We start from the raw sequence: 72,089 nt of genomic DNA, 5'->3' as shown, positions 1-72,089 counted from the left end.
GGGATTTCAGCTGAAAACAAGTATAATGCATTTTTTGAATATTTTATTTATTTACTTTTATTTCTGAGCAAGTGCTTCTTAAGATTTTAAAACCTAAGCTTTTCTTTATGTACAGCCATAATTACAATAATACATAGATATTTAACATTATTGCGGATACCACACAATCAGCTATGTAATTGCTCTTTGTTTGACTACCTTTACATTGTGAAGTGGAAGTGCTCTTGAGACAGTCAAGGGCATTTCTTAGAGTTCTTTGAGACACCGTAGACCCTAGGGCGTTCCTTGAAACAACTCCCCATCAGAGGCAGGGCATCTAAAAAAAGCGGGCTAGGTGACATCATGGTGTTCCTGTCTTTTCAATGCAAAGTGTCACACTTGCTAACTGTAGGGCAAACTGCAACTTTTTGACATGTATTCTTAAATAAATGTTTAAGAATCTAAAGGTAGAGCTGCAGTGGAAGGCTGAACATGCTTTTTATTATAAATTCTTACCTGTGATTATGTGATTTAGGTAACAACACTAACATAGTTTTTTTTTTTTATATACTGATAAGATCTACACAAGGAAGAACACGTTGGTTAATGATCAACATAAAAAGACAGCAGTCCGTACTTCCAGTACTCAACTGAGTCATACCTGATATTGGTGATAGAGATTTGGACTTGACCCAACACCCCGATGGGGAAAAGTAGAGTTTGCCTCAAGGCAGTAGGGTATTAGGTAGATAAGCATCCTCTATGTTGCTCACAGCTGAGTAAATGGGATGATCATAGCAAAGGATATTTAATACCAATAAGCTGTCTTTGCTTGAAGACAGATTGAAAATGTGTTTTGAAGTGCCTGTAAAATGTAATGAATATGCAGAAACTGCTTCTCAAAAGTGTGTCTCACTAACTCAAACAAAACATTTTTTGTAAACAAAAACAGAGCAAACAAATGCTTTTCAGTACGCAGCACTTAGTCTAGCTGAGGAAAAGTTGGAATATAAGCACCAGTAACTGTATTGGGTCAGTCCATTCAGATGCCAGTCAGTGAGATTACAAAACTTGTTCAAATACCGCCTGGTCAAAAGGATAAACTGAAATCAAACGAAACTGAATTACGACCTCACTTTCCACCCTTTGTGTGTTTGTGCTGGCAGCAGAAAACAAGGACAACTGGCACAGTATTGACAATCATCAAACACAGATGTTCAAACCCATGCAAAGGTATTGCTGCTTATTTGGTTGAGATCCAATGTGCTGAATTAGATAAGGGACAAAAAAAACATGGAAACAATGTTTACCAGTCATATGGTCAGAACAACAGAGTGGAGATTTCAGCACGCTTTCAAGGAAAGGTTTTTCACTTGAAAAGCAGCCCAGTGTTGACGATGTATGGAAGTATAATTTGGAATCAGTTATTATGATATATTATGAAATAATTTTGTTGGTAGTGGTGAAACTGAGCATTTACTTCACCCTTGATATGCATTATGGAACATAGAGGCAGCAGCAGTTTGAATTCCTTTGTTTAGGGAAAAGAGCATCTGCAGTGCTTCTCTGAGGTGGCACTTGTCATTGAAAGAGAAGAGAAAGATAACCAGCGGGCCTGCAGATAAGTGAATCTAAAGACCTCAATAAAGCTCAAGCCAGGAGTGGAGGGCGACACAGACAGGTATTAGTCCATCCATCATTTTCTTCACTTGATCAGAGTACAAAAATATAACACTCTCATCTAATCTGCCTAGCTCTCTATCTTTGTCGTTGGTGACTACAGATAGCCAACAGAGGCTAATCTCTAGATTATTGATGACTATAGGTTGTCAGTGATTTGGGTTTATAGCGAAGGTCTTACTCTCTCGTGTAAAAAGAGAAACCTTTTTTTTTTTTATTGCTATATTTTATATTAAATATTACTTTATCACCTATTTATTTTACCTGTATTTTGAAGTCAATACTGCTTATTTGAGTTTCATTGCCAGATCTACTTACCGTAAGTTTTGCTTTCTTATAGGGTGTCATACAGGGGTAGTGTAACTGAAGACTTCATAAACTGGGACCCCAGGGTTGCAAGCTGCTGGAGGGGTGCAGGGTGCCCAGCATCCATTAGTGACCAATCCAATTAAAGTTCAAAAAGTGTTCAAAGGCTCTTACCTTAACAAGCTGGTTGATAAATAAGAGTTTCAACATGTAATGGAGTTGAAAGAATTTAACAATGTTTAAATATATTTTACCTATAATGAGTACTTACAGTCAATATGATTTTCAATCAATGTGGTTTCAGTCACACATTTGTGCAAACTAGTAAAATGTAGGACAAAACAAAACAAGCAAACAAACAAACAAACAAACAAACAAAAAGCATGTAGGCAAGAGATGAGCTACAAAAAATACTGACAGATTACTTCATAGTTGATAAATTAAAATAAATTAAAATTAAAAAACATAAAATAACAGCTAAACTCTTATAATGTGGCTAAAAACCATAACAAAATCATTCAAAGACAAAATTCCAGTGAATAAATTATTGTAAATTGATGATGTTAAAACTAGAAACCAGTACGACTTATCTTTACTTCACGTGAAAGCATAATGTCACTAATGAGTACCCAGCTTTTGTAAGTCAAAGTGTGGCTGAAAATATTGTAATTATAAATGGAGTGCAAATGAATTAGTGAAAATGTCTGGTAAACATTATTGTGATGGTGTTTAATAGCAGGTGAGGCAGACTTTTTCTTTGATCAAAGTTGCAGGGATGAAGGATGTGACAGGCAGGGAGCGCAGATGCTGTGTCAATATTGAAAAGTAAATCTGATTTAGTATATTGTGTTATTATGATAAAACCCTTTCAAAGTATACTGAAACATTTTGCCTTGAGTAGGATGTTGTAAATGACAAAAAAAACCCTTCAGATTTAAATCTCATAGCTACTGACATATTTTCTTTAACTCTTAGATAATAGATGGGGGCAGGTCTCATTAAAATGACACCCAAAGGAAATAAAGCAATTTCATGTTTTGTTTTGTTTTTATTGATAAAAACACAGATGTTTGATACACTGGAAATGGATTTACATAAAGCACTTTTCTAGTCTTACTGACCATTTATTGCTTTAGACTGCATGTCACATTTACCTATGTCTTCATACAACACTTTGAGATTCTAAACAAGACCTCTATAGATGTGTTCGTAACACTTGATATGCATTTCTGCGTCCTTTCCAGTATGTTTCTAGATCACTTCTAAGAGTACAAAACAAACCCTCATTTGTATTTGGTCCATATTTTGTTGCTCTTCATTTAACAACAATTATTTCAACATTTAAAACTGTGTATGAAATAGACTGTATAAACTGCTTAAATCCTCCAAATACTTTTCCATCTACCAAAGTGTGAACGTAAATGTTGATTTGCTGTAGACAGATCAATGGCAAGCTGACCTTTGTCATCTAGTGTCTTACTTTAAGGCAATTGCAAAAGATCCTGGTTGCTGCTGCCCTATTTGATTTTTTATTGTTGGCTTTGATGAGGAGTACTAAAACAGGTCATTTGTTTTATGTCCCTTTCTGTCCCATTTGCAGGCGTTTGATGTTGGCTTCACTAAAACTCAAGCCAGAGGTCGACATCGGTGAATTAATTGCAGGGTGCTAGAGATGCTATTCCTGGACAACATATTGATCTTGGTATGCTGAATATGCTAAACATTTGTCTAACAGAGGTGTTTTGAAATTGGTGACCGTAGCTCCCCAGAATACCAGGACTCGATCTGTAGGGGACTGCATTAAATTATACTTCTAATAAAGGATGCAGAATTTTTATAATCAAGCATTTAAATCATTTGGTCCTTTACTTTTGTCACAAGCAATTACCATGTTAAATAAGTCCATGATTAAAATTTTTAATTCCCTTATTATTAATGTTTGCTTTTGTACTGAGCAGGTTTTAGAATGGCTTTTCTCCATTTCTCGCTGAGACATGTAATCTCCTCAGAGTGAATATATGTGTACACGTATCCTTCACACACACACACATCATCACATCCTTTTTAAACATGAGATTCTTCTCCTTTTTTCTTTTTTTTTTTAAATCTCTGACTTCTGACCTTGTAGATTTTTAGCAGCATAGAAAACTTTACTTAGCATTTTACGTTTTGTATAGCACATAACTTGTGGGTGAGAGGTATATGTACATAAATCCATCGAGCAAATGTTTGGCTCTTCCAAAAGCACCTGTTCCAGCTGTCAATCCTGTTGTATCAGCAAAATGTATAAAAACTGATGTTAAAGAGTGTTAAACAGTGAATGATTCCTTTTTTTAGACAACAAGCATTGTATTTTACCAATATGGACTCTTTTCACTAGTCAGAAGGTAGCTTTTTTATAACTGATGTTAGACTTGTTGCTTGTTGATTTCAGTGTTGCCAACTCTGTAGCCAGAGATTTGTCTGAAGTCAGAGTGAAAATGTTCCTCAAGATCCAGGAGTGTGAAATCAAATGTCTTTAATATCAATTAAGTTACCTCCAGTTTCATCTGAATCCTTTAAAGAAAGTGCTTCAGATTGGCCAATGTGGCTTTGAGATTAAGGTTAAATCCCCAACAATTGGTTCATCATTCTTTTTACGGCATATTAAAAGTGAATGAAAAGAAAAACCAGTTTAAAAATAGACAAACAAATTGCAAAATAAATTAAATTAACAGATAAAAAATTCAACAGGTAGCAAAACATCTCCTGGATGTTATCTCCTGGATTACAAACTAGAATTTATGCCATGTCTACACTTTCAATTTTCTATGTGGGACTCTAATCTGGTGCTGTTGCCTCCCAGTGGCTGATATTGCTGTGGCCAGTCTATCAAGGTACAGGCTCCAGAGTGTGCTATGAGCATAATAGGGAAACACAGAAGGTATCTAACAGTTTTGCCGGGACTGAGATGACCTTGGGTAGATTTTTACTTCCAAAATTATATAAATAAATAAAAAAATCACATTTTTGAAATTATTCAAATTCTTATTAAGAATATGCATCTTTATAAGAAATGAACAGGACTTTTAAAGCTTTATTGCCTTAATTTTTATGAGCTTGTTTAATAACATATAAAAGCCAGATAGGCAGGCGGTAGGAAAAACTTTTGTCAGAATCAGAGTTAAGTTTAAATGACTATAGCTACTTCCTGAAGGAAGTGCACACCAGAAATGCGAGAAAAGGTTTTGTCATTTACTTTACAGTATTCACAAAGTCACATCCATATTTAAGAAAGCCAGTGAAATCTGAAGGATTTCAGCTTAACCCCTTTTGTAAAGCACAACTAAATATGCAATCAGAAACATATCCTGTTATCAAGAACATAAATGTCCCAACTATTGAGTCATTGTATGTTATATGTTAGCTGATCGGAGCACTGAGATTAAAAAAACGTAAACATAAACTCAACATTAAGCTACCCACTGCAGTATTATCTGTGTTAATGGTGAACAAAAAGAGAGGACAAATTCTACTGAAGAGAACAAAAGAATTCAGGTAATCGAGATTTAGCGAATGGAGCCTTCAGTCAACTCGATTTTCCTAAATGGGTCAGAATCAAAAGTTTGCCAAAAAATGCACACTAACCACCCAGATCAGTGTGGCAGTACTTTGTCTACTAAGCCTTTGAGACGCCTTTTTAGCTTTATAACTTTGAACTGTATCCAACTCAGAAATGTGCGCAAATCGAATGGAAATGGAAGCAAATTTGGAATAAATTGTAATGATCCCATGTTGGTAGAAATATTCATAGGTATACCAGAATCTTACTATTTATTTACTCAAATAAAACAATAATTTATTTAATTTGGTGGGAAATAGTGGAAGTGCATTCTTCCTTTTTAATTAAATTCCCCAAATTAAGTTGAATTTCAATGTCTGGAGTGACAGAAATCCATGCAGAATTGTAATTGCAGAATCTCTGTACTTTTATTTCTCTATCCTATCCCCTCCTCTCCTGTTTCATTATGCACTGTGCGTTCCAATGACTACACAATACAAACCGACCCTTCCCTCAACTAACATTATTGTCATGCAGCAGCTCCCGGTTCAGTCATATTCTCTCCTCACATCTCCAAACCAAAGCCTCCTCAAAAAGCCTTATAAAAATCTGTGCCCCGGGAGAGAGCAAACTGCAGAATACCAAAGTGTGCCAGGTGCAGCATTTAAAAAAGCGTCACTCTGCTTAAACAGAGATGCATTATTTAAAAGACAACTGAGAGGCATAAATAGAGTGGATGCATGACAAGGCCCTACAATCTGTAGCCCCTAATAGGCCCCCAGTGGTCTTGGTGTGGTCTTCTTGTGTGAGATGAGTCGACTCGGTCCCCCTCTGGCTCAGGATAACATGCTGTTTGTCTTAGTTTGACCTTGAGCAGCTGTTTCTCAGTCAAACCACGATAATTTAGCCCAGTTGGACTGCTATGTGAAATCACAGAGTTTTGATTGACAGTAAAAGCTACAGCAGTTTTCTATTGTATTGTATTACTAAATGAGCTGAATGCCATGTTGCAGAGGAACTTTGTTCCTTTCCCTTCAAGACATCAAGGACAAGAAAACACAAGAAAACACATGCACACACACACACACACACATATATATATATATATATATATATATATATATACAGTGGGGCAAAAAAGTATTTAGTCAGCCACCGATTGTGCAAGTTCCCCCACTTAAAATGATGACAGAGGTCAGTAATTTGCACCAGAGGTACACTTCAACTGTGAGAGACAGAATGTGAAAAAAAAATCCATGAATTCACATGGTAGGATTTGTAAAGAATTTATTCGTAAATCAGGGTGGAAAATAAGTATTTGGTCAATAACAAAAATACAACTCAATACTTTGTAACATAACCTTTGTTGGCAATAACAGAGGTCAAACGTTTACTATAGGTCTTTACCAGGTTTGCACACACAGTAGCTGGTATTTTGGCCCATTCCTCCATGCAGATCTTCTCAAGAGCAGTGATGTTTTGGGGCTGTCGCCGAGCAACACGGACTTTCAACTCCCGCCACAGATTTTCTATGGGGTTGAGGTCTGGAGACTGGCTAGGCCACTCCAGGACTTTCAAATGCTTCTTACGGAGCCACTCCTTTGTTGCCGGGGCGGTGTGTTTTGGATCATTGTCATGTTGGAAGACCCAGCCTCATTTCATCTTCAAAGTTCTCACTGATGGAAGGAGGTTTTGGCTCAAAATCTCACGATACTTGGCCCCATTCATTCTGTCCTTAACACGGATCAGTGGTCCTGTCCCCTTGGCAGAAAAACAGCCCCATAGCATGATGTTTCCACCCCCATGCTTCACAGTAGGTATGGTGTTCTTGGGATGCAACTCAGTATTCTTCTTCCTCCAAACACGACGAGTTGAGTTTATACCAAAAAGTTCTACTTTGGTTTCATCTGACCACATGACATTCTCCCAATCCTCTGCTGTATCATCCATGTGCTCTCTGGCAAACTTCAGACGGGCCTGGACATGCACTGGCTTCAGCAGCGGAACATGTCTGGCACTGCGGGATTTGATTCCCTGCCGTTGTAGTGTGTTACTGATGGTGACCTTTGTTACTTTGGTCCCAGCTCTCTGCAGGTCATTCACCAGGTCCCCCCGTGTGGTTCTGGGATCTTTGCTCACCGTTCTCATGATCATTTTGACCCCACGGGATGAGATCTTGCGTGGAGCCCCAGATCGAGGGAGATTATCAGTGGTCTTGTATGTCTTCCATTTTCTGATGATTGCTCCCACAGTTGATTTTTTCACACCAAGCTGCTTGCCTATTGTAGATTCACTCTTCCCAGTCTGGTGCAGGTCTACAATTCTTTTCCTGGTGTCCTTCGAAAGCTCTTTGGTCTTGGCCATGGCGGAGTTTGGAGTCTGACTGGTTGAGGCTGTGGACAGGTGTCTTTTATACAGATGATGAGGTCAAACAGGTGCCATTCATACAGGTAACGAGTGGGGGACAGAAAAGATTCTTACAGAAGACGTTACAGGTCTGTGAGAGCCAGGGATTTTCCTTGTTTGAGGTGACCAAATACTTATTTTCCACCCTGATTTACGAATAAATTCTTTACAAATCCTACCATGTGAATTCATGGATTTTTTTTTCACATTCTGTCTCTCACAGTTGAAGTGTACCTCTGGTGCAAATTACTGACCTCTGTCATCATTTTAAGTGGGGGAACTTGCACAATCGGTGGCTGACTAAATACTTTTTTGCCCCACTGTATATATAGCAGTGTGTGTGTCTCAGTCTGTCTGTTTTTGTTTGCACCAATTATATGAATTATTCTTTTTTTATCCAACAAACATTCCTTCATTAACATATGTAGAATCGTTTAAACCTCCATTTAAACTGTTCAGCATCTCTTGTACTGTACCTCCCAACAGTTCCTGGCTGCCATCTCTTTATCATGTGACACAGACAATCCAACAGCAGCTATGCCAAGCTGCAAACACATGGCACAAATGAATTGCCCAGATTCTGCCATGTGGTAGGCAAATGCCTAACTAGATGCAACAGAAAAGAAAGCATAGGCTGAGTTACAGACACTGTGCACTGTGAGTCACAATCCACTTTGAACCATGTCGAGTTTGGACAGAAAACCAAAATGACCAACAAACACATGCTAATAAATTAGGGGTTATACCTGATTAACTTTTTTTTGTTGTTGTTTATTGTGCAAAAGGGAAAATCTGGAAGTGCTAATTTTCAGGAGTTATGCCTAAATCAATTAGGTTAGTGGATTTGCTATAGTTGATGAAGCCAGTGCTGCATTTTAAGCACTGGAAGGCTTTTCTCTAACACTTAACTAAGGCCTTATACCTCTCTAGGCTCTAGTGAGCAATCTTCACAGATCGCTGGAGTGCAGGTGTGCCACAGAGACTCACATCTCATTAAAACGTGCATTACCCCCTTCCTGTCTTCTTTTCTCCACTCCTACCCAACCCTGCTGTAACCATATGGACCCCATACTGACTCTCATTATACGACATGAAGTGAATTCATTCCCAGGAAGACAAGGAAGGGGCAGAAGTGTTTGTGTGGTTAGGGTGCCATGTTTATAATCTGATCCAAATCTGCGGATGGAAAGGCTGTTATGCTGGCTCATTAATTCATGTCTAAAAAGAGGATGGTATTTCTTATTATAGGGAGGTGGAATGTGTGGAGGCACAGATTACCTTACACTAGAGCCACACAAAGTAACCGTTATTAGGTTATTCTATTGCGTTACAATATTCTGCACTGGGAATTGTTAATGGTGGAAATTTCAGTACCACTTTCACTGTTGCCATGAATATCATGACTGAAAAAACAACAACATTTTGCTTGTGGTCTCAATTTAAACAAAGGAGCTCTAAAAAAAAAAAAACTAGACAAAAAAGGACAAAAAACAAGCAAACCCATCAAGCATAAATTGCCTTAAATAATTTGGGAATTCAATTTGATTTTTCCCAGGCAAAATCATGCAAGGGTTCAAACTAATATTATGTTACATCTATCTATCTATCTATCTATCTATCTATCTATCTATCTATCTATCTATCTATCTATCTATCTATCTATCTATCTATCTATCTATCGATCGACAATATACAATAGAATAAAATAGATCAACAGAATAGGTCCTCATCTTTAACATTTGGTAAATGTCTGGAAACTGAGAAGACAAGTTGCTGGACTTGCAAGAGAAATGTGGTGCTGAAAACAGGCCAAATGGTTCTGAAGGTCACATCCATCCTACCTTTGTCAAGATCTTTGGACTTGATCCTTGCACACAGAGATTTCTTCAGATTAACTGAAGCCTTTGATTATGAGATATTTAAAGTCTTATTTAAAGTCTTTGTATAGCTCCAGTCACTTTACCTGTTCTTGCCCAACTTCTTTGAGATCTCTCACTACTATCATATTCAAAATGCCACTTTAAACATTTCATATGTTTACTATGTTCTATTGTTAATCAAATATGGGCTTTTGACAACTGCATATCATTGCATTCTGTTTTACCCATATTTTATACAGCTTTCCAGCTTTTCTAGAACTGTGGTTGTAATCTAACAGTATATTTACATTATTTACTTACATTCTTAAGTAAAACATATACTTGCAAAATGTTTGTAAACAAATTAAAGAAAGTCACTCGTGGACATATAGCACTCAGTCCACCCTCCTTTTAATACATTATACACACTCAGAAGGGGTATATCGAAGCACTCTCAACCACCGTCATTAACCCCCTTTCCATCCGCTGACATAACAAAGTGAACAACCCCATAATCAGATGACAAGTGATGGAAAGAAATTAACCAGGAGGAGCAGGGAGGGTGGTGGAGAAGATTTCCTAAGCTTTCCTTAAAAGACAGCATGCAGGAAATTGGGGTGTCAGCTAGCTGTCAGGGTGCATTGGCCTAACAGGCGATGGTGTGCCGGGCAGCTGTCGTTGACATATCAATCTTTCTCTCAACCAATCAATCTTTGACAGAAAGCAGAATAGTGGGGTAAAGAAGAAACTGCAAAAGCAATCTGCCACTGATCCAATTATGCATGTTTAAAATACTGTCAATTTCTAAAAGAAACTTTATTTACGTTTACTTTTAAAACACAAAGATAAGGCTTAGCTCTTGACACACAAGTGAAATAAAAAGTTGATCCTTTTCCTTCTTTTTTGTCTCACCTACCAACCCCTGTTGTCATCCAAGGTCGAGCAAGTGTTTGGGAATGTCTGTGTTGGTGCATCAGAGGAGAACTGCTGCATGTGTTCAGTGCCAGCTCTGTCTGGGTGACCACCAAGCTGCCCATCTCCCCCTACTGCTTCTGCTTCCCTCTGCCTGGGCACATCAACTTTCTGGGGCAGAGCAGCCTGGCTCCCCAGGGAGGGGAGACACAGCAGACCAAGGGGGGTGGGTGTGTGTGTGTGTGGGGGGGGGGGGGGGGGGGGGGGAGTTGGTTAGGGCATAAATAAAATAACACTTGTGTTTCACCTTGACGAGGCCAGTTGCCTGTTGTTGTTTTCCGCTATGCAGATTTAAGTCCAAAAAAAATGAATATCCAGAGGAAATGTGACATCCTCCCTTGGGCTTACATGTCTTCAAACCATGTTTTGGTCAATGTTTAGAGGTTTTGCATTGTGACTGACAAGTTATTAACTTCTAATTGGTAGCATTTTTCACAGTTCACATGGAAGCTTGCTAATTGAATTTTCATGGCAATCACAGAGAGCAAAGGGGCATTCTTAGTGGAAGTGCCTGACTTAAATGTGCGTTTTCAAACTAATCGCCATGCAAATGCTAGCATAAACCTGATAGCATGTTCACTATCAATATGATAATTAGCACTAAACCGAAGTATCGCTGAGTCTAATAGAATGTTACTCTTTGCTGTTAAAGATAATTAAAGTTATTAGAATGAATTAAAATAGAGGCATTATGGTCAGTTCCACACCAAAACATCTAAATAAAAATAAGTGTGTCAACCTCAGGTTTGTTCTCAACGCCAAAATGGACTTTAAAGAATTATATATTTACACATAGGGGACCTGTGTGATATGTTGCAATTTGTGCAGTAAGCTATAATAAAAAGTGTTATTTGCCTTATTTCCACTTTCAGTATTTGAAAAACACAGATGATTTGCATTCTCTAAATTATCAACATTCTATGAGCTCGTTTTGACAGATGGCTCATGTTTTTTCAGATCATTAAACTTTTCTTTTTCAGTGAACATATGCGGTGGTGGTGCAGAAGCAGTTGTTGTAAGCTGATCGTTAAGCATGCTGAGTGTTAAATATTGATGTAGAAACTATAGAACTTGATAGAAACAGGTTAATCTTTTCCAAATTATTTTAACAGAAAACCACTTTAGTTTGTGGTTTTATGAATTAAACTGGTAGCACGGTGGCAGATCACTGGGCTGGCAGGGTCACATAACAGATTCTGGCAACTCCTGTCTAAACCAAATCATACAAGTTTAATGTTGTATGTTGCCAAGGGCTACCATGTATAATTAAGCTGTTTCTGTGTGTCCCCCACCCACTCCAAAAATATCCAGTACCTGGTAGACAGATAAGTACTGTATTTAGGATGATAGAGTGTTTTTCCTGTAAAAATGGAAATGTGTTCTGATAGGAGGCAAACAATGATAAAACAAACGTATTGGAATTTATGAAATAAACTAGAGTTTGTATGTGGTCAGATAACTGATTTTTAACATGTATATAGTGGTATTCAAAGCTTTAAGAATGTCTGCGCTCTTTAAGAAGTCATTGTCCCAGTATTACTCTTTGGTTAGTATGTCAGAGTAGCAGAGGCGACCTTGATGATTCTGCTACTCTGCAAAATCCAGTGATGATGGGGGCCATTCCAGCACATCAATTATGTGAAGCATTTGTTGAGGTAATGTGCTGCACGCAAGGCAATGGGCGGGGGTGGACGAGACCTGCTGCACTATTCATGTCACCATCTGCTTCCTTTCACAAAGTCTTGCTCTACAGGTCTGTGGGCTCTAGAATCAGGCTTGGAGCCACTGCACAAACATGTGATTTAGACCAGCCAGTGCTGTTGCCCTCATTGTTTTGGTGTCAGCTATACTACTGCAATACAAACAGTCAGGAAGAACACCCGTGTGTGGGAATCTGCTGGAACAGGGAGAGAAAGGAGTTAACTTATGCAGCAGGAGACTTCCGTAGAATTAACTATAAAGAAGGGCCAAAAGGGTCATAATGTAAGTTTCCAAAGCCAACACAAGAAATATGTATAGTACTGAAAAAGACCTGATTTCTTCTTGGAATTAATTGGCAATGACCAAATGTCTATTGTGTTAATTCAGTGTTAAACTTTAATATAAGTCATGTCTTGTGGCAACATGACTCAGGAAGCTGCTGACCAAATTTGTTGTAAAGATGATTAAGACCTGGCAAGGGCTTAATTGAAAGCCTTAGTTTGCACTTCTCTGAGTATGTTTGTAAAGTAAATCCATGCTCTGATTAAACGTAATATCCACAATGAGTATCTATGAGCCAGAGCTATTTAATCTGATGGAGGCATCTTATCAGTATGCAAATTGAACAGCTCACTTTGCTCATTATATTAAATGAGCCATGACTGAATGAGTTTGTCTCAATTATTTCAAAGTTGTGCTGGGCGCCTGTTTCACGTAGTGGTATTTTAGCTTCATATTAGAGTTTCGGTCTAAAATTCAAGGCTAAATAGGGCTTGTCAGGCTCTACATTTGGGAAGCCTGGGGTACAGACCACACACACACATACACGCACCACACAGACTAAATATTGGCCACCCTGTGGGGTGTCAGCTATAAAAGATGACTTAGCTAGGCAATGATATCATTAAAGACTAAAGCAGAAAATGCATGAGGACACAAAAGGCCAACCTTCACATTGCTCTGTGTGCTGCTGCATAATCTGTTGGTGGGGGGTATGAATAAGCTCACTGCAAGGACGGCAAAGGTGTTGGAAAAGGGTAACTGTGACACACATCCATGTACTAATGGATATTATAGATTTAAAGCAATAACTAGCAAGTGTTTTTGATTTCTTTGCACACAGAAAAAGATTTGATCGAAGCGATTTTATATATGGTTAAATTATTAATGTATATTTGATGTAAAAACAATATAATACGCATAAATGTATAAATAAAGACCTGTCTTATACAAGTACTGCATAGATATATTTAAGCATACTTCTTAAAAATAAGCAAGTTTAACTTTTATTGTAATTGGATGCTGATTACAGTTTTTATCATATGTGAATTATGGGCTAGAACACCTATAAGTCAGCAGTAATGTGTCAGTAATGACAACATGAAGCATTACTAATGAATGTATCCTTATTCAATTCATTTACTTGTTTCTTGTTGTTCAAAGGTCTCATTGGGATTCAAATTTGCATTTTTTAAAGACAAAGGTGGTAGACAAAAATCATTTTTGCATTTATAAGATAATAAAACTGTCATATCATTAAAAAGTGGTTTAAAATATATTGACCCATCTTTCCCAGGAGTAAGAATGATATAAAACATACCTGCTGAGATGTTGAATGAATACAAAAAGGCACACTTGTATATGATAAATGTCATGGTTTTTACCTATATACTATTGTATTATCAAATAATATGGCAAATTTGAATGTACACATTACCATTGTATGCTGATACTACGCAGAAATATGGAATGTCAGATATTAGCTGACTATAATGATCCAGCAGTGATCCGAATATGGTTGCCGATGATAGAAGATTCAAGTGCTTGAGATCATTAGCTTTCTACAGCTCTTAAACAGAGCGATTAGTGGAAAACACTGGTATTAATGTCACACCAATTCACATAATTGATCTCTTACGTGAATTAATACTGTTATGCTGTTTTGTGTGTTTTAAGTTTGTATGGACAAATGAGCAATGCCATTATATACCACTCACTTCTTTTACTTGGCCATTGACAGTGTATATTATTCATGTTCAATTTATATGATCCATCATGGATATTTTTTTTCCATCTTGAATAATTCTGCACTGCATTTCATGAAATTATGAGATAAATCGCACAGAGAGCAAAATGTCTCCTGGACCTTTTCAATCTTGTTTTGGAAAACTTTGTCTCATAGTTTTTGCTTCAACACTGCCCCCAAGTGATAGGAGATAGAATAGTATTAGGTACCAAACTGCTCAGAGAAGCCTTTGTTTTCTTTTCACTAGTGAAAAGTTTGCTACTGAAAATTTCAACTGAGCACCTAAACCTAAGCAAAAGAGTAGAAACAGAGCATGCTATTCAAATTCAAAATGTAGATTTTTCTTTTTCTGATTTTAAAATTGACATTGTTAAAAGTCTGTTTCACTTTCTTTATTAGAGTAAAAGATGGACATCAACTACACTGTAATTAATGTTCTCAGAGAGACCTGCACACTGTAGATCCAAAACTCAGCTGCTTCATCTTTAAGTTGATGACTGCCTTTCTCCTTGGGTGATGTGACAGGCAGGTCTGGTGCACCATATGAAATATAAAACAGGATGGGGACACCGTTGACAGCCATGTCACAAAGTATCAGTGAGGATGACAGCACCAAAGACCCTGGTCTACTATGCTGACAGCTCTGCAGCTAATCGGAAGGTACAGGTCCTCGCAGCTGCCGGACCAAAAGATGGAGAGTGGGTCAATAATTTAACAGGTGCAATATGTTGAGGCTACTCTACCGCTAAGGTCGCTATATCCTTCTCCTGAACTCACTGTCTCACTGACATTTTGGCACATTTTGTGAACAAAGATTCATCACCTGCCATGTAGAGCTTTACATTAAACAGCATGTCACAGGTTTAGAACTCGATTCTCATCAAGCAATTCTAGTACCCAGGGTCGTACTCCTACCTTAGCCTGTGGTTATGTGGAAATTTTATACGTTATAAAAATATAATTATTTATAACTTTTCTTTAGTACAGTAACCAGAAAATCAATATTAGCATGATTTTACAGGTATATGACAACTATTTGTAAATTTCAGTAAATATTTGATTAAAACAGCCAAATTCAAATAATGGTATAGTTAGTGGTTGTTTGTAACAATAACCACTAGTTATTGGAGTTTAGAATCTGTTTATAAGAATATTTATTAAACATGTGGTGTTGCCACTGGAGGTGTACTCAAGATAATCTGATGCGGCTGTGGGGGTACATCAGTCAAACGGGGATGGGAACTACTCCTTTGTTAGGCTGCAAACAATGTAACACTTTTAGATGTCAGGAAAATTAAGGTATGCAATATAATAATATATATTATAATATTTAACCTCCTAGGGCCTGGTGTCCACATATGTGGACATCACATTTTGGGTTATTTAGACCAAAATACTCAATTTTCCTCTACAAGGGCCTGATATCCACTTACGAGGACATTACACTGCTACTGTTCGATCGAAATTTTAAACGAATATCCTCATTTGTGGCTCTCATTTTTCTTAGAAACAAAAATTAGGTAAAAAAAAAAAAAATCTGGTAATTGTTTGTTTTTACATTCATTAGGTCCCAATCAGCACAAATATCAAAGAATAATTAAAAATGCATGCCGTGGAAGAGTTCGGGTCTTAGGAGGTTAACATACATAATTTAAAAAGTGGTTTCACTGTCTATATATTGTAAAGTCATCACTTACCGGCTCATTTTATTTAAAATCTTCAAGAATTCTGCATTTTCTCTGCTCATGTGCTCTGTTGCCATAGCAACAAAGGTGAACCAAGTTTTCTGGCACGTATCACCTTTGCTGGCATTAAAGTGTCACTAGTCCATATCTTCTGACTGGAACAGTAACTCGACTGGGAAGGTGGCAATGGGTTGAAAGTGAGGGGAACAAAAGAGGACATGAGATGGAGAAAATAAGAATGGTGGGCCAACTCACTGGCCCTCTAGGACCTGGAGCCGCCCTATTGAGAGATGCCACCCGTGTTCTGTATATACTTTCTGTCAGTGATTCCCGGAATACCGTTTACATGAGTTAAAATCACAGCTGGCATAAAAAGGATATTTGGGCCAGGATTTGGAAGTTGCTGGCCTTCTGGGCCTTCTGATAGGAGAGCTTTTGAATGATCACCTAATGTGTCACAAAGGAATCTGCTGTGATGGTAATGATACTCTGTGCACTCTTACCCTTCTGTAAAAGTTGGTTTTGGCCTTATAACTACTGCAGCAACTTATCAGAGATGTGCGAAGTGCTGAAAGAGGAATGTATTTTTACAAATTGTGTTATTAAAGTGTTTATTCATCGTAAGGATTCAGACTGTTCCTGCAGTTTCCCATAAATTTTGTTGGTTTATTCCCTACACTCAGGTTGAGGGGTCATATGATGATGATGATGAAGCTTTGATTGCACAATTCCAAGAGATGATGCATAAAATAGATATCAGCTGTTAATAATTTCCCGATTGCATAGCTGTTGTGAGTGCTATACTCGTACTTGTGGGGGCTGTGAGTGCTGTTTGTATAGTCACTCATAAAGATCATGCTGAACAGTAATAACTGTTCTCTCCTACCTGTCAGCACATTGTGTTTTTCCACCTATAGCTAAATAAAAACAATACTTCAAGTAGGACACCTATTTGACATATACCAGTTGTTGGATTTAGAGTGTCCCTTTCCCCGCACAAATAAACCAGTATATCCCCTTTGCAATTTATGCAAAGGGGATATACTAAGATTTGTGGCAGATAAGTTGAGTAAGAAGCCATGTCATTAGTGCTGTGACTGTTAATTTATTTGGAAAGGCCAGAATTGCTAACAGTTTTAAGCACAACGCCAGAGCTTTGTGGTTCACTTCTACAGGAGCATTTTACTGACCTTATTAATCATCTGAAATATAAAGAACAAAGCACCACATATTTCTGGCAGAATGAATGAATGCGCCTCCATTACTGTTATCTATAAGCTGGTTGATCAGGATTCCATCATGGTCCTGTCAGGGATGAGGTGGCGGGAGCATGATGGACAGAACTAGCACACCTAAATGTATAGTAAGGGTGCACTGAGAACCTGTGGCAACTTCCACCTCTGCCAGAGCTTCAACTGCATTCCAAGGGAGGTCCAAGAAATTTAGTCCAAGTGGACCATGTTCTGCACCTCCATCGATGAGACTGTTGCAAGGAGCTGTGGCTGCAAGGTTGTTGGTGCCTGTTGTGGCCAAAAATACAGAACCAGTTGTTAAAGACCAGAGGGAGTTGTCAGGAGTCTTATCAGGCTTGGTTAACCTGTGGGACTCAAGAGGCAGCTGACAGGTAAAGGCAGGGCAAGCACAATGTTGCTCTGGCAGTGGGTGAAGCATAAACACGGGTGTGGGAAGAGACCATGGAACAGGAATTTTGGTCAGCCTGAAAGTGGTTCTACCAAACCGTCAGACAACTTATGAGGGGGAAGAAGTATTCCACACACACTGTCTACAGTTGCGGTGGGACGCTGCTGACCTCGACTGAGGATACAGTAAGGCGGTGGAACACTTTGAGGATCTCCTCAGTCCCATACTGAAAACCTTCTATCATGGAAGCAAAACAGAGCATGGGAAGGAAGGGGGATTACTCTCCCATCACTGGTTGCAAAGTCACTAATGTGGTTAAACAACTACACAGTGGCAGGGCCCCTAGAATGGATCAGATTTGCCTTGAGTTCCTGAAAGTTCTTAATGTTGTAGGGCTGTCCTGACTGACATGTCTCTGCAAAGTTGCACTGAGGTCTGGAGCACTGGCAGACTGGGGTGGTGGGGTGGTGGTGGTTTCCTTGTTTAAAAAGATTTAGGAGGAACAAAGCAGTTTTTAAGAGGAACAATGCAGTTTTTAAGAGGAGCAATGGAACACTGGACCAGCTCTTTATCCTCTCAAGGATATTCAGGGGTGCATGGGAGTTTGCCCAGCCAGTCTACATGTGTTTTGTGGACTTGGAGAAGGCATTCGGCCGTGTCCCTCGGGGTGTCCTGTGGGAGGTGCTACTGGAGTATGGGGTGTCTGGCCCATTGCTACGGGCCATTCAATCCCTATACAACCGTTGCAAGAGCTTGGTTCGCATTGCCGGCAATAAGTCGGACTCGTTCCCGGTGGGTGATGGGCTCCGCCAGGGCTGCCCTTTGTCACCGATTCTGTTCAGAATTTTTATGGACAGGATTTCTAGGCGCAGCCAAGTGGCGGAGGGCTTTCACTTCAGTGGCCTCAGGATCTCATCTCTGCTTTTCGCGGATGATGTGGTTCTGTTGGCTTCAACGGATGAAGGCCTCCAGCTCGCACTGAAGCGGTTCGCAACTGAGTGTGAAGCAGCGGAAATGAGGATTAGCACTTCCAAATCTGAGGCCATGGTTCTCAGCCAGAAAAGGGTGGAGTGCCCACTCCGGGTCGGGGATGAGTTCCCGCCCCAAGTGGAGGAGTTCAAGTATCTCGGGGTCTTGTTCGCGAGTGATAGGAGAAGGGAGCCGGAGATTGACAGACGGATTGGTGCGGCGGCTGCAGTGATGCGGACGCTGCACCGGTCTGTCGTGGTGAAGAGGGAGCTGAGTGTAAAAGCGAAGCTCTCAATTTACCGGTCGATCTACGTCCCTACCCTCACCTATGGCCACGAGGTAGTGACCGAAAGAACAAGATCGCGCATACAAGCGGCAGGAATGACCTTCCTCCGAAGGGTGGCTGGCCTCTCCCTTAGCGATAGGGTGAGAAGTTTGGCCATCCGGGAGAGGCTCAGAGTAGAGCCGCTGCTCCTCCACATTGAAAGGAGCCAGCTGAGGTGGTTCGGGCATCTGACAGGGATGCCTCCTGGGCACCTCCTGGGGTTGGTGTTCCAGGCATGTCCCACCGGGATGAGGCCTCGGGGCAGACCCAGGACACGCTGGAGAGATTATATCTCTTGCCTGGCCTGGGAACGCCTTGGTGTTCCCCCGGATAAGCTGGAGGAGGTGGCTGGGGAGAGGGAAGTCTGGGCTTCTCTGCTTAGGCTGCTTCCTCCGCGACCCGGCCCCGGATAAAGCGGACGATGGATGGGTGGCATCATAATGCCATAGTTGATGCCAATAAGATGCTTCCCATAATGAAACTAGGCTAGACTTAAAGTCATCTTATCTTATCTTAAACTTATCTATAACAAGGTATAAGAACAGTTGTTGCAAAGTCCATGCCAGGCCTGGAATGGGCCTAAAAAAAGTGGCCCTGGTATTGTTGATCCAGGTGACAAACCGTGATTATTTAAAAACCAAACAAACAAACGGACAAAAAAAAGACAAAAATTATATTGACCCATCAGCCCAGATTACCAGTCCAACACTGGTTCATGCATTATTACCGTGGTATTTAAATCAGTTTTCTACTTAGAAAATGGGATGTTCTTATCACCTTATCTAAATAATTAGAACAATCTGACACTTAATTTAGGCACACCAGTAGAAACAACACATACTTGGTGAAAGACATTTTCTCATTGTTCCACTTTCTGAAGACAGTTCCCAGTTTGGGAATTTGTATGTCTTGGAATGAAGCTGCTGAAAGAGAAGAGATTGTATCTGAGACTGATTGATGTATCCCCTTTTTAGGGTTTAACATCGTCTATGCTATTGTACTCAATGGATATAACCCCCCCCCCCCCCCAATAACCCAATAATTATGAAATGTGAGTGAAGTACTGCAGCTCATCCCACCCACAAGGGAAAGAAAATATAAAAATGTATGATTACTTTATCTTAGGACCACCATTGTTATGGGATGTATTTATTTAATACATTGTGACTAAATATTATGAGTGGGTTTTAATTCACACTGTGATGACTATTTATTACAAATGAACATATTCTGTGTGTAGTGTACATTGCACTTTAAGTTGCAAGTATTCAGATGACGTGTGAAGTGTATTTACATGTCAATCTATTATGTAAATATAAACAAAATATTATGTCAAAAATGACAAAGAACATTTTCAGTTTTTAAAATAAGCTTTATTTGAATTTTAAAGATTAATTTGAAGTCATATTTACGGGATTTACAGCTTAGAATCTGCATGGATAGCGATGAAGGGGTCCTCATCTTTGCCACTGATCGAGAAGGTGGCACGGCCATCACCACCAACGCTGACCTGCTTCCCAGTGCATCTGCTTCCTTCCTTCTGACCAGAGATGACATCACAGTAGGTGCCACCAGGCAAGCCTGTGTTCAGGGTGACATTCAGGTCCCTGAAAGCAAAAATAAAGATCAACCCAGTGTTAAAGTCGTAAGAGTGCCATAATGAAACTCCATTGCCTTCTTGTATTTATTCTGCTTTCAAGACAATAAAACAAATATGAAGCAATATAATACCACTTGGGCAAAGGAAGGCATTACATATCTGGTAAAAGAAAAAAGAAAAAAAAGAAAACATAAATAAAAAGGGATGCAGTTCATTTTTCCCATTCCCTGTTGAGAGAGTTTTATTGACTCAGCAGTCAAATCTGTTACCAAAATAATATAGTGCTTGTTTGGAGTAACAGCAAAAGTTATAGACATTTCATTTCCAGATGTCTTTTGTGGATTATATGATAATTATATATATATATATATATATATATATATATATATATATATATATATATATATATATATATATAATAACTAATAAATTTATAATAACACTTATTATTATTATTATTATTATTATTGTAGTAGTAGTGTAGTAGTTGTTGTAGTAGTTATAATTTATTTTTATATATAATTAATAGTGCTCTTTATGAAACAGAATTCCATTTCTAATGAAAGAAATAAAGGTTTGAAAAACTACAGCTTTTTTTAATTACAATAAATGTAATGTAGAAATTGTCAATCTTTTTGGTGAATTACGGTCATATTAGCTCTATTTTGATATGTGGCCAAGCAGTCTCTTTCTCAAACATTTAAGCAAATGTTTTACTTTAATGGTGAAATTATTTGTTTTAATTTAAAATGAAGTATTAGGAAGCTGTCACACAGAAACAAAGAGAACATAATCCTTACCAGTCCTCATTGTTAAAAACAATGAAACCACGGTTACCACGCCCAAAGGCAACCTGGTTGCCCTGGTTGTCCCACCAGTTGGAGTGAGGCTGTCCATTGACCACATTACGGAAAGTGACCATGTTACTAAATAGGAGAAAGGACAAATTACAATCATAATACATGATGTCTACAGTTTTGATGGTCTAGCTGACAAAGCAGAACAATGTGAATTTGCATACGGTCATTGTGCTTTCTCCTGATTTCTGTGGACTTACGTGATCTGACGCCATCGATGCTCACAAACCCATCCATTCCCACAGGTCTGGTCAGAGTTGATAGTAACAGGCTTGGTTGACCCATCACCATTGCTGGGGGGTCCAATCCAGTCATTCTTATCCTATAATACAAGCATTAATGAACGCATTCAACAAAAAAGCATCTAATACACACTAAATATTGCATTATACTTGTGAACATACTTGTCCGTTTACAATGTTGCGGTCCCACCGATAGCTAGACATGACCCTGGTTACACCGTAAGGGTGGGCAAGCATGTAAGCAACAGCCATCTTGTAGAGCCTGGGGTCCCAGAATGTAAGGATGGATGCACCGCCAGCACCATGGCCTCTCTGGTTATCATGGTTGTCAGTGAAGACGAGAGCATTCCCGTTAGCCATGAAACCCCATCCTTCTCCCCAGTTCCTAAACACAGCAAAGAAAAAAGAAATGTATTTTATTATAGTTGATCTTAACTAAGTCTGTGTTCAGACCAGTATTTAAGATAGAGTTTGCACTGGTTGCTCTAACCACACTTAAGCCTAATTTTTTGCAGTGCTATTGCAAAGCAACGTGGTATCTTGATAATTTGCTACATTCGATTAGGAGCAGCCATGGAGGATCAAACAACAAAAGAAGTGAAAAAGACATGCCAAGCATTCTAATCTAATAAGAAGAAAAGAATTCAACTAGGAATTACATAGATCATTTTCCAATGGACTTGTGTACTTCAGAAAGAAAAAGACATGGGGAAAAGTAATGAAGGTAAAGCATTCTTAACAATGCTCTTTACAAAGAGCATTGTTAAGAATGACATATCTCTGTTATATCTAAAAAAAAAAAAAAACAAAAGCAACAAAAAAAAACCCTTTTCTATTAAATTGTGTAATAATTTCCTTAGATATACCAGTAGGAACAACACATACTTAGTGTAGGAAAGCTTCTGGTTGTTCCACTTTCTGAAGACCTCTCCCAGTTTGGCACCATATTTAAACTCAGTCACTCTTCCAAGGCTGACATACTCATTGGATGAAATAGCCTCACCTCCCAGATCAATAACCTAGAGCGAAAAGAAAAAACTGATACTATAGTCTGAAAAGTGAGAAGGGTTTAAATAAGTAGTACTAAATTATCTAATGATGTTATTGCAAGAACCATATATGTTTCAAACCGTCACATATTTTAGTAAAGAAAAAAAAAAGAAAGATGATGGCGTCTATTTGTACAGATTCTTATTTTGTGCTTGTGGTGAAGCATGGGCTGCGATGCTGCTGCAGTTTAGGTAGACTCACCTGAGTGGCATCCCCAATTACCCCTCACCGGTTCAAAGTGTGGGCTAACTCCTGCGTTATTGTTGTAGTTGGTATGTGTTCAGCTGGCAACTGGAAAGCTGCAGCTGTGTGTGTTTGCAACAGCCAGCAGCAACCTGAGTGTTAATATTGAGATGCTGAAAAGCATGCTAACATCATCGGGTCTGCATTGGTTATGTTACAGTGGTGCCAAAACCCAGGAAGGGGCCGCAGCAGACCCAGGACTGGGCCAGCAAGGGAAGAAGCTGACCCAAATGGTAGCCGAGCTGGTGGCCACGCAATGGGGGCAGACGGCGGTGGGAAGAACTGCAGGACCAGGTGTTGGTCCCTGGTCAACACCACCGCCAGCCCCATCCACGACCCGTGACGGCATGGGAACGTAGGTCCGGACTGTTCCAGCGCCCGTGCAGGCCCCCAGGGTGAGGCCAGCCAGGACACAGCCTGCCTCCGTACTCGTCACCATTCCTCGGGAGAGAGCGGCAGGTGCCTTGCTGTGGCCTGCACCTGTTCCTGCTCCCCGGAGGAGAGCCACCGAGCAACCGCCCACTCACGCACCTGCCCTGCCAGAGATGGACGTCGGGGCGTGCGTGGCACTTCGGCAGCCAGACATACAGGACAAGCGGGAGATGGAGGACAAGGTGCATGGAGGACCTCGGCAGCCGGAGGTGTAAGACGAGGCGCCCGGGTGACCTCGGCAGCCGAAGGTGGAGGTGCGCGAGGGTCCTGCTATGCCTGTAGTCACCTGTGCTGGCTGGTCCACACCAGAGGCCAGCACACTGGCTGGACCTGTCCTATCTCCACTAGAGGCGAGCGCGTGGATAGGTCCTGCGTGTATTCTGCCTGTCGAGCTTCCAGTGAGCCTTGGCTCGTAGCTGCCGCCACTTGCCATATGGGTGGTCCCCAGACCATCTCCAGGGCAATCGCTGCACATACGAGCGCAGCCCTCAGACCCACCTTGTCACCGCTGTCACTGAATACGCGGGCGGCCAAATGAATGGACACCTCCCTGTCGCTGGGGCAGGGGCATCGGTCCAGGCCGATTCCCCCTCCCATTCACAGGGGTCTGCGGTGCCACTGCAGGGGAGGTGTATGCACCTGATCATGCCTTGCTGGCTTAAAGTGTGGGCTAACTCCTGGGTTATTGTTGTTGTTGGTATGTTTTTGGCTGGCAACTGGAAAGCTGCCATCACCAGTGTGTGAATGTCTGTGTGAATGGGTGGATGACTGAATGCAGTGTAAAGCGCTTTGGGGTCCATAGGGACTAAGTAAAGCGCTATACAAATACAGGCCATTTACCATGTTACAGTGCTATTCTGGTCTCTGCAAAATAATAATTACATTAATATTTACATCTGGACCTAGAGTGTTCTTATTTGTTTACATCTTTTCCAGTCCTGCAAGATAAAATATGAACCAAGATCTGTTCTACATTTCAGTCACATATAAAGAACTTGTAAACTCTAAGACTTATCAAATCCTACGATTTCATGAAAACTGAAAAACATGCTAAAGTATATATTTATTTCACCAAAATGTTTTTTTTTTTTTAAAACTTACCTCCTGATAGATGAAAGGTCTGGAACCACTGGGGAACCACTGGGTGTTAAGGTTTTTCAGACGACCATAGACAACACTCAGATCACCAGGCCACATGTGTTTGCAGGCATCCATTCTGAATCCAGCCACGCCTATGTCAACAAGCTTGTTCATGTACTCGGCCACCTTACCCCTAACGTATTCTTTCTCCAGGGCAAGATCCAGCAAATTATCCAGACGACAGTCACGTACCTGTAACAGTTAATATTTTATTCAGCATTTGGACCCAAGAAGAAATTTTACCAGTGGAACTTGGTGCACTGGTGGCATCCAATCTTGGTACCACGCTGGATTCACTGAGCTCCAGAATGCAACCATTCTGCATGACTATGTGCCTGATTTTAAATACCTGTGGCCACAGAAGTGATAGGAACATCTGAATTTAATGATTTGGATCAGTGAGTAATTACTTTTGGCAGTATAGTGCATATCATATGTGATGGATGACAAGGAATAAAAGGTGTTTTGTAAAAAAAAACAAAAACAAAAAAAAAAACAAAACCTATAGATCTCAGATCATCAGTGTAATCTGTAAAAGAAATAAATTATCTTTTAATAGAAAGAATGAATGGAAATACATTTTGTCACAACAACTGATCTCAAATTATGCAGAAAAAATTATATCACCAAAAAGAATTATATTGTTTTGTTGCCAAATAGCTCCTCATATCACTCACCTTGTGGGGTTTTTGAAGACCCCCCAAAAAATAAAAATAATAATAAAAATAAAAACAATCAGCAACAAAAGTAGTAAACCATTTTAATATTTATTAAACTACTCACCTAAAAATGTTCCAGTTGTATCGATCTTAATACCACACTTATCATGTACAAAGCAAGTAATAATCTATTTCAAAACTGTATTCTGAGGTTGTTTGGAATTGGAAAGAAAAGTTTCTTTGCTTAGTGAAATGTCGTTTTAAAAGCATTGTGTTGACCTGTACACCCTTTCTGTACATTACCACCCCCCACTATCATACCACCGAAAAAATAACAGAGAGAAGTAATAATTATCAGACAGTAAGTAAAAGATTAAACTTTTGGATGAGTATTGATGGATATCCTCTACTAAAAAATGTCTCACATTGTTTCTTGATAACATTTCTTACCTGATATTTGTCACCATAGTTCTCAATATTGCCACTCGAAGTCTTGCATTTTTGGTCATTGAAGTCCAAGTAAGAATATGGGACACTGGGGAAGTCTCTGTTCCCAGCATCAAACCAGCTTCCACATGAAGAGTGGGTTCCCGTTCCACTGAAGGTTTTACACATGTGGTTGATAAGGGTGTCTACGTAGATGTTAACCTATTGGGATATAATAATTGGTGAGGATGCAGTTCACCACATCGAAATTTGTGTCCAATAACTTAGCAGTTTCCTTGACTTTTCTTGCGTAATACGTTCAAATACAGTCAGTCTTGTAAATTGTCAATCTTAATTATTTTGTTATTAATTGCCAGTCAGTGTTTTTACAATATTCATTTTCCAACTTGTTGTTTTATATAATCATACACATTTACAATGTGCAATCAAATGCAGATAGGTCTTTCATGCTTATGACTCGGTCACAACTGTAATTTAGTTTACCCCAACTTTGTTGCATCTGGTGATCATGTCTCTCAGTTCTGCCTCACTGCCAGATCTTGAGCAGAGCTTGTAGCTAACTGGCTGGTATCGCTGCCACCAGGGCCTCCATGGATCGCTCACTAGAACGTGCTCATGTGGAGGAGAGATCTGAGCAATAGATCAGCACAAACATAATACAGTCTGAATGATAATTTTATTAATTAATTATGTTGATAGAAGATTGTTACTAAAATTGTCACTAAAGACGTTATACTGATACTAGTATAAGTGGAAAAATCCGTTGATATAACATAAACTGTTACACAACAGAAAAAAACATTTGACTTGCCATGTTCAAACAGATTTGATTTTAAGGAACTTAGTAAGTTTTAAATCTTAACTCCTGTGGTCAAATCTCACCAAACCTGCCTCTTTAAAAAACAAAGAAACAAAAAACCCCTCACTATTTCCAGTTCACTTCCAATCAGAATATGCAAATTAGTCCATGTGACAATCAAACAGGGTAAATTCTACTGGTTGGATAATTCTAGTATGTGGTAGTTATCACTTTGTGAACTGTTTCATCGTCAATTCTGCTTTCATCTTTCGTAATCTTTATAGTTGCATCTGTAGTAATTTTGCAACCATTTCCTGCATCTTGTCCAAAGGGGTGGACTCTTTTGAAAATAAGTTTAAAAATAATAATAATAATTTAGTTATATATCAGCTATACATACCTGAACTCCACCAAAACCTTTGGGACCCAAGAAGCGTTCACACTCTTGAGCAATGTCAACCCAACGCCACTCAAACAGGTGGACAATGGAAGTCCTTCCATGCTTAAAGTTTGGGCTGTGCTGGGCAAGGCTGAGCCCAAAGAGAGCTACCAGGATGAACAACTTCATGCTTTCAATGGACAAAAAAAACAAAACACAGTCACACTGTGTCACAGTGTATTAACTGTATTTATACCTGCCCAGGCCAATGAGAGACTGGTAAATCAACATGGAAACAAAACAGGTGCTTTTTTATCACAATTCCCTGGTTCCATTTTAATCAGCTGAATGGAAGAAGATGTGACACAATTCTGTGACTGGAACCACAAAAATATAAGGGGCACATAGTACCCAAAAGGTTATTCAAACAAGGGCCGTGAAGATACCTTGATATTCTCACACTGCTTTTGTGTAGCTTGTTTTTGTTTAGTTTTTCTTTAATTGTGTGTTTTTAGTGTGTGACGATGGGAGTTATTTGTCAATTCCCAAGTAAACACACTGAACACCATTTATTTTATTTGAAAATCTAAAATATGGAAACGTAAACATGTAGGTAATTACATAATGGTATGACCGTCCTTGACAGTTGGCTAGAGCAGTGTTTCCCAACCTTCCCAGCCATGGCACATATTTCCAATTTGGAAAAATCACCCACAAATTTTCCACACCAAAAAAAAAAAAATTGATAATTTTTTCCCGTGCTCTAGGTATAGCGGAAATAGTTCAGTTTGTCCCCAGTATACGTTTTTTGCTTTCTTCTGACCACTACTCATGCTCGGGCCCTCATCCGGGTCGGAATTTTCTCCAGGACCCAGGTCAGACTATTTCATTTCAAATATGTGTCTATTGCAGATAATCTTCGACGGCGCAGCTGATCATTTCTCATGGCACACCTATGTGCCGCGGCACAGTGGTTGGGAAACACTGGGCCAGAGAGATATTGCAGTAGCTGTACAGCTACTGCAGTGCACTCAAATAACCTACCACATTAATTAGCTACAAAACCTATTAACCTAACAGGGTAGGCAGCTGTGTCCAAAAGAAAAATAATAGAGACACTCCATTTCCTATGAATTGATTTTGTATGTATTTTTTCAGACTGAAACCACAGAAAAATAATGTGCACACAGTATTCCAAAGACTACTCCAAAGAACTTGGGAGTTTCAGACTGATTATGCGTATCTTGATTTTCTTTTGTTTTTCTTTATTATGTGTTTCTAGCGTGTGTTTCAAGTGTTTATTTTTCTTTTTGAAAAATAAACACACTGAACAGTATTTATTATAAGCAAAAATGTAAAACATGGAAATGTGCATAATTACATAATAGCATGATAGTCTTTGACAGTGGTGTACAGAACTATTTACTGTTCTTACTATTCAGGTACACAATTAAATAACACGTTATTCCCGTTATTTAGCTGTGTACAGGAAAATATTAGCAACACTCCTTTTTGTATGAATTCATTTCGACAATGTGACAACATTATATTTACACTGGGTTTTTTTTAATCACACTTTTATACATATTTTTGAATTTGAATTTGTTTGTACTTAACAAATAATTTAGCTGTCCATTTTCCTGCTCTTGTGACATTTAACCTGTCTTTTTGTTCAAAAATGTCTTTTAGTCTATTGGTCCCTGTGCAGTTAATTAAATTATTGGTTTACTAGTGTCTAGTCAAGTCCCTACTTATTTTAAGTAGGGACTTGAAATAAGTCCCTACTTAAAATAAGTAGGGACTTGTTTGCCTACAAGCATGTCCAGCGATTTGGCTGGACATGTGCTGCAGCGATTGTGAAGTGGAGACTGCAGCTGCCGAGAGTCCACTACTTCTGAACCTTTGGATGGCCGAAAAAATGGATCTTCCGATGTTTTCAGCTAAAGTTCTGGACGTGCTGATAGGCAAGAAGTGAAGCAGCTCGTCGCGGTGAGAATTGACCATCAGGGGAGAGCAGACACAATCTGACCACTACTGGCACACTTTTTGCACTGTAGGTTAGTGATGTGCGGATTCCTCTGATACCAGTCATTTATGTTCTAGAATCGATTCTCATATTAAAATATCGATATTTTAGTAATTTAGGGTAAATTTGTAGTTTATCATTAACAGGAACACAGTGGAAAGACACTATATCATTCAGATTGTCTACATTGGAAGGAACTACTTCCTCTTCCACCTTTCATAGTCATGTGCGGACCCTGGCGTGCGCACTCACAACAATGGCTGAACTCAAGTGGAGTCATGTGCGGACGTATTTTACCTCCACAAACAGATTCGAATGCCACCTCAGCACCTCCTGGGTGAAGCATGTCGTATCAGAAGGAGGCCCTAGTTTCTCTCTAGTTTATTTATTCAGAGTCAAATAATTTGTCAGTGAATGCAGCTGTGTCGAGCTTCATTACTTTTTTTTTTCATATAAGTGCGCTTTAGCTTCATGGCTTCAACAAAGTTTCTCTTAATTGTTCTTATTTTGTTAAAATACAAGTCCGAAATAAATTGCAAGCATAAAATACTTATTTTCTCTTTTGACATACAATTTAAATGTATAAATACATTATATATACATTCAAATACACAATGCCACGTTACATATTATGCAAACTTGGTCACACATACGTTTTTCCAGTATTTGATAATGTATTCAAACTGTTGTGTGTGCTTATTTCATTTAAATAAATATGTTAAAATGACAAAAAAAACTCTTCTCTTTCAACAGTATGCTTTATTTGAATTTGAAATATTTATTTGAAAGATGCATTTATTTTATTATGGATTTACAGTTTAGAATCAGCATGTATAGCAATGAAGGGGTCCTCATCTTTGTTTCTGATCGAAAAGTGGGCACGGCCATCACTACCAACAGTAACCTGCTTTCCAGTACATTTGCTTCCTTCCCTTTGACCAGAAATTACATCACAGTAGGTGCCACCAGGCTATGGAACGCCAGGACTGCCATAATGAATTAATTAAATACACCATTAAATAATTAATTAAATGTGGCAATAATTAATTAAAATTGGAATTAATTAATTAAATAAATAGTTATGACACATGTAATTAATTAATTATTGACACATTTAATTAATTATTTATGTATTTCACATTTTAATTAATTATTGACACATTTAATTAATTATTGACACATTTAATTAATTATTTATTGACACATTTAATTAATTATCTATGTATTTCACATTTTAATTAATTATTGACACATTTAATTAATTATTTAATGATATATTTATTTATTTCATTTTGGCAGTCCTGGCGCCTGGCTCTCATCATGAAATAATTTTATCTGTCAACCTCACCCATCAAACTCAGGGGGCGGGGTTAACGCTGATCGACTCAAAACCATTGCTTTGGCCTGGTAGCCATTGTTTTTAGCACACAACAACCAGCATGTGGAAACTAACAGAACTGAACTTTGAAAAACCCTGTTTGTGTGTGTCACCAAATACAGTTTTAATATTTTTTTAGCCGAGAATGTAGTGGTTTAATCTTCATGTGTCTGGTCGGTTTCTCAAGATACAGCCTCTTTGTAAAAGTGCTTCGATGATTTCGGAGATGTCTGCCCAATCTCACGGCAAAGCGTGGATAGACCCGCTCGCCTCGCAAGCGATCGAGCTGTTATTACCACCGACAAAGCTCAGGCCCCGGTACACAGCTGTAATAACCCCCGCTGACACGGACTTCTTTTACTGAGGTTATATTTATCAGGGTTTTATTTCCTGATGTTCTTATGTGTCCTACGTGTTTCAGTCGCCAATTCTGAATTATAACTAACATTAAAAACATGTTTAAGGAGGAGAGAGAGCAAATAAATTCGATTAACAGCTGATCTTTGGGTTTTTGTTCAGTAATCAGCGTGACCTGTGTATAAACGCATAAAAGAGATAACGTTGGTGTTTCCTCATGTAGTAACTGCTTTAACTGTACAAAGGTTGTTCGAAACTATGACACACATACAGACTTCATGATGTTCGGCTAATATTTTTATTGTGAATATTAATCATGAGGGTAAACGGACCTGTACACCACAGAGCGAGGTCAGCATGTCCACGATATCTTCAGCTCTATGAGTTAACCCAGAGTTTCCCAGCTGACTAATCTAACTGTCATCTACAAATAATTCACGGGTCATATCAATATGATTTTACAGAAAAGCATCCTTAATACTGCCAACTATTCCAGAGACGTGAAAATCTACAGCATAAAGAACACAAAAATATAGCAGTCTAACGCAACACTGTAACAGAGATGAACCGTCAGTTTGTCAAAGTGGAATGAAAGCGATTGGTTGAACAGGTGTTCATGATCTGTGTTTTCTGCATTTTCATCAGCGTAAGAGACTCAGCAGTTATAACAGTTATACATTTAATAAATTACCAAATGAACGCAAGAAACGATCAAACCCGTTCCGACAATTTGAGTTTGTGTTCCCTCAGCTGCAGACTCGCTGCTGTTTAAATGTTTGAGAGGAAGATTAGATATAAAGCAAACGTCAAACATAGACTCAGTCTGCGTTCACATTTGATATGAGGCCAGGACGGATAATGGCTGTGTCCTGTTTTAAGATCATACATGTAAAATTGTTGTCTGACCTCCGTCGATCCAGCCGCTCAGAGTTAACTGAAGTTAACCTGGATAAATGATAGTTAAGGAGTATCACAGATAACACCCACGTGAGCTGTGTGACTGTTCACCACTACACTGAAATCAGTAGGCTATTACTGAAATACACGTGCTATTTCATAAACTATGATATAAATACTAAAGTCCTACTAACATGTTTAGTTTTAAAGGACACCTTCCTGCCTTTAGTCTCATTCATGAGCAGTATTAGTTTTCTTCTAACATCCAGAAGTCTGCACCATGTGTTTCATAGTTTGTAACAAACCTTTGACAGTTAAACATAACTTGACCGAAAAAGCAAAAAAATAAATAAATGAATAAAAAGAGAGAGAGAGAGAATAAATCACACAAATTATATGTTAACCTCATTTATTTTTAGTTAAGTAAACTCTAAAAATTCTAACAGATCGCTGGTGCCTAGAATACAGTTGAATAACTATTAAAAAACAGATGATATAATATTTCTGTCCAGGTTGCAGTCTGCATTATGAACATGTAGTTGGAAACTCTGCTCCTTTCGGTGGAAATGCGCCTTCTCTTTCCTCTTTGTATAAAAACATTTTAAAAGTCAGTTTAATCTCAAAATTCACTGTTAAATCCAAAACACACCAGATAAAGAAAAGCGAATGGTTCAGTCTAACACATGTGCCAGTGAACCATTAAACGTCTGTAAAACTGTGCAGTTATGAAACGTAACTTTAACCTCAGCCAAACCGATTTGCTCAGTTGTAAATAAAACAGCGAAGTAAACGTGACCGACAGACAGAACCTGAGTGAATTAAGTCCAGCGTTTAACCACTGAGAGCTAAAACTCAGGTGAGGTTTCAAAGCTGTGTGCCGATGATTGGACATCAGCCGCTGATGAAGTGGGTTCGCCTATAAAGTGCTCTGTTGGGAAACAAGCTCCAGCAGCTCTGCGCTCGGGAAAAACTATATTTACTTATCTTGTGCAGAAAAATGTGCTGACGTTGCATAATATCGAGCACCGGCTGCCCAGTTAAACTGTGACTATAACCAGGTAACGTGGGCGTGTTTCTTGAATTAGCAGCAGGTGTTAAACAGCTGACAGGTGAGGAGGAGGATGCATGCAGGTAAACTGAGGGCCTGTTGAGCTGATCGCTGGTTTCGTGAGAAAAATGTCAGCTCGTTCTTTATGTTACAGAAGCACAGAGACACAAGACCAGGCGGAAAGAGACGATCGTTCGGTGAAAATGAGAATCTGCGAATGCAACACGTGGAACACGGAGAGTGGAATATGTAAACAAACCGGTTAACGTAACCCCCTCGGTGCACTCTGCATGCTGACTGTTAGCAGAGCTACTGAAATCTCTGAAAACATCTGAGCACAAACATGTTCTATGTTGACAACCTGACCCGACATGTGAAGATTACAGCGCGACATTCGCAGCTAAAACACTGTTAAAAGTGTAGTTGGTGACAGAAAAACGGGCTATTTTAAAACTACACCACCAACATTGCTGCCTGTGATTTGAAATGCACTCTGGGATACCTGGCTGCCCCAAGTCTACACAAGTCGATTATCTAGGATCGACCTGTTTTGACTTACTTTGCACGGCAACCAATCAAATGTTAGAGAAGCTGCATGGGCTGCGTTAACCCCGCCCCCTGAGTTTGATGGGTGAGGTTGACAGATAAAATTATTTCATGATGAGAGCCAGGCGCCAGGACTGCCAAAATGAAATAAATAAATATATCATTAAATAATTAATTAAATGTGTCAATAATTAATTAAAATGTGAAATACATAAATAATTAATTAAATGTGTCAATAAATAATTAATTAAATGTGTCAATAATTAATTAAATGTGTCAATAATTAATTAAAATGTGAAATACATAAATAATTAATTAAATGTGTCAATAATTAATTAATTACATGTGTCATAACTATTTATTTAATTAATTATTTCCCATTTTAATTAATTATTGACACATTTAATTAATTATTTAATGGTGTATTTAATTAATTCATTATGGCAGTCCTGGCGTTCCATACCAGGCAAGCCTGTGTTCAGGGTGACATTCAGGTCCCTGAAGTCAGCTTAATTTTAAAGCCACAACAGTGCCACAATTAAACTGTAATACTTGGTTGGGAGTAACACCAAAACTAAATTTAGTGGCTGATGTCTTATGATAATAATAATAATAATAATAATAATAATAATAATAATAATAAGGTAATGTAACTGTAACCCATGGTTATTTTATTGCCAATTGTATTCCATTTTTATTCTAATTTGAAGTGTTACTGTTTTGTTAAGTTCTGAGTTTTCCCATGTACCGTGAATGCACCATAGCGCGTGCGTGGTGACTTTCTTTCACTGCATCCGCCTGCACGGAGCTAGATGCGCAAAGCTGTGTGGAGATTCAGTCTGTAACGTGTTGCGCTACGGAATTAATGTTTTCTTTGAAGAATATCCTGGTGAGTCTCATAGTTGCAGTTTAAGTTGTGATTCACAGTCCAGTTCTGAGCATAAAACCAGTCAGGATACTATGCTTGTCAGAAATGTGATATTTGTCTTAGAACCTGCTAATGATTGCTTAGCTGTGTTAGCCTGTGGAAAGTATGCTAGCGTACCCACATGTGCTCCCTGGGCTAATGCGTTTATATGTGACGTTTTAGCTAACACACCACGGAGACACTTTTCATGCTTCATGATTTGCAGTGAAATGTATTTTTGTTGTTGATAAATTGTTATTGGCCAATAAGAACTGTATAGATGTGTGATGTGTGGGGGAAAAAAAGGGATAATATTAGAGGAAGACATGTTTTATTTTACAAGTGAAGTGATTGGACTGCACGTTGTGTGCAGACTGGTTTTTTATGTGGTAGAAATCTGCTGCAAGGACCAAGCGGTGCCATCTAAGGACTGGATGCCACTGGAGGTGCCTAGAAAGGACGTTCTCAATCTGAAGGCCACCTGTTCCCTTGGAGGGTGGTAGGATACAACGGTTTGCAATTTTTTTTGGATTAACGTTTTTTTGAGATCTCAGGACGCTTTATGTTGTTACTTTTTTCCTTTTTTTGGGTCAGATCTGATTCCACTTAACAAAAAGAAACTGGTAAAAAAAACGAACCAGTGACTAAAGACAATTAACACTTACTAAGAACACTGAATACTAAGTGCACTGAACTGAAATGGACAGCCTACCTAAACCATTTATGGACACTTTAAGTGATATATTGTACATTGTTGAGATTTACATGTTTGAGATTATTTAAATGTTTTGTTCATGTCTATGTTTTGGACCATTTAAATGTTGAATACACTCAAATCACTTTTCTTCCTTTAAGTTGTCGTCAGTGTCTCATTCTGAGTGGAGGGATATTCCTTCTTTAAGTTGAGTTACCACTGCCAGTCTCCTTACGATCCTAACTGAACCCAATGAGTAGATTCTCAAATACTGTTTTTTCCTTGACTTTGTATGACAGATTACTGCGGATTCGACTGATTTTGGACTACTCAGTTAAAAAGGGTGACAATTAGTGGCGAGCCAGCCAGGAGATTGGCATAGTGGTTTTACCTCAATTCAATTCAATTCAATTTTATTTATATAGCGCCAAATCACAACAAATGTCGCCTCAAGGCGCTTCATAGATACAGAGAAAAGCCCAACAATCATATGACCCCCTATGAGCAAGCACTTTGGCGACAGTGGGAAGGAAAAACTCCCTTTTAACAGGAAGAAACCTCCGGCAGAACCAGGCTCAGGGAGGGGCGGCCATCTGCTGCGACCGGTTGGGGTGAGAGAAGGAAGACAGGATAAAGACATGCTGTGGAAGAGAGACAGAGATTAATAACAGATACGATTCAATACAGAGAGGTCTGTTAATACATAGTGAGTGAGAAAGGTGACTGGAAAGGAAAAACTCAATGCATCATGGGAATCCCCCGGCAGCCTACATCTATTGCAGCATAACTAAGGGAGGATTCAGGGTCACCTGGTCCAGCCCTAACTATATGCTTTAGCAAAAAGGAAGGTTTTAAGCCTAATCTTAAAAGTAGAGATAGTGTCTGTCTCCTGAATCCAAACTGGAAGCTGGTTCCACAGAAGAGGGGCCTGAAAACTGAAGGCTCTCCCTCCCATTCTACTTTTAAATACTCTAGGAACAACAAGTAGGCCTGCAGAGCGGGAGCGAAGTGCTCTAATAGGGTGATATGGTACTACAAGGTCATTAAGATAAGATGGGGCCTGATTATTTAAGACCTTGTATGTGAGGAGCAGGATTTTGAATTCAATTCTGGATTTAACAGGAAGCCAATGAAGGGAAGCCAAAACAGGAGAAATATGCTCTCTCCTTCTAGTCCCTGTCAGTACTCTTGCTGCAGCATTTTGGATTAACTGAAGGCTTTTCAGTGAGTTTTTTGGACATCCTGATAATAATGAATTGCAGTAGTCCAATTCATATGACACACTGAGTAATACGTTTATTTTTGAAAATGGCACTTGACCTTTGTGAACGCTTTAGAGTTGATAGCCAGAAAACCCTGCTTATTACAGGTATTGAAAGACACCGTAGTGAACATGATATAACTAATGTTTTCGAAGTTAATGGTAAGATCTCTAACATTGTCAGGGTCCCTGATGAGCCACATCAGCCCGAAGGCAGAACACTTATAGCGTATGAGTCTGAACAGGCTATCTTAAAGATAGACCCTTCCACCTTAGGGGAAGTTGTCAGCCCTGTAGACCCTACAGTGAAATGGGTTTCCAAAACTGTCAGAGATATCACCCAAGAAGAAATGGGCAAGGAAGTGGCCCGTAGATACCTGAAGGAACTTGAGTTTATGGGGGGCAGTGGGAGGGCAGGCTTCCTCAGTATTCTCCAAGACGAGTTGCAGGCCAGCCCTACCCCCCAGACTGAGACACGATCACCCGTTGACCATAACGTTAATACGACAGCTGACATCATTCCCAATACTGATTCAAGTGAACCCGTAGAACCCACAAGTGCTTTCAGCCCACATACTGACACTTTTGCTGGTCCAGTGCATGTAGACGAGAGCATCTACAACCCTTCGCATATTCAGAAAGTAGTGGTTGAACATGTTATTCGTAATGAGCCAAGTCACGCACCCCTTGCTCATGCTAAGATACGTACCTTCTCAGGCCGACTTCCACGGCCCAACGGTGAAGTCGACTATGAGACATGGCGTACCCAAGTCGATCTTCTACTCACTGACCCTTTTCTGACTGATGCCCTCAAAGTGAGGAAGATACTTGAGAGCTTACTTAGCCCTGCATCTGAAATTGTAAAGCCTCTGGGGGTCACTGCGACACCAAGCACTTATGTCACTCAGCTTGATTCAGCCTTTGGAGTTGTTGAGGACGGTGAAGAGCTTTACACTGCCTTTCTTGGCTCGAATCAAAACAGCGGAGAGAACCCATCTGCCTTCTTGAACCGTCTTCACAGCCTTCTCACACGAGTCATTTCTAGAGGGGGAGCCCCTCCTGCAAATGTAAATGAACTGCTTCTTAAGCAATTCATTAGAGGTTGCTGGGACCAAAGCTTGATAATAAGTCTCCAGCTTGAAGCAAAAAAGAGCTTTCCACCCTCATTTTCAGAGCTTCTCCTCATGTTAAGGACTGAGGAAGAGCGTCGCTTCACCAAGTTGGACCGCATGAAGAAACATTTGGGTGCAACAAAAGCTGCTGCACACGCACACTCAGTTTTTAGTATGCCCATTTTTGGCCAAGCGCCACTTGCGACTCCTACTCCAACCGACAGTGAAGCTGTGAAACTCGAACAAAAAGTTAGTGAGCTCACAAAGCAAGTTGAACAGTTAACTTTAACTCAAAGGCCAAGGAGCACCGCCCCAAGTACTGAACCTCTTGTAAGCACTAAATTCAGATCTGTGAACCCAAAACCGAATGAAACTGCCAAGCTTGAAGGTCAAATAGCTGAGTTGACCAAACAAGTCCAAATGCTTGTCCAAAGCCAAAGCCATTCAACCAAACCTGAGAGATATGAGCCCAAAAATTCTCTAGCTGTCAACACCAGAAACTCACAGGCATTTGCTAAAGTTCCTGGCACACCTAGGGCATGGTTTTGCTTTAAGTGTGGGGAAGACAATCATATTGCAGTAAGCTGCACAAATGACGCTAATCCCACACTTGTCCGAGAAAAGCACGCAGAGTTGAGAAAGAAACGGGCTGATTTTGCTGCACGTCAGGCCACAGCCCTGTTTGCTTTAAACTAGTGGCAGCTCCTGTCGTGGGACACCCAGGAGCTGAAACCCTTGATTCCCCCAGTCCCGAGACATTAGCTTGTGGTCCTGAAGTGCAAATCACAGAACCCATTCATCCCATACACAGCCTAGATCCTAACTTCCTCTTCCCTCAAGGTCTCATAGGCCCACGCTGTGCAGCCTCAGTAATTGTTGACGGGGTACCCTGTGAATCCATAATGGACTCAGGCTCACAGGTTACGACCATTTCTGAGTCTTTTCACAAGATGCACCTTTCCCACCTTCCCATCCAACCAATACATGCTCTTCTTGAAATTGAAGGAGCAGGAGGGCAAAACGTGCCATACTTGGGTTATGTTCAGACTTGCATTACATTTCCCGAAAACATTGCAGGCAAAGAACAACAATTAGCTGTCTTGGCCCTTGTTGTTCCTGAGTGTCACTTTAACAGTAGAATTCCGCTGTTGATAGGGACAAATGTGCTTTTACGGGTTTATGGACAGTTAGTACATCAAGATGGTCCCAAGTTCATTCGTAAGCTACACTCTAAGCAGTTTGCAACGATCCTTCAACACGTTGCCCAAGTACAAAGAAATGATACTCATTCCTGCCCTGTCATGTTGCATAGCAAAGGGGCAGTGACAATCCCTGCAAGACACAAACAATGCCTAATGGGAAATGTGAGGTTAAGAAAGAACAACCGGAACACAAGTTTTGTCCTTGAGCCGCATGAGCAATACAAGTTACCAGGTGGATTGCTTCTTGAATCTGCTTTAGTGGACATTCCTTTTAATTCCAGCAGTAAAGTACCTGTCATTGTACACAATGTTAGTGAACATGCTATTACATTGCAGTCAAATAGCATTGTCGCTCAAGCTTGTGCAGCCCAACACGTTTCCCCACTAGCATCGAGTCAAACTCAGAATCCTCCAAGTCGAAATGAACCAGACAGCGACAACCTCACATTCAACCTTGATGATTCTCCCATCCCAGAGCAATGGAAAGAGCGAATTCTGGGAAAACTGAGATCCATCCCTGAAGTTTTTGCTCTCGATGACATGTCCCATGGCCACACCACAGCTGTGAAGCACCAAATCAAATTGAACAATGAAACACCTTTCAAAGAGCGGCCAAGGCCCATACACCCAAGTGACAGAGAAGCTGTCAAACAACATCTAAGGGAATTACTGGATGCAGGCATCATTCGAGAGTCACAAAGTCCTTTCGCCTCGCCAATTGTATTGGTAAGGAAAAAGAATGGCTCGATAAGGCTATGCATAGATTACCGTAAACTAAATCTAAGAACTATTCGAGATGCATATGCCCTGCCAAATATTGAGGAGACATTCACAGCTCTGAGTGGAGCTAAATGGTTTTCAGTCATGGACCTTAAGTCCGGTTACTATCAGGTGGAGGTAGCCGAGGAGGACAAGCCTAAGACAGCCTTTGTGTGTCCTCTTGGGTTCTATGAATTTAATAGGATGCCACAGGGTGTTACAAATGCCCCAAGCACCTTCCAACGCCTGATGGAGAAGTGTGTGGGTGATCTCCACCTCACCGAAGTGCTTGTCTTTTTAGACGACCTGATTGTGTTCTCAGACACATTAGAAGAGCACGAATCCAGGCTAATGAAAGTTCTTACTCGCTTAAGAGACTACGGTCTTAAATTATCCCCAGAAAAATGCCACTTCTTCAAAACATCTGTGAAGTATTTAGGGCATGTTGTGGATGCTCACGGAGTCCACACCGATCCCGAAAAGATCTCTGCTCTGAAATGTTGGCCGCGCCCATCCAATTTCAAAGAGCTTAAATGTTTTTTAGGCTTCGCTGGATACTATAGGCGTTTCGTTGAAGGGTACTCCAAGATAGCCAAACCGCTGAATCGTCTCACTGCCGGTTACCGGCCACCGAAAAAGAGGGGCAAGATTTACAAGAGAGAACCGCCCAGACTTTCTTACAGTCCCACTCAGCCTCTCGGGGAACAATGGACTCATGAGTGTGAAACCTCCTTCCGAACAATAATCGAAAAGCTGACTTCTGCACCAATTCTTGCTTTTGCCAACCCACAACTCCCCTATGTATTGCACACGGATGCTTGTCGGGATGGGTTGGGAGCTGCGCTCTATCAGGAGCAAGAGGGGAGGCTGAGAGCAGTTGCTTACGCTAGCAGGGGGCTTTCTAAGAGTGAACAGAACTATCCCACACACAAACTTGAATTCTTAGCCCTCAAGTGGGCTGTGTGTGAAAAGTTCAATGACTACCTTTACGGTTCTAGCTTCACAGTCCTGACCGACAATAACCCGCTAACTTATGTTTTGACAACTGCGAAACTAGATGCGGCAGGACACAGGTGGCTGGCTGCCTTGTCTACTTACAATTTCAATATTAAGTACAGGGCAGGTCAAGCAAACAAAGATGCTGATGGGTTGTCACGGCGGCCCCAAGAGCCTCCTCATGAAGATGAGGCATTTGTCAAAGAAAAAGCTCGTATTGATGACATGAAAGAACGTCTCATTAACATGCCAAACAATCTTGACCATGAAACGTTTTCTGCCTTGTGTCAGCGTCACTCAGTGTCATGCCATTCAGAAACCCTCTCAGTCGCCGAGAGTCTCGCTATTGACCCCAGCTCAGTCACTGAGGCTTATGGAGAAGACATCTTACCCTCAATGACAGATGCTGATTGGTGCGCTGCACAAAAGGATGATCCTTCTCTCACTCGTGTTATAGCCCTGTTGGGAAGAGGCTTGAAACCCAGCCCCAAAGAAACAAATCTTGAATCGTCAGATGTTAAACTCCTTCTGAAACAATGGAACAAACTCGAGCTCAGTAATGGCGTGCTTTACAGGAAATTCAACGACAGAGATTCCCTTCTGTACCAGTTAGTACTGCCCCAAAAGTACCGCGACAGAGCCCTGAAAGGTGTACATGACGAGGTTGGTCACCTCGGGTTTGAGCGTGCCTTACATCTCGCACGGGCAAGGTTCTACTGGCCACGAATGGCTCAGTCCATTGAAGAGAAGTGTAAGAAATGCTCACGTTGTCTCATGAGGAAGGCCCTTCCCCAAAAGGCTGCTCCACTACAGAATATCCAGGCAACTTACCCTCTTGAGCTAGTGTGCATTGATTACTTGTGTATTGAGCCCGATAGTCGAGACACCAGAAATGTGTTAGTATTGACGGACCATTTCACAAAATTTGCAGTCGCGGTCCCGACAAAAGATCAAAAGGCTAAAACAATAGCCAGGGCTCTTTGGGATCACCTTATCATCCCCTGTGGTATCCCTAGCCGTCTGCTTAGTGACCAAGGCAGAGATTTTGAATCTAAGCTTGTTAAAGAGCTCTGCACATTGATTGGGACAAGCAAAATTCGCACAACACCCTATCATCCACGAGGAAACCCGGTGGAAAGGTACAATAGGACTCTCTTAGACATGTTAGGCACACTGGAGGACAAAGACAAGTACCATTGGAGAGACTTTGTTAGGCCATTAACACATGCCTACAACTGTACACGAAATGACACAACAGGGTACTGTCCATACGAACTTATGTTCGGCAGACAGCCGAGGTTGCCTATTGATCTTGTCCTTGGTACTCACCCGGGCAAAACCAGTCCAAAGTCTTACTCTGACTATGTTAAAGGTCTTCGTCAAAACCTCCAAGAGAGTTACACCCTTGCCAGCGAACACGCACAAAAGATGGGTGCGAAGAATAAGATGAGGTTTGATAAGAAGATCAAAGCTGCAGAACTGTTTCCAGGTGACAGAGTTTTAGTAAGGAACGTGAATGTTAGAGGTAAGCACAAACTTGCTAACCGTTGGGAACAAAATATTCACGTTGTTGTCAACCGGGTCAAAGACAGCCCAGTGTATGTTGTCAGACCGGAAACCGGAGACGGCCCCCAGCGTACATTACACAGGGATTTGCTTCTCCCTTGCGGGTTCTTACCTGTTGGAGATCAGGTGGGATCGGACTCTCAAAATGGGAATCAAAGGAAAATGAGGACCAGGAGTAAACCAAACCGCACAAAAGGCAACGACAGGGATAATGGAGGACAGTACAGTGATGAGGATGAGATGAGTGATGAAGGGGATTTATGTATTGGCACATGGAATCCACAAATCATCATAAAAGGCCCTTACATTCAAACTGAGTCAGCTCATCCTAAAGCCCAACAGCAAATGAACAGTCATCCCCCTGTATCATCCCCTGATACTGCTGTACCGGAAACATCCTTACTTGATATTGGAAAGCCTACCTTCACACAACCTGAAGTCTCTAACACAAGTCATGTGGACTATGTTCCTTCCGATGCTAGGTCTTCAGACCATGTTGTGATTGACATTCCCGAACCCAACTTGACACCTACCATGACTGACGCAGATCTCATTCCACCAGAACCTGCAGTCATTGATGATGATGCTGTTAGTACTGATGCTGGTGCTACAGAACCAGTGAGGTTGAGGCGCTCTGACAGAGAAAGACGCCCACCTCAGAAGTTCACTTATGATGAGTTAGGAGAGCCGCTGACCTTGGCTGTTAGCTCCTTTTTCCAAACCTTAGGTGTTGCATTCTCCAAAACTGTCATGTCACCTTTACCAGGTCCCAGTTGGTCAACGATGCATGAAGGGACTCATGCCGTTTAGAGGGGGAGAGTGTAACCCATGGTTATTTTATTGCCAATTGTATTCCATTTTTATTCTAATTTGAAGTGTTACTGTTTTGTTAAGTTCTGAGTTTTCCCATGTACCGTGAATGCACCATAGCGCGTGCGTGGTGACTTTCTTTCACTGCATCCGCCTGCACGGAGCTAGATGCGCAAAGCTGTGTGGAGATTCAGTCTGTAACGTGTTGCGCTACGGAATTAATGTTTTCTTTGAAGAATATCCTGGTGAGTCTCATAGTTGCAGTTTAAGTTGTGATTCACAGTCCAGTTCTGAGCATAAAACCAGTCAGGATACTATGCTTGTCAGAAATGTGATATTTGTCTTAGAACCTGCTAATGATTGCTTAGCTGTGTTAGCCTGTGGAAAGTATGCTAGCGTACCCACATGTGCTCCCTGGGCTAATGCGTTTATATGTGACGTTTTAGCTAACACACCACGGAGACACTTTTCATGCTTCATGATTTGCAGTGAAATGTATTTTTGTTGTTGATAAATTGTTATTGGCCAATAAGAACTGTATAGATGTGTGATGTGTGGGGAAAAAAAAGGGATAATATTAGAGGAAGACATGTTTTATTTTACAAGTGAAGTGATTGGACTGCACGTTGTGTGCAGACTGGTTTTTTATGTGGTAGAAATCTGCTGCAAGGACCAAGCGGTGCCATCTAAGGACTGGATGCCACTGGAGGTGCCTAGAAAGGACGTTCTCAATCTGAAGGCCACCTGTTCCCTTGGAGGGTGGTAGGATACAACGGTTTGCAATTTTTTTTGGATTAACGTTTTTTTGAGATCTCAGGACGCTTTATGTTGTTACTTTTTTCCTTTTTTTGGGTCAGATCTGATTCCACTTAACAAAAAGAAACTGGTAAAAAAAACGAACCAGTGACTAAAGACAATTAACACTTACTAAGAACACTGAATACTAAGTGCACTGAACTGAAATGGACAGCCTACCTAAACCATTTATGGACACTTTAAGTGATATATTGTACATTGTTGAGATTTACATGTTTGAGATTATTTAAATGTTTTGTTCATGTCTATGTTTTGGACCATTTAAATGTTGAATACACTCAAATCACTTTTCTTCCTTTAAGTTGTCGTCAGTGTCTCATTCTGAGTGGAGGGATATTCCTTCTTTAAGTTGAGTTACCACTGCCAGTCTCCTTACGATCCTAACTGAACCCAATGAGTAGATTCTCAAATACTGTTTTTTCCTTGACTTTGTATGACAGATTACTGCGGATTCGACTGATTTTGGACTACTCAGTTAAAAAGGGTGACATAACACTGCACTATTTATTGTGATAATAGTGTAATTTCCTGTATTAATAGTGTAATTTCCTGTACACAACTGATATTGCTCATTCCAGTAAGTAAAAGTAAGCTTTTTTGTAGTTCTGGAATACATTTAATGTCAAAATTGTAAATGTTATTGGTGAATAATGTTCATATTAGCTATATTTTGATGTGCCCTCAAATATTCTGCTTTTTTGTGAAACTGTACAGTTTTAGGAAACAGTCACACACAAAGTCTTTGGAGAAAAACATCCTTACCAGTCATCATTGTTAAAAACGATGAAACCACAATTACCAAGGCCAAAGGCAACCTGGTTGCCCTGGTTGTCCCACCAGTTGGAGTGAGGCTGTCCATTGACCACATTACGGAAAATGACCATGTTACTAGAAAGAAGACAGGACAAAATGTTATCATGTGATGCCTATTGATTGTTATAGTCCAGATGACAAAGAAGAACTGGATTTTGTTTTGCATGATGTCAGATGCTTGCTTTCTCTTAATTTCTGAGTGACTTACGTGATCTGACGCCATCTATGCTCACAAACCCATCCATTCCCACAGGTCTGATCAGGATTGATAAGAACTGGCTTGGTTGATCCATCACCATTGCTGGGGGGTCCAATCCAGTAATTCTGATCCTGTGCCACATGGATGGATATATTCAACAAAAAACTGTCTAATACATACTAAGCATTGCATTTTTTTCCATTAGGAGAGAACATACTTTTCCATTTACAAAGTTGCGGTCCCAGCGATAGCTAGACATGACCCTAGTTACACCGTAAGGGTGGGCAAGCATGAAACCAACAGCCATCTTGTAGAGCCTGGGGTCCCAGAATGTAAGGATGGATGCACCGCCAGCACCACTACCTCTCTGATTATCATGATTGTCAGTGAAAACGACAGCATTACCATTAGCCATGAAACCCCATCCTTCTCCCCAGTTCCTAAATACATCAAAACAAATTAGAAATTGATTTTATTATTACAGCAAATTTACAGCATATATATATATATATATATATATATATATATATACATATATATATATATATATATATATATATATATATATATACATACACATACATACATACATGTGTAATACTTCATTTAGTGACATGAGGGGAAACGACACATACTTGGTATAACAAAGCTTCTCATTGTTCCACTTTCTGAATATGTTTCCCAGTTTGGCACCATATTTAAACTCAGTCACTCTTCCAAGGTGGACATACTCATTAGCTGTTATAGGCTCACCGCCCAGATCAATAACCTAGAGTGAAAAGAGGAAATTTATAATTATAATTTATACCCTAGAAAGCTGATTCAGTTCAAAATTCATATCATTTAAAGTTTTTAACTAGCAACGGTGTAAATAAATTAAATCTCTACACTATTTGTAGCATGAAGTAACATGCATATGCTGTTCAGCTTTTAGTAGGAAAGAAAGACATGATAGTGTGCATCTGTAACTGCAGCTTACTTTTCAGTTCATCTCAGTTCAATTAAATTATTTTTATACAGCATCAAATCAAAACAACAGTTACCTCACAACATTTTATATTGTTAGGTAAAGACCCTACAATAATACAAAGAAAACAAGCTTGAACATTTTATACTATTAACTATTTTTCTTTTGCTTGCTAAATAGTAATGTTCATGTATTTTGCAAGAATGTTTGATTTGTATATGCTGTTATTCCATCCTGTCTGATGGCTGCCCTAGATACAGTTTGTCCAGAAAAACTTACCTCCTGATAGATGAAAGGTCTGGAACCACTGGGGAACCACTGGGTGTTAAGGTTGTTCAGACGACCATAGACAACGCTCAGATCACCAGGCCACATGTGTTTGCAGCCATCCACTCTGAATCCAGCCACACCCATGTTTATCAGCTTGTTCATGTACTCGGCCACTTTGCCCCTAACATAGTTTTTCTCCAGGGCAAGATCCAGCAGACCCACCAGACGGCAGTCACGTACCTAGAACAGTTAATATTTATTCAGATTGTGCTGCTAAGAAGCAACTATAGTATGCATGGAGACATTATCCACACAAATTTGCACTGCTTTCTATTTTAAGGTGCTAATGAAAATGAAATACTGCTGAAAAGCTGAAGAAAAAAATTGTTGACACTGGACTGGAATCTATGTATAATTAGGTTGATAATTTGATAAAAAAGTAAAAGGAATACAAATTACTGAGTGACTATGAGTATGGCTTCAGAATTAAAAAGATCCATTTCAGCAGCAGGAACATGAAAAGCAACGAACAACATGTTATGTGCCGTGGTTGATTATAGTAGACTGTGGTATTAGGGGGATAAAAATATTTACATTAATGATAAGTACCTACAAAGAAATAAGGAGATCTCTGATTTATGAAAGGTTTCTTATATGGTACTACAGGATTCAGCGATAGGACCTAAACTGTTAGTAGTGTTTGTTTTGTTTTTTGATTAAATGAATTTATATTTGGGAAAAGAGGTGGTTCCTGAATAGAAGCAAAATTATAGATTAAAAGAAATTGGTGATATATTTTGGGAAAGTTATAGCCAAACAAAAATTGGAATATTTGGTAACAGACAAATAAAAGATGAAGTCAAAATTGATGAATGATGCTGTAATAGAAAGAGAATATAGACGTACATGGCCATGATAAGTGACCACAAAATATACACTGTGGATGACATATCTTAACAACATAAGAAAAAAACATTTAAAGCTATTGCAATATGGTATAAAACCAGTGATAGACAAGAGAAATGCAGAGATTTTATGTATTATAATAAGATAGTAAGTAAGCTCTTGCCAGTGCTGTCAGAAGCAACAAAAATTTTGTTTTGTTGAGTGACATTTCTTACCTGATATATATCACCATAGTTCTCAATTTCACCACTCCCAGTCTTGCATTTATAGTCATTGAAGTCCAAGTGGGAATACGGGACACTGGGGAAGTCTTCATTGCTAGCGTCAAACCAGCTTCCACATGAAGAGTGGGTTCCTGTTCCACCACCAGATCCACACATGTGGTTGATGACAGCATCCACGTAGATGTTAACCTTTTGGGATATATATATTGTTGAGGGTGCAGTGCACAAAATCAAATTCTGTTTCTAAACCTCATCATTTTCAGTGATTTTTTTTTACATGTTAGGTTCAAATAAAATACATTTGTTAAATTGTTGATATTTATTATATCACCTAAACTGCCAGGTACTGTTTCTATAATGTTCCAAAAAGTGTCATAACAAAAACTGGTAATAACGTTTTGTTATGCAAGAGATTGCAGATGACCACAATTCTGTAAAATTAAGAAACCTGAAGTCTGCAATGCTTATCATCAAATGACAGCTGGAATTTAGTTTACCCCAACTTTGTTGCATCGGGTGATCATGTCTTTTAGTTCTGCCTCACTGCCAGATCTTGAGCAGAGGTTGTAGCTGACTGGCTGATATCTTTGATACCAGGGCCTCCAGGGAATGCCCAACACAATGTGTTCATTTGGAGGAGAGATCTGAGGAGCATAGAAAAAACAAACAAACAAACAAACAAACCCCACAAGAAACAAAAAACATGTTATAATTGTATTAAATAGAATTATGTAGGTGGAGGCTTGTGTTAAATAGGTTAATCTGATTCTACTGTTGATGGTCAGCACACAGTTTATCACAAAAAGTGGCTTTGATTTTTCTTGTGACAAAATCATGACCTGGAAAAGCTTTCTAAAGTTTAAAATTATAAACCTGGCCTGCTATTGAAACTGGTGTGGAAGCACCAAATCTGTGTCTAATCATACAAATTTAGTTTTTTTGTCAATCAATACTTTTCTAAAGACATAATGTGTCAATAGTAGTGAGTAAAAACTGAATTGAGTAAAGTGTGTGAAAATAGAATTTTAGATATAATACTAATGAGAATGGAAAATACAAGTTCCATGAAGTGTTCGTGCTGAACTTCCAACACCTCAAAAGGTAGGCTGTATTGTGTGATCAGTGTGATAATGCATTAATGCATTCATTGTTTCATTCATTCATTCACATTGTTTTCAAGTAGTAAAAGAATGCAGGAAGACAGAGGATTGTCCTACCTATCTAGAAGCTACATGTGATATATAGCTATACATACCTGAACTCCGCCAAAGCCTTTGGGACCCAAGAAGCGTTCACACTCTTGAGCAATGTCAGCCCAACGCCATTCAAACAGGTGGACGATGGCAGTCCTTCCATTCTTAAATTGGGGGTTGTGCTGGGCAAGGCCAAGCCCGAACAGAGCCACTAGGATGAAGAACTTCATGCCTTCGATCAATGAGAAAACAAAAAACAGTCACACTCTGCCAAAGTGCATTTAAAGTATTTATAGTGGCTTTTTCCTTTTCTAGGCCAATGAAAGACTGTCATATATCAATGTGAAAATCAAACAGGTGTGTTTTTATCACACTTTCCTGCATATTTTAAAGCAAGGAAAAAAGGGGGATGGGGTGGGTTAATCTTTGAGGCAAGATTAGAAAGGCAAACACAAGGCGCACATAATACCTGTCCATTTAACACAATTTTCTCTTTCTTATCCAATTCAGGGTCACATGGTGCTGGAGCCTATCCAAACTGTCATAGGGCCAGGGGTACGGTGCACACTGGACAGGTCACTAGTTTGTCTTCGGGCTGACTCATACAGACAGAATCATTGCATGGATATTTTCTTATTTATTATACCGGTTAAACGTACACATACTTTTTTTATATACCTGATTCTATTCATATCAGTGTTAAGTATAATTAACTATCAAAAAAATCACATATGAATTATGGTTCCTTGTTCAACCTTTATGATATCCAAAATCATGGAATTTGCAATACGTTGCTTATCTTTCCACATTCGTATAGGGACACGCTAATATGCCAAGTTCAAAGCAGGATTATGTACACAGACAAAATTCAGACATTAGAACAGTCATTTTTAATATTCAAACTACATTTCTCATTTAACATACTGATCAGAACTATCGATTACATGTTTAATTGATAAAAAATGATCTACTGTCAATGGAAAATTGTACTTAGTAGTCAGTATAGTCTTTTAATGATATAAGTTTGCATATGGTAGAATACTGCATGTAATCATTTGTGTTTAGAAGTATATAGTTGGTGGCATATTGAAAGAATGTCTCATCCTAGGAGGTCTGTAACATTCCAGGGTGTTCTGGCGTTCACCCCCACATCCTAGGAGCATTGGAAAGGTTGTACCTTGTCTTATTGTTTTACGGTAGGATTAACGTTGATATATCAGTTTTAGTCTATGTGCCTTTTTTACATATAGATGAACTGTTGGACTTCCAGACCAGCAGGTTAAGGGAAGTTGTTTATGGGATCACACTCTGACACACACACACACACACACACACACACACACACACACACACACACACACGTACACCTCCACATTCCAATGTAAGGAACAAGCACCCACTGAAGTATAAATAAAGACCGGGGCAGTCTCTCATTTGCGAACCTTGGAGCCTCACTCTTGGTGTGTGAGCTCTGGAGACTGCCCTTGCTAGCAAGAAAATCTGTGTGTTTCTCCTCTCTGATTCTCTGCTGAAGAAGTGTTTTAGAATATATCTCTTAACATCTACTATTAGCAAATAAAGGAAAGCTCTATTTGTTCACTCCGATCATTTTTAACACATAACGCTGGATGTTAAGACTTTAAGTTAAGTCTCAGAATGACGACAGGGGAAGCTGGGTTGACTTACATCGTTCTCTGTCCCACCTCTGTCGACACAATACATACAAGGTCCTGAATAATCGGGCCCAACTAAACACTGGACGTTGAATAGACATGCAGATCATGTCCAATTCTGGTCCAATTTACATGATTAAAAAATGTAATTTTGGCAGGGCTGTGGTCTATGCCTCTGCTGCAGCAGGCTCAAGGGGCAGTGCCAACGAGGATGATGGGGCAGCTGTAGCTCATCTGTGACGCCAGGATCTGGAGAGGTGTGGAGTCAGCGCAAGAGCTGTATAGACTGGGCCATAGGAGGGAGAAGCGCAGATACTGGCACTGGTGGCACTAGAGCACTTTAGAGCGACGGGTCCGCTGCCATCAGCCGGAAAACCTGAAGGCAGCCGTCACCCTCACAGAGGACCACATGGCTGCGCAGACTGAGGGTGCGGAGAGCCACAGCCAGCCGCTCAGCAAACTGCAGCCAGTAAACTGCAGCTAATGCCAGCACTGAGCAAGAGGCTCCCCGACAGAGCGGTCACCACAGCCACGGCCCACGAACCCCTTTTTTGGCCAATCTGCTTTTCTGTGGCCTGGACAGGGCAGGTACAGTACTTGAACCATGGAGGCCGGCACAAACGCCAGGGCAGGAGTGCTGGACTGGGACACCTGAGACGGGAGTGTCCATTGATGAAGGTGGGGCAGGTGTTCCACATCACCGGGTCTCCGGGACCGTCCCCTGATCCAGGATGGACGTATAGCATTCCGGTAAGGTGTCATTGGGGTATACACCTGGCTGCGGTGGACACAGGCTACACACAGACTCTGGTCCACCAAAGCCTGGTTCAGCCCAGGGCATTGTTGGAGGTTTTTTGTCTGATTTTAGATCAATTGTGTTAATACAGTATGTCAAAATGAAAACATAAGTTTAAATTCAGACACATGAGGTTGTGCATAAAAGAATGATACCAAACAAGGCAAAGTAAATACTTTTTAAAGGTGAAATGTAGAGGAAAAATCAAAAGTAGTGAAAAATGGCCAGTTATACCCTGGACCCCAGAGGGTTAAACATTCCAAGTAGCGCAATAGTTACTTTTCAAGTAATTAATTACTTTTTGAATCTTGTTACTCAGTTACTAACTCAGTTAGTAACTTTGAAGAAGTAACTAGTAACTATAATTAATTACTTTTTCAAAGTAACTTGCCCAACACTGATCGCAACACAGACCAAAGGAAAACACAGGGCTTAAATACACAGATGGAGCAATCAGGAAATGGGAGACAGGAGGGAAACACAGCTGGGACAAATCAGGCCTAAGGAGACAAGGGAAGCAAAACTAGAAACAGAGACATGGACTTTCAAAGTAAAACAGGAAACTTGGCAAGGTGATACAGCTGACAGGGGAGACAGAGCAACTATGGAACATAGACAGAACCCAGAAGAATAAGAACTCTAACGCAGAAACCAAAAGACTAGAAATTATAGATAATAACAAAATCAAAGTTCAATTATAATGTAAAACTCAAAACACTGTATCAATGACCCAGGTACCTTAACACACAGGTGTACACACAAGTGTACACACAAATGTTCACACAGGTGTACAAACAGACACACACTGTCTTGGGTGGGTGCTGCCTCTAAACATATCATGCATTATTAGTTGTGATGCTGCTCAGTAGCATTCAACAACATGCGGTAGTTATAGTGTGTTGGTTGTTACTGTGATTTCCTTACTGTGTTATTTTCTTCTTTAGCAGGTGGTTAAGCAGATTTCCAGTGTCTTTTCTCTCTCTATCTCTCTACCCCATTTCTCCTATATTTTTACTGTCTTCCCAACTTCTATTTCTTTCTTCTTTCTCTTTCCCATCCTGCAATCCTGTCCATTTTGATTGTAATAACTAATAAACTATGACAATTAAGTACACCAGTATAGCATAAGGTCCACTCGGGAAAATAAATCTGGTCTTGGCTTTCAAACAACAATTATGAATGCTACAGTGCCGGACAGGACAGGCAAAAAAAAGAAAAGAAAAAAGATGAGTATTTTTGCTTTTGAACTGCACAAATATATATGTTGAGCTGTACTGACTATATCTGCAAATGTACCACTAGGAATGTTTAGGTGATTCATGTTTCACTGTACTGTTAGGATACTATTAAGCAGCGAGCTAAGCGCTCTGTTGGTAGTTAACATGGAGCTCAGCATTGTGTCTGAGATTGATTGACTTATCCCCTTTTCAGGGTGTAACATTGTCTATGTTACTGTACTCAATGGATATAATCTCCCCCCCCCCCCCCCCCCCCATAATAAATATGACACGTAAGTGAAGTACTGCAGCTCACCCTTTAATTCTTTTCTGAGCCCATCCCACCCAGCAGGGAAAGAAATAATAAAAATGTGTCATTACTTTATTTTAGGACCACCATTACTATGAGATGTATTTTTTTTAATACATTGTGACTAAATATTATGAGTGGGTTTTCATTTCACACCCTGAAGAGTATTTATTATAAATGAACATATTTACATGTCAGTCTATTATTTGAAACAAAAGTCAAAAGTCAAAAATGACAAAGAGCATCTTCAGTTTTTAAAATAAGCTTTATTTGAATTTTAAAGATTCATTTGAAGTCATAACTCCTAGATTTACAGCTTAGAATCTGCATGGATAGCGATGAAGGGGTCCTCATCTTTGCCACTGATTGAGAAGGTGGCACGGCCATCACCACCAACGCTGACCTGCTTCCCAGTGCATCTGCTTCCTTCTTTCTGACCAGAGATGACATCACAGTAGGTGCCACCAGGCAAGCCTGTGTTCAGGGTGACATTCAGGTCCCTGAAAGCGAAAATAAAGATCAACCCAGTGTTAAAGTCGTAAGAGTGCCACCATTAAACTCCATTGCTTTCTCATATTTATTCTGCTTTCAAGACAAAAAAACAAATATAAAGCAATATAATACCACTTGGGCAAAGGAAGGCATTACATATCTGGTAAAAAAAAAAAAAAAAAACATAAATAAAAAGGGATGCAGTTCATTTTTCTCATTCTCTGTTGAGAGAGTTTTACTGACTCAGCAGTCCAATCTGCTACCAAAATAATACAGTGCTGGTTTGGAGTAACAGCAAACGTTATAGACATTTCATTTCCAGATGTCTTTTGTGGATAATATGATAATTGTATAAATCCTATAATAATTATTATTTAATAACTAATAATTATATAATAATACTTATTATTAATATTATTATTATTATTATTGTAGTAGTAGTGTAGTCTTGAAAAGGCTTGAAGGCCTGAAAAACTACAGACATTTTTGAACTAAGCTTTTTTAAATTACACAAACACAAACAAAGAGAACATAATCCTTACCAGTCCTCATTGTTAAAAACGATGAAACCACGGTTACCACGCCCAAAGGCAACCTGGTTGCCCTGGTTGTCCCACCAGTTGGAGTGAGGCTGTCCATTGACCACATTACGGAAAGTGACCATGTTACTAAATAGGAGAAAGGACAAATTACAATCATAATACATGATGTCTACAGTTTTGATGGTCTAGCTGACAAAGCAGAACAATGTGAATATGGTCAGTGTGCTTTCTCCTGATTTCTGTGGACTTACGTGATCTGACGCCATCGATGCTCACAAACCCATCCATTCCCACAGGTCTGGTCAGAGTTGATAGTAACAGGCTTGGTTGACCCATCACCATTGCTGGGGGGTCCAATCCAGTCATTCTTATCCTATAATACAAGCATTAATGAACACATTCTACAAAAAAGCATCTAATACACACTAAATATTGCATCATTCCATGACAAGTGAACATACTTGTCCGTTTACAATGTTGCGGTCCCACCGATAGCTAGACATGACCCTGGTTACACCGTAAGGGTGGGCAAGCATGTAAGCAACAGCCATCTTGTAGAGCCTGGGGTCCCAGAATGTAAGGATGGATGCACCGCCAGCACCATGGCCTCTCTGGTTATCATGGTTGTCAGTGAAGACGAGAGCATTCCCGTTAGCCATGAAACCCCATCCTTCTCCCCAGTTCCTAAATACAGCAAAGAAAAAAGAAATGTATTTTATTATATACATATTTTTAAATTATAGCTGATCTTTACTAAGTCTTTGTTCAGACCAGTACTTAAGATAGAGTTTGCACTGGTTGCTCTAACTACACCCCTGTAAAATTCTGCTTCTCAAAAAGTCAACATATGATGGATGTGAATTTGACTTTGACAACCAATTGGTCGGCCCCTGCACCTTTATAGTAGTTTTTATCTGTTTGTTTTTCCTTTACAAAGAGTATTGTTAACAATGACATATCTCTGTTATGTCTTTAAAAAAACCTTTTATATTAAATTGTGTAATATTTTCCTTAGATATACTAGTAGAAACAACACATACTTAGTGTAGGAAAGCTTCTGGTTGTTCCACTTTCTGAAGACCTCTCCCAGTTTGGCACCATATTTAAACTCAGTCACTCTTCCAAGGCCGACGTACTCATTAGCTGAAATGGGCTCACCTCCCAGATCAATAACCTAGAGTGAAAAGAACGAAATTCATACCCCAGGAAGCTGATTCAGTTCAAAATGTATATCATCCATAATCTGTAAATTAGAAAGGGTTTAAATAAATAAAATCACTTTGCTTCTCTTTCTTTCTGTTGTTACCCTAATCTTCAATTTTGTATACCATTATGTGCTTTTGTTTTCTTGCCAAATAGTAGTTACTTTGTTCTCCTTGAATGTTTGCATATGTAAATGCTTCTCTTCCATCTTGTTTGATGGCTGCTCTAGATACAGTTTGTCCGGAAAAACTGACCTCCTGATAGATGAAAGGTCTGGCGCCACCGGGGAACCACTGGGTGTTAAGGTTGTTCAGACGACCATAGACAGCACTCAGATCACCAGGCCACATGTGCTTGCAGGCATCCACTCTGAATCCAGCCACACCCATGTTAATCAGCTTGTTCATGTACTCGGCCACTTTGCCCCTAACATAGTCTTTCTCCAGGGCAAGATCCAGCAGACCCACCAGACGGCAGTCACGTACCTACAGCAGTTCATATTTATTCAGATTGTGGAGCTAAGAAGCAAGACATTGTACACTGTGCTGGAATTGATATGTTTCTACTATAGTATTCTAAATTAGATCGTTTAGTGGAATCAATGTAGTCATTCTAAAAGAAACATGAGAAGGTAGAGACAAATGTCTCTTCTCTAACTAAAGATGACTTTTTTTTCAGCTTCGCCTGTTTTTGAAAATTCTATTCAAATTATGAAATTCAATGAACAACAAGGAATATACTCTGGTTGTGTTCAGCATCTGAAAGTATAGACTATATTATTAGAATATTTGGCAATAGAAAAAGCAAGTGTAAAATATATGCTTTGAAATTTCACAATTTATTTGATCTTAATAAGATTTGCTATTTCAAAACAGTATGTTTACTAAACTAAAGCTTCAGTCTTCCTGGTCTTAGTACCTTTTTTTCATTAGATTCGATTTTTTAAAGAACTGTCAGTAATGACTAAAATTAAAACGCTATCATAACAGTATTTGTATTTTAAGACTTATCTTACAAATACATTTTTAAAAATGTATCATTATTCATCATGCAACAGTTTTCCTTGGTCTGGCCATGTCAAAAGTAAGAAATAAGAAAAACAAAATAAGAAAATTTCAAGAGTTTAAGATGTATCAGTTTATATCATTTACTTCCTCCTCTCCTGATTCTGTAGGTAGACTTTGCCAACATTCAAAAAAGGAATTTGGTGTAAAACAGCCAGAAAGGTCAAAATAATAGAAATCAGTATGAAGAGCTTAAGTCAATGTTTAAAAGAGTAAACCTTTAAAATAAAGTTTGACTTGTCTGTGTGACATTTCTTACCTGATATATATCACCATAGTTCTCGATTTCACCACTCCCAGTCTTGCATTTATTGTCATTGAAGTCCAAGTAAGAATATGGGACACTGGGGAAATCTTTTTTGCCAGCATCAAACCAGCTTCCACATGAAGAGTGGGTTCCTGCTCCGCCACCAGATCCACACATGTGGTTGATAACAGCATCCACATAGATGTTAACCTGTTAGTTAACATAACTAGGTCAGTTTTATTCATTTTCTTTGCATGGTCATTTCAAATCATACTAATTTGTTAAATTGTTGATCTTCATGAATTTATCCCAACCCACCAGGTACTGTTTCTATAATGTTGTTCTAAAAGTGTCATAAACAGAATCTGGTATTAACTTGTTGTTCTGTACGAGGCTCCACATGTCCAGACGTGTGTCAAATGAAGAAGTCTGAAGTCTGCAATACCTAACATTAAATGTCAACTGTAATTTAGTTTACCCCAACTTTGTTGCAGCGGGAGATCATGTCTTTCAGTTCTGCCTCACTGCCAGATCTTGAGCAGAGTTTGTAGCTGATTGGCTGGTATCTCTGCCACCAGGGCCTGAAGGGATTGTTCACCAGAATGTGTTCATTTGGAGGAGAGATCTGAGGAGCATAGAAAAAACAAACAAACAAACAAACCCCACAAGAAACAAAAAACATGTTATAATTGTATTAAATAGAATTATGTAGGTGGAGGCTTGTGTTAAATAGGGAATGAAACAGGGAAAGAAAGGATTGTCCAATGTGTCCCTTAATGCTCAGCTATACAGACCTGAACTCCGCCAAAGCCTTTGGGACCCAAGAAGCGTTCACACTCTTGAGCAATGTCAGCCCAGCGCCACTCAAACAGGTGGACGATGGCAGTCCTTCCATTCTTAAATTGGGGGTTGTGCTGGGCCAAGCCAACCCCGAACAGAGCCACCAAGATGAACAACTTCATGCTTTTGGTCAATGAGAAAACCAAAAACAGTCACACTCTGCCGCCGTGTATTCAAAGTATTTATACTCGCTTTTTCCTGAACCAATGAGAGAATGGCATATATAATTGGGTGTGGAAACCAAACAGGTGCATTTTTATCACACTTTCTTGCTTTTGTAAAACAAGCAAAAAGGGGGAAAATCCTTGAGGCAAGATTAGAAACACAAACATAAGGTACATTATATCCAACCATCCACCCATTTTTTTCCACTTATCTAATTCAGGGTCACAGGAGGTGCTGGAGCCTGTAGAGTGAGGGGCAGGGTATGTCATGAACATGTCACAAGTCTGTCACAGACAGACAAACATTAATGATCACATTCACATATGGTCATTTTAGAACTGCCAGTTAACCTACCCCCATCGTCATATTATGACATTGCTCAGCACGAACTTAATCATGCCTCAAAAGAAACACTTTTTTCTTTGCTTTTTCTTGTGTTGTTATTGTTTTTATTTTGGTTTTCTTGCTCATGTACACGTGTGTGTGTGTGTGTGTCTTGTGATAGCAGTCATTTGTGGGAAAGTGAATCACTCTGAGCACCATTTACTCTGGGGTTTAAAAGTGGAAAAGTAAACAGGGATAATAGTGCCACTGTCCTTGACACTTCGATAGACATGTTTAGCTGTGTTCAGCAGGAAAAATAGCAGACTGTATTTTGTACTTTGCCCCTAACAGTCTTTCTCCAGGGCAAGATCCACCAGACGGCAGCAGACCCACGTACCTGCACATATAATACAGGTTGAGATATTATCCATAGAATTTTTACTTTGTTTTTGTTAAAGTTTCTAATTAAATAAATAAATAAATTAGACATTGCTGAAAAGTTTAACCACCAGAGACACATATCTGGAGTCACTCTAAATGGATATATTTCCAAGAAAAATGAAAACAATAAATGTTGAAGGAAATATCTGTTATCCAGCTAAAAATACATTCCTCTACTTCCCCATGTTTAGAAAGATTGTAGAAACTATAGACTATGCAATACCGTAGTATTAGAGGGATAGAACAGTTATGGTACAAGTTTTACATAAATGTAAAATCTTTTAGTACCTACAAAAAATGAAGATTTCTCATATTTAAAGAGGAATTCCTCAGGTACCACAAGGTTAAGTCCTGGACCCTAAACTGTTACTTTGTCATTTTTATTTATTTATCTATTTGATTACACAAATTCATGGTTCATTGGTCATGAATTCATTGGTGATGAATTTTGACAAAATGATAGTCAAGGATTTGTAATATTTGGTAACAGAGAAAAGATAAAGTCAAAATCTTGATTAGTGCTGTACTAGAGTATATTTAAGTTTATGGGCTATTGCAGTGTTGCATGAAACTAAAGATATCTCACTGCCTACTTTGTGGTAGTATAATGAAACGCATACACAACGCACAGTAATCCAGTTTATGTGATTCCAAAGTGTGGGCTAAGGCCCCCTGGTGGGCCATTAAGATACTACAGGCACAGTACTAATAGAAATTCAGTTTGAAATTACTCACTCCCAGTCAAAAGATTGGACACACCTTCTCATTTAATGGATTTTCTTTATTTTTACTACTTTCTACATTGTAGATACTGAAGGCATCAAATTTATGAAGCAAGGTATATGGAATTATGTAGCAAAGAAAAAACTGATAAATAACTCCAAATATGTCTTATATTTTAGATTCCTGCAAGTAGACACCCTTTGCTTTGTTGATAGCACTGCAAACCCATCTCTCAATGAGCTTCATGATGTAGTCACCTGAAATGGTTTTCACTTCACATGTGTGCCTTGTCAGGGTTCATTTGTGCAATTTCTTGTCTTTTTAATGGAGTTGGGACCAGTTGTGTTGTGCAGAAATCAGGTTGATACACAGCTGACAACCATATTTGACAATTGTTAGAATTCATACTATGGCAAGAATGCCAATCAGCAAAGTAAAGAGAAATGACAGTCCACCATTACTTTAAAAACTGCCAGAACATCCTGCAGTGGCATGCCATCCCATCCGGTTTGCATTTAGTTGGACCATCATTTATTTTTCAACAGGACAATGACCCCAAACACGCCTCCAGGTTGTGTAAGGGCTATTTGACTCAGAAGGAATTTGATGGAGGCTGGGTTACTCCGGGTAGAGTGCCCACTCCGGGTCAGGAATGAGACCCTGCCCCAAGTGGAGGAGTTTAAGTATTTCGGGGTCTTGTTCACTCAATATAAAGATTGATGGCTCCGGCTATGAATTTCAGACAGATCGGGCCTTAACTTAACAAAAAAGTTATCAATAGTTCTTGTCATCTTTTCTCATTACCCACAGCTACATCCACTTCTGTCGGGCCTAGGTATCATCAGTGGGTATCGTCACTGATTTCTATAATCCATTTGATTCGGATTCACAAGGTCCTGATTTGATTCAATTCAATTTTGCCTCAGACAGTCAGAAATGTTATAATTCTGATCATTTATCATGTACTGATATGTGAGACTTCATTTTCATTTTCATTTTTCTGGCCTGGCTTTTTATAGCAGATAACCTTCAAAATATTCTGCAATATAAAATTTCTTCAGTATTGAATAGCAGAAATTAGGCTTTCCTGTCCGAGGTCATTTAAGAAAAAAAAACAAACAAAAAGAAAAAAGACAACGGGCGATAGCGCTGCAAACAATGGTAAACTGGTGGGTAATAAGCGAATGAATAATGCAGAAACAGAGATTTCAGATAGGAAACTGTTCTTGAAGTACACACACACACACACACAGAGCAGAGCATGAAGTGTGATTTTTATCGTGGTGGAAGCAAAACAGCAAAAGTAAGGGAATTCATGACGGCATTTATCAAATGTGAAGCGTAGTTTGCTGCTTCTTTTGCTGCTGGTTCAGTGAATTTTGGTTGGAGAGACACAAGAGCTGCTCAGAATCTAGGGCAAAAAAGACATTAACACAGCGCGGAATTTTTGTACATGGGAGATTGTTGCTAAACAGGTTATATTGATTGTACTGTTGAGGGACATAACACGAAACTTCGTAAAGTTTGAAGTGATAACCCTGGGCATGTCACTTAGTCTGAGGTCCATGTGCGAGCTACAAAGTTGTGTTTAAAGATACAAATTGTTATTATTATCTTCTTTTTTTTATGTGATAATGCATATGTTTTAAGACAAAATATGTCAATAGCAATAAGAAAGACAAACATTAAAAAAGTGACTGTGAGCAAACTAAGAAAATGAAATTGTTTGTAGTGTGATGTGGGATTTGAAACTGTAGCCTTTCAAGTTATTCCCATGTCACATTGCCAACATTATATACTTGTTATATATATCTTTTATTGTTTTATCTTAAAGCATTGTCAGCATATATTGCCTGCATTATTCTCCTTAGCAGAAGCTACATAAGACATTCAGCTAAACATACCTGAACACCACCAAAGCCTTTAGGACCCAAGAAACGATGCAAGCAATGTCAACCCAACGCTATTCAAACAGGTGGACAATGGATGTCCTTCCATACTTAAAGTGAGGGTTGTGTTGGGCAAGGAGGAGCCCAAACAGAGCCACTAGGATGAACAACTTCATGCTCTCAATCAATGAGAAAACAAAAGACAGGCACACTCTGCCAGTGTGGTGTACAATATTTATATGTAGTTTTTCTTCTGACAGGTCAATGAGAGACTGACATATATCAGCGTGGAAACCAAACAGGTGCACTTTAATCACAGTTTTTTTCTTTTTCTTTTTATCAAACAAGCAAAACTGAGGAAAAAATTCTTGAGACATGGTAGAAACACAGAAACATAAGGTTCACATTATTTCTTAATCATAAAAACACACTCAAATGTGTCATAATGATTGCAATGTGTTGCAATAAATTCAAATTTCTTTGCAATTCAGTACAACCATATGACTTGTGTGGTGTCCAAGCTGTTGCAGCCATTTTCAGTGTTTATCAAAAGAATAATTGTAATTGTAGCAGTCCCCCGGACCAAGGAAGAAATAGAGAGAGCCTCGACGGGTGCAGTAATTTTTACTTTGCAATTCATTCAGAATCTAACAGTGCTGAGGTGCGCCAATGCACCGTGAAAACTAAACAGAAACACAAAATACATTTTCTTAGACGCTTATTACAAATATGAACTCAAATAAAGCAGAAAATACAACAAAATATCAACTAAGCAAACAAATACAACTTAAAACATGTACCTCGCTCCGCATTCCAAGGGCTGCAAATTGTTAATTTTGCTAGAGTCCGGTATCACGCTGCATCACGCTTCATTGAGAGCTGCCTACTGGGACATGTGCGCCACAAAAACCGGTCTGAGCTGGAAGTGCAGCTTGCCACTAACTAAGCAACAGATCCCTCTACTGGACACTAGCTGTTCAGGCTTAGATCAATAAACAAAACTGGACCTTTACAGTAATGTTTGTCATTATTTCAACCTCAGATTCCTTGCTTTTGAGTCATTTTCTAGGAGCAACATATGAATTTATATAACACTTTTACTGTTTGGGTCCACTCATGGCTAACAAAAGTACTGACCTTCTGTGTCACTTTACTCCGTCTTTAACCAGATTTAACTGTGTGTGTGTCTGAGAGGTAGTGAGGGGGAATGAAGTTCAGTTTAGAGTCTTTAGCAGCAAGCAGGGGAGAACTATGGATGTCAAAAAAATGTGAAATTGATTGGCCTTCTTGCCCGAGGAATGAGGCGCTCTGCATGGCTGTTTTATGGCACAGTTATTCCCGTGCAGGACATCAAATCTTCTCATCCATTAATTGTGATATTTGAGTTTATATGCCTGGATCATGAGTTCTGAAAACATAATTTCTGGATTATTTTGACTATAAGAAATAATATGATGAAGCATAGTATACTGTTTATTACAGACTACTTAGGGCCAAAGTCACCATGAACATTTGTTTTCAAGCAACTTAAATTTTTTAGACAGTCCACATAAGTTTTTGTGTTCCTCATCAAAGCTGGCCTGGAAGCTTTGGAAGATAAAAAGCTGGAAGATAAAGAACTTATCTCCTGATATCTCTTAAGGCAACCAGGTGCTCATCCACTGATCACTGCCAATTTGGCTTGTTGGCAATGGCATTGTCTTGTATTACAGTTGTTAAAGCGAATCACCTGTAACAACATATAACATTTCTGGAGTGAAACGACGGCCCAAAAAAATCAGCTGACCAGACTGCATCCCATGAACTGATGGTAAATCCATTTCTGGAACTGTACACACCACTTAAATCAAAAGCCTCATGTATGCTTTGATGTCTTTCTCAGCTAGCTCCTTCCAATTGTCTTTGTAAGTCTCCCCACCAAGTGGATCAAGTTTACCACTATGGTTTTGATTGACTCAGTCAACAACAGTTCAAAGCAGGATTTGATGTCATCAGTCCAGGACAGGGAACATTTTGTAGGCCCCATGATCATCCTGATAATAGTTTCAGCTGAAAGCCTACCTAGAATCTCAGGTGGGAATAGGTTTCCATGCTTTGACTAGAATTCAAGAGCAGCCTCAGCATGGCCATGCTCTTCATCACTGGATTTCTCTTCATCAGTCATATCTTGGTCTGGATTATTTTCTGTGCCATCTTGAGCTTCTGACACTTCCTCATCTAGTCCAGTTTCCTGGCCTCTCTCCCCTTCATCAGAGTGGTGATCAAATACATAATCAAGAGGCACACTTAGGGTATATTGACCTGCTATTATGCTGCTACACAGTGGCCTGTGAGCAAGGCCTCAAAAAAAGCATAACACATACAAGCTACAAGGAAAGTTTAAATTCACTGAAACAATGTTGCAGCTGTCTGTGAGAACTGCCAACACAGCAGTTGTTCCTATGGATAAGAGGCTCTATTAGGCAAAAATTCCTGTAGTGATTGCCGGAGAACCCAAGGTGTCTGTATGTGTGTCTATGTGTATATGTAAGTAAGTAAGTAAGTAAAAGTAAGTAAAATTTATTTATATAGCGCTTTTCACAGATAAAAATCACAAAGTGCTTTACAACACAGGAAATGGGAATATAGAAACAATATAACAGTAAATAAAACAATGTAAAACAATAAAACTATAAAAAAAAGCATAAGAAGAAATTAATCAAATGCTTTTCTAAATAAAAATGTCTTCAGCTGTTTCTTAAAAGAATCAATGGAGTCCGTGCAGCGAAGAGACAGTGGAAGAGAATTCCACAACCGTGGTGCCACAGTCTGAAAGGCCCGATCACCACGAGTTTTAAAACGAGTGCGCGGTACCACCAGCAGTCCCTGATCTAATGACCTTAAAGCCCGAGAAGATGTATGTGGTTTCAGCAGGTCAGATAAATATTGAGGAGCCTGACCATGTAGGGCCCTAAAGGTTAGAACTAAAATTTTAAAATGAAACCTAAAATTTACAGGCAACCAGTGAAGGGAGGCCAAGACTGGAGTGATATGTGATCTTCTCTTGGTGCCAGTTAAGAGACGTGCTGCAGCATTCTGCACAGTCTGAAGACGATTTAAGGCTGATTTGTTAAAACAAGTAAAAAGGCCATTACAATAGTCTAAACGAGAAAAAATAAAAGCATGAATAATCATCTCAAGTTCAAGCTTTGATACTTTGATGATTAGTCTGAGTTTAGAAATATTCCGTAAATGATAAAAACAGTTTCGGACCAGCTGCTTAGAATGCTGCTCGAGCGACATCGAGCTGTCAAATACGACACCGAGGTAACTAAGGCTTGATTTTACAGAAGGGTCTAAGAAGCTGATATGCTGTCTGATTTCTGGGACCATGTGGTCTGGAGCAATAATTAGAGTTTCTGTTTTATCAGAGTTTAGTTGGAGGAAATTGTCATTTAACCATTTGTTGATTTCTGTCAGGCAATTACTTAAATTAGACAATTTATAAAACTCAGACATTTTGAAGGAACAGTATAGTTGGATGTCATCAGCATAGAGATGATAGGAGATATATTTATAGCGCTTAATAATTTGGCCTAGGGGAAATACATAAAGTAAAAAGAGAATTGGACCCAGGACAGATCCCTGAGGTACCCCACACGGCAAAACTGTTGATTCTGATGTGACACGATTCATGCAAACAGTAAAAGATCTCTCAGACAGATATGATATAAACCATTTTAAAACAACAACAGTAATCCCAAACAAGTTCTCGAGTCTGTTTATCATGATACTGTGATCTACAGTGTCAAAAGCAGAGCTGAGATCCAACAGGACCAGCACTGTGTATTCTCCAGAGTCTGCTGCCATCAAGATATCACTAGATACTCTAACTAAGGCCGTTTCAGTGGAATGAAATTTACGAAAACCAGACTGGAAAGTGTCCATAACAGCATTGTTTCCAGGAAATAGTTAAGTTGTTCTAGTACTACTTTTTCTAAAATTTTCGATATAAAAGGCAATTTGGATATTGGCCTATAACTGTTAGGAAGAGATGGATCCAGCTGGGGTTTCTTTAATATTGGCTCAACAATAGCTTGTTTAAAGAAGCTGGGGACTGAGCCAGTATGAAGAGAAGTATTTATCATTTCCACAATACAGGGGCCAATTGAATCAAACACACTAGTGAAAAATGAAGATGGAAGGACATCAAGGGGGCTTGAAGTCTGTTTTATATGACAAAGCAGGACTCTGATGTCTTGTAATGTAACAGGAGTAAAAGAGGACCAAGTATCAGAGGAGAGCAAGTTGAAAGTTTGATATTGAGAAGATGATGGAGAGATATTAGACCTGATGGCAATGACCTTATTTCTGAAATAGTTCATAAACTCATTGCATTCGGACGTTGAGTGAACTGGTGCACAAGGAGCATCAGGAGAAACAATACTCTTAATTGTTTTAAACAAGAATTTAGGATCTTTCTTTTTTGAAGCTATGAGGTGTGAAAAATACTCTGTTCTGGCATTTTTCCACATGTCATTTAGCAAGAGGATAGATTCTTTAAGGTGTAACTTATAAACCTCAAGCTTGGAAGCCTTCCACAAACGTTCTAGCTTGCGACAGTATCTCCTGAAATTACGAATGTTTTCATTTAACCAAGGATGAGATTTCAAACATAGGACAGTACTTTTTTTCCAGAGGTGCCACTATGTCTAAAATAGAATTACACTGGTTATTAAAGGATGAGACAAGAGAGTCCAAATCATTATAAGTCATTTCAGCGTTGAACATGGCAGAGAACCTTTTGCCTGCGTTCTGGTTTATGATTCGCCTTTCAATCGTTATTTTGGGAGCGGGGGGATCCAAATAAAACGACAAGTTAAAATATATGCAGCTATGGTCACTCACATGGACATTTTCCACACAAATATCATTTATATTTAAACCCAAGGAGAAAACAAGGTCGAATGTGTGACCCTTTACATGCGTAGGGCCAGAAACATGCTGCATAAAATTAAAAGACTCTGTGATAGTCATGAAGTCAGCAGCCATATTACAGGATGCAGCATCAATATGAAAGTTAAAATCTCCCAACATTACCACCTTCTCTAATTTAATAATAGATGATAGGAGGTCGTTAAATTCAGTTAAAAAGACTCCAGCAGGGCCAGGAGGTCGGTAGATTAAAACACAATAAAAGGTGTGCAAAGAGCCGACCTTGATCATCTGAAGTTCAAATGAGGTAAAAGAATCCGAGTTCATCAGTCTGCATGTGAATCTGTCCTGGTGCACAACAGCGAGACCTCCGCCACGTCCCGAAAGACGTGGAGTTCCGATGACGGAGCAGCCAGTCGAACAAATTTCCTTCAGATGTATATAATCCATGTTTTGTTGCCACGTCTCAGTTAAACACAAGAAGTTGAGAGATTCCTTTATAAAAAGATCGTTTAAAATAAACGATTTGTTTGTGATTGAGCGAGTGTTGAGCAGGGCAAACCTGATTGAAGACGTTTGGTTGGTGCAGTCAACAGCTGACTGCAGTGGTACTCGAATTAAACACCTGTGCGCACCTCTACACCTGTTACGCCGGGCGGGGACTTCAGGGCTAGCAGAAGCTAATATCCATAGTGGTACATCACCTCTGCCATCAAAACGGCGGTCGAAGGAGGGACGCCAAGTGAACATGGGGCCATCAGACCATCGATTCCGAGCTGGGAACTGAAGTGTAGCGTCGGCACCAGGTGACAGTAGATGAATTGGTCGTAGGCACCGGGATTCTTCCCACATCCAAGAAGCTAATCTTCGGTACCTTCTCAGTCGCACCTGGACACCGGCCCTAATTCCCCTACTTCTTCTTTTCTTCGTGTTAAATCCCACCGATGTGTACGGTAACATGCACTCAGGTGAGGAACACACAAAGGGTGGAGGGAAAAAATTCCTGTAACTGTCCAAAATCAAAACACAGGACGGTAAAAATAATATTGCAAGTGACAATAGCGGCCAGTATAAAACTATACCAGCGAGCTGTAGTAGCGGCACAAGCGGCAAAGCCAAACACAGGCGCCATCTTGTCGTCACCAACCATGTGCACATGAAGGCATGCATGTGTGTGTGCGTGTATGCCCATGTGACAAAAGTTACCTGAACTCAGTTACACTAATTGTTGTTTCCCCCATTCATTTCTAACGACCAATCTTTTTTGATTGTGTGCAAATGTTGAATAAAACACACAAAATTGTATGCAAATTAATACAATTTGTTTTAAATCCTCTTTGTGGACAAAGTCATAGAATCTTAGGTCAGTCTGTTGAAATTAGCTACACTGTAAAAAAAAAAAATCAGTAACAATACAGTACAATGTACTGTGTAAATGGGAAGGAATTTTCTATATTAGTTATCTATACAATGTTTTTTTCCATATTTCTTAATGATTGCAATGCATTGTGGGAGCAAGAACCCCAAAAGCAGTAAAAGTAAGAGGGAGGGCAGCTACTATTTTGACAGGCTTCATGTGGACTTTGGACTCTGGAGCTGGAAAAACTGCTTTCACATTTCTGTGGTAAATATTAAAGCTTCTATTAAAATGATGTTTCAATGTTTCATGTGACTGCTGTAACCAGATAAGTCAGGAATATTTGTGTAACTCATTTTGAAAATAATTCTTATTTAGTGTAAACATGACTGTTACTTTGTTAGATTTCTATGTTAGCAAATATTAAAATTATTTTTCATTATTTTGGTCAGATAAAGACCAGTATTCATAAATACAGTAGCTGGCTGTCTGCTTCTCTCTAGGTATTGTGATAAGCTGCACTGGCGTGGAAGGTGAAACATGTTATGTAATTCAAGGTAACCAAACTACCTCTGACAAAACATTAGTATTTTCCCATGAGACCTTTGTATAAGAAAGGCAATGTCATATGACTGCTGTGTGGCTGGCAGGTTGTGGACCCAAATGAAAGACAGGAAAGAACCAAAGAAAAAAACAAAAATAGCTCAGAAAAGATAAAATCCCAAACTAAAGTTATCTATACAATGTTTTTAAACGCTGCACAGCTGGAACACAGCTATTTAACATAAAAAAGTAAAACTAAAAACCAAATAAAGAGCAGAAAGTCTGCCCAACAAAAATGTAAAATAACCAAGCACAGAAACTAAAGACCCTTAACACAGTGAGTCACTAATAAGTAGAAATTCAATAAACTGAATATGAATCATATTCAACCATAAACGGAGTTAGATGTGAAACATGACTCAGAAAATATAAAGAAACCAACCAGGAAAGAAAACGACAAAACTCAAAATAAATGATTCTCAAAAACCAAAAGAAAAAAACAGAAAACCTAGAACTACCCTGACAGGTAATATATGACCCTCATGATCATCCTACCAATGTCCATTATGTCTTTACAGAGATGGGCAGTAATCTGATTACTTTTTTCAAGTAACGAGTAAAGTAAGGGATTACTACTGCAAAAAGGGTAATTAGATTACCATTACTTTCCCGTAGGAACGCTGTGTTACTGCGTTACTAAAATGGTGATTCTTTTGTGAGTGTCTCATGACAATGACATAAGCGAGTGCGACGTTCGTGGCAACAGCTGTGTGCAGATCAAGAATGGATAATATATCGAGTGCCAGACCGTGCAGCATTTAAAGCGTGGAAGTACTGACCTTACTTTGAGTTTAATTCCGTAAAAAGTGACAAAAACATTAGCGCTGTAAAAAGAAGAAAAACCCGTTACTTCTGAGCAAGCACCGAGTGCGCTACTGGGAAATTCACAGACAAACTCGGGGATTCTTCCACTGACCGCTGCAGCACACCTGCACCAGGGTAAACCTCCGCCTACCCTACTCCTGCTATACAGGTGAAAATAGAGCAACAGGACCGCTTGTCTTTGATTTTATTTATTTTCTGCTGTGTTTTACTTGCATCTATTTGAAAGACTGAGTGTAAACACAATTATTATTTTATGTACGGAAATGTGCAGAATACAGTACCTGGCTATTCATGTAGCTATATCACCTATTCAGGTTGTAAATCATGATTTTAAAAAGTAACTAAGTAACTAATTACTTTTGAAAATAAGTAATCAGTAAGGTAACAGGATTACCTTTTGGGGGAAGTAATCAGTAATTTGTTACTTGGGGGAAGTAATCAGTAATTAGTTACTGATTACTTTTTTCAAGTCCCCCAAAGCACTAACGCACTACAGCATCAGTTATAATCATCATCATATTCTCATAACCTAGCAAATAAAAGACGTGACATATTGATACAAAGACATAACTTTTGTTATACATATATACTAACATCAACTGATTTAAGGTTAAAGTATCGTAGAAGGAAGAGAATCATCATCAAAAACACATGTTTTGTACACATTTGCACATCTAGTGACTGTATTAGATTGTATTTCTGCTAAATATGGGCATTTCAGCTGCAGAAGAGAGCAGTGAGTGTGTATCCATAAAGTTTAGCCCCTAAATCCAAATAAAATGTGTGTACCTATTACACAGCAGGTGCTTTTCATTAAAAAAAGAAAAAGAAAAAAAAGGAAGTTAGGCATTATTGTGTGTTAAAGCTTTTGTAAATAAGGCATGCTTCTCTTTTCCTCATCGCACCTGCTTACTGTCTGACCCAGCTCCTGGCCTTTCTGCCCCCACCTGCAGAGAGTGTGTCAAACAGACATCTGAGCTTCGTTCTGGGTCACTCCTCCCGACGAGACTGTGGGTCACAGGCACGTAAAAATGAAAAGGCCCTGGCATGTGTGTGGTGTAAACGCACCCGAATAACTCATTTTGCTGACACATAAGGACTTGAGTATGAAGATCAAATTTTTCAGTGCATATTTTAGTTCTCATACTGTGATGACCTCTGTTTGTGTTTTTCTGGTATTAGCCAAAACTGCAGTAATTGCAGAGAAATTGAATGGATTTGTTATACTATTAATCTTATTGAGCTGCACCTCTGTGAATCATTAAATATAAAATATAGGAATGTCTTTATATGTGTGGTGAGGTAAAGCTGTTTGTTTATAGCCAAAATAAGAGCTCTTTGTTTCTCTTAATTAATTAATTTAATACCTTTCAAATTCGTTTGTTTATTGATTGATTTATTTTCAGCTGTTGGGGTCAAAATTAAAACCAGCCACTTGAGGGCAGTAAAAAGAAAAATGTCACACAACATCGTCAGAACTTGTCAAGAAACAGTTTGAAAACAGATGTATGACCAGATGAAACACCAGTCTTAACAAGCCCCTTGGTTTGACTGTTTAGTTTCTAATTTTTAAAATATTTTCACAGGCTTGACACTCCCCTTGTATGTCTCTTGTTTAGTATTGTAGCTCTTTAGCTTCAGCTTTAGGCTTCAGGTTCTATAAAAACATGGCTTTACTGTGCCAGTAATCTTCATCCTTTTGTTGTTGGATATGTTATCATAAAAATAATGATTAAAGCCACATTTTCTTTGAATTACTACCATGTGGTTGTACCTTATACTCAGAGGGAGGAGATTTCAGAGGGCCGGTTAAGGCCCAAAGTCACTCACATTTTCCCATGAGCCCCCAAAATTCCATCAAGACCAAAATACTTTTAGACAACACAGGACATACCTCTGGAGAGGATGAAGGGTTTGGTGGACAAAGCTTTCTTTCAGTGCTCAAGCTGAGAAACCAGGTGAAGGGAGAGAAGTTGGTCATTTGATTCCCACCCTTGGTTTTGTCATGGGAAAGTGGAAGAAATGAACGGTGTTGCCAAGACTTAGACAAAGAAAGAGGGAGGGAATGGTGTCAACAGGTTACGTGAGAAAGGGAAAAAGAGAGAGCGATAAGTGAAAGGTGGCTACGTGGTCTTGAAATCAACGATAAATGAACAAAGAAAGAGGAGTGAGAGTGTATGAGACAGTGAAGGGGCTGCCGCTGCGGTTCGGGGCAAATGAGGAAAAATGCAGAGGGGGTGAGTGGAAAAAGAGAAGAGAAGCATAAAGCACAAAAAAGTTGAGGAAAGGGTAAGATGTATTTGCCTCATCTTCTTACACTTCAAGTTTCTCTTTTAGCTAGACAGCTCTGTTTAACAGCCATGGCATTGGTAAATGCATACCACATAGCTTATTGGTTGAAATAGTCCAGTCCACTGATTCAAATAATTCTGCGAGATTACATTTAAATCAAAACTTGTGGGCAGCATTCGCTGATGTTAGAAGCATAAAAAAACTCCACCATGCCGGATGAAGAGGTGTCAGATGACATTTTAACCACATTTATAGCACAGTATTCTGATTCAAGATTCAAGATTCAAAGTCTTTATTGCCATGTGTACAAAGAAAAGTATTTCTCTGTACAATGAAATCCTTTCTCTGATGTCCACACGCAGATGCTGGTTAATATGTTGTTACATCCCCACGAGGAGTGTGTGTGGGGACTGGTAACAAATAGGTCCAGAAGGGAATGAAAGGAAAACAGACAGAGGTATTTAGTAAATAAAATAGTTTTTATTATAGATAATCTTAACATAAAGAGCCAGCAACGGTGTTTTTCCAATAACACTAGAAAAAGAAAAAGGTCGCAACAACAAAGAACAGAACAACCAAACAAAAAACTCCACACCACGAGGAGGCACTTCCAGGGGCCCACGGACCCACCCTGTCACTAGCAGCAGCTAGCTTTACTGCAGCTGAGTCCCACAAGCCCACACTACTCACATGAAGCAGCTCCTCACTGCTTCCACAACTCCACACCATAGGACCTCTTCCGACATCTAGGACACAATCTGGAGACACCAGAGAAAACCACCCTCTCTCATCCAGTTCATCCCTAGCTTATATGACCTCAGAGAGGTTATTGCTGACTGGGCCCAGGTGGTAAATGAGGCCAATGAACAGCATTGTGTCCCCTGTGTCCTGGGGAGAGAGAAGAGTGAGAGAGAGACAGAGGGGTGGAGCAAGGGCCAAGAAGAGGCCCTGCTAGGGCCATAACATATGTACACATAGATGAGTATTCTGATGGAAAGCATCTACGGGCCATGCCTTACTGTACATGGTTTCTTAATTATCCACCAATGCCATCATGTGTTACAACAAGCGTTTCTGCTCTGACAAGATATATGTCACCACATTGTCTCGCATTATCGCTTACATTTTTTCAGTAAATGAAATGTAGGTGTCCTCAACTAGAAGTGCACATTCCATAAAGGAAAAAGCCCTATAAATTAAAAATCCACATGTTCTTCCAATGGAAACTTTCAGTCTAGTATCCTTTTTTCGCCATGATGATATGTTGTGCAGATGTTGAGAAAATCTCTTTCCATCAAAGAATAACAGCAGCGACGGAAGTCCCCCAGGAGAGATTCACGTACTAAAACTTGCCAAAATGCACAGACACCCAAACACGTCAGCACCTTACTGTGAGTGTGCATACAAGCACAAAACTTATTTCTTTATGTTTCAGAACATTGTGCCAACAACTAATGACTCTTTTAAAGCATTCTTTAGCTGTTGTTGTGGAAAAAAACAACGGGGACAATGCTTCAGACCAGGTTTTACAAATTTACCAAAGAGTTCATCAAATTGAAACCGTGAGCAGTGACTGACTTTTTAGCAATTTCAGCCACATGTTGGGACTTACATTTCCCATAACAACCACCAGCATCCTGTCTTCAGATCCTCCCTGCCCCCCTGCCTGTATGTTCATGTCCTTTAAACACAACACCTCCAATGTGTCTCCATACTGCCAGTTAACTCTTACATAACTGTATTAGGGTTTCAGTTAATATATAATATACATTTTATATTAGAGAGAAATGTTATTTTGCTCTAGATGCACAAAGGACAAACTGTTTTCACACAGTGAGTAGTGCTCTTCTTCATATATAATTAATTAACACTTAATTAATTAATTAACACTTATTTGTTTTATGCATAGATTAGGAAGATTGGTTAAACGCAGCAATCATGGTGAAGTGAGTTCAGATCTCACGTATGCCATGGTTTTGCATATATCCCTCCACCTTTGTCCAATGTGGCCAAACTGACTCCTTTAAAACGTCAAAAAAATCGCATATATGAGACTATTCATGAAAAGCTTCTCAGTGGTATGCTATGCAATGCATGCCTTTAAGTGAATTTTAATAGAACTTAATCTTCTCGAGCTGCCGGTGACTGGAAAGTTCACCATAAAAATTACAGATGGAGTCAATTTTAGGATTCTCTTTTCCAGTAGTCAGCGGGAAATCAGAGCTTTGCTTTCATGCTCATAAGCTGAGCAACAGTTTTACTGAGAAGAAAATTCCTGAGCTTCCCT

The 72,089-nt window shown here is 39.4% G+C and overlaps 3 protein-coding genes across 3 annotated transcripts; all 3 read right to left on the bottom strand.

Moving 5' to 3' along the window:
- Positions 1-20,441: 20,441 nt before the first annotated feature.
- LOC146497436 (alpha-amylase-like) lies at positions 20,442-27,148 on the bottom strand. Its single transcript, XM_085141332.1, has 9 exons — positions 26,960-27,148; positions 26,244-26,390; positions 25,764-25,961; positions 24,616-24,846; positions 22,675-22,808; positions 21,952-22,174; positions 21,748-21,869; positions 21,491-21,616; positions 20,442-20,697 (listed from the first exon to the last, which is right to left on the bottom strand). Exons 1-9 carry the CDS (start codon positions 27,125-27,127, stop codon positions 20,508-20,510), a joined length of 1,539 nt encoding a protein of 512 aa, XP_084997458.1. The 5' UTR covers positions 27,128-27,148; the 3' UTR covers positions 20,442-20,507.
- A 2,539-nt stretch (positions 27,149-29,687) lies between these two features.
- On the bottom strand, positions 29,688-48,155 carry LOC146497435 (alpha-amylase-like). Its single transcript, XM_085141333.1, has 10 exons — positions 47,948-48,155; positions 47,190-47,336; positions 46,684-46,881; positions 45,572-45,802; positions 44,961-45,094; positions 44,543-44,765; positions 44,335-44,456; positions 44,076-44,201; positions 33,657-33,688; positions 29,688-29,933 (listed from the first exon to the last, which is right to left on the bottom strand). The coding sequence occupies exons 1-10, from the start codon at positions 48,113-48,115 to the stop codon at positions 29,776-29,778; spliced, it is 1,539 nt and encodes a 512-aa protein (XP_084997459.1). The 5' UTR covers positions 48,116-48,155; the 3' UTR covers positions 29,688-29,775.
- A 3,972-nt stretch (positions 48,156-52,127) lies between these two features.
- On the bottom strand, positions 52,128-56,424 carry LOC146497434 (alpha-amylase). Its single transcript, XM_085141823.1, has 9 exons — positions 56,224-56,424; positions 55,908-56,054; positions 55,442-55,639; positions 54,373-54,603; positions 53,956-54,089; positions 53,377-53,599; positions 53,167-53,288; positions 52,916-53,041; positions 52,128-52,381 (listed from the first exon to the last, which is right to left on the bottom strand). Exons 1-9 carry the CDS (start codon positions 56,389-56,391, stop codon positions 52,192-52,194), a joined length of 1,539 nt encoding a protein of 512 aa, XP_084997949.1. The 5' UTR covers positions 56,392-56,424; the 3' UTR covers positions 52,128-52,191.
- Positions 56,425-72,089: the final 15,665 nt, after the last annotated feature.

The sequence above is a fragment of the Neolamprologus multifasciatus genome, chromosome 18 (assembly GCF_963576455.1).
Source record: "Neolamprologus multifasciatus chromosome 18, fNeoMul1.2, whole genome shotgun sequence".
Taxonomy (NCBI): domain Eukaryota; kingdom Metazoa; phylum Chordata; class Actinopteri; order Cichliformes; family Cichlidae; genus Neolamprologus; species Neolamprologus multifasciatus.
Note: the sequence above shows the minus strand (reverse complement) of the source record. Positions and strands in the feature narration are given on the sequence as shown.

What these genes read in the sequence shown, in the direction of transcription:
- LOC146497436 (XM_085141332.1), bottom strand. Translation starts at nt 27,127, where the DNA reads ATGAAGTTGTTCATCCTGGTAGCTCTCTTTGGGCTCAGCCTTGCCCAG. An exon ending in CATCGATGGCGTCAGATCAC is followed by an intron (nt 21,617 to 21,747) that starts GTAAGTCCACAG and finishes TCTCCTATTTAG; the next exon opens with TAACATGGTCACTTTCCGTA. An exon ending in GTTTTTAACAATGAGGACTG is followed by an intron (nt 20,698 to 21,490) that starts GTAAGGATTATG and finishes TTTTGCTTTCAG; the next exon opens with GGACCTGAATGTCACCCTGA.
- LOC146497434 (XM_085141823.1), bottom strand. Translation starts at nt 56,391, where the DNA reads ATGAAGTTGTTCATCTTGGTGGCTCTGTTCGGGGTTGGCTTGGCCCAG. An exon ending in ACTATGGTGATATATATCAG is followed by an intron (nt 54,604 to 55,441) that starts GTAAGAAATGTC and finishes GAACTGCTGTAG; the next exon opens with GTACGTGACTGCCGTCTGGT. An exon ending in CAGAAGCTTTCCTACACTAA is followed by an intron (nt 53,600 to 53,955) that starts GTATGTGTTGTT and finishes TGCTGTATTTAG; the next exon opens with GAACTGGGGAGAAGGATGGG.
- LOC146497435 (XM_085141333.1), bottom strand. Translation starts at nt 48,115, where the DNA reads ATGAAGTTCTTCATCCTAGTGGCTCTGTTCGGGCTTGGCCTTGCCCAG. An exon ending in ACTATGGTGATATATATCAG is followed by an intron (nt 45,803 to 46,683) that starts GTAAGAAATGTC and finishes TAACTGTTCTAG; the next exon opens with GTACGTGACTGCCGTCTGGT. An exon ending in GTTTTTAACAATGATGACTG is followed by an intron (nt 33,689 to 44,075) that starts GTAAGGATGTTT and finishes AGCTGACTTCAG; the next exon opens with GGACCTGAATGTCACCCTGA.